Source organism: Erithacus rubecula, assembly GCF_903797595.1.
Source record: "Erithacus rubecula genome assembly, contig: scaffold_150_arrow_ctg1, whole genome shotgun sequence".
NCBI classification, from domain to species: Eukaryota; Metazoa; Chordata; class Aves; order Passeriformes; family Muscicapidae; genus Erithacus; species Erithacus rubecula.
This window is the reverse complement of record NW_027636151.1, coordinates 158,460-228,897: the sequence shown is the minus strand read 5'-3', so window position 1 is coordinate 228,897 and position 70,438 is coordinate 158,460. Positions and strand designations below refer to the sequence as shown.

At 53.6% G+C, this 70,438-nt stretch overlaps 2 protein-coding genes across 2 annotated transcripts; one reads left to right on the top strand and one right to left on the bottom strand.

Annotated features, from left to right (window-relative positions):
* Positions 1-37,960: 37,960 nt before the first annotated feature.
* On the top strand, positions 37,961-68,641 carry LOC306815536 (Fc receptor-like protein 2; the record flags this gene model as incomplete). Its single annotated transcript, XM_079332114.1, has 4 exons — positions 37,961-38,375; positions 38,839-39,108; positions 39,197-39,511; positions 68,547-68,641. 4 exons carry the CDS (start codon positions 37,961-37,963, stop codon positions 68,639-68,641), a joined length of 1,095 nt encoding a protein of 364 aa, XP_079188240.1.
* LOC306815539 (low affinity immunoglobulin gamma Fc region receptor II-like) lies at positions 60,394-61,875 on the bottom strand. Its single transcript, XM_079332118.1, has 3 exons — positions 61,790-61,875; positions 61,140-61,160; positions 60,394-61,051 (listed from the first exon to the last, which is right to left on the bottom strand). Exons 1-3 carry the CDS (start codon positions 61,836-61,838, stop codon positions 60,783-60,785), a joined length of 339 nt encoding a protein of 112 aa, XP_079188244.1. The 5' UTR covers positions 61,839-61,875; the 3' UTR covers positions 60,394-60,782.
* Positions 68,642-70,438: the final 1,797 nt, after the last annotated feature.

Sequence of the window (70,438 nt, the reverse complement as noted above, 5' to 3'; positions counted from 1 at the left end):
TGTTTCTAATCTGGCCGTGCTGTGTGATGAGAGCAATCCATGGGCTCCATGTGGTGTGGGTGGCGTGGTGGGTAGAGGAGCCTTTTCTTTAAACATCCACCCCAGCTTCAGGAGTCAGGGTGCCAGGAGAAGTTGTGCTTTTGTGATAATTTCTTTTGAGGTGGCTCACACTTTCTTCTTTCAGATTTTTTTTTTTTTTTTTTTTTTTTTTGTGAGTGTAGTTTACTTTAGATTTTCTGCCACTTTGGCTCTAGAATTCTAGTGCTCAGTCTCGAGTCTCCCCAGGCACCTTCTGCTAAAGGCTCCAGGACAAGCCATTGTTCTTGGCTGCAGGGTAAAGCACATTCCTCATCTCTGGTCCCGTCCTGACTGGGCCAAGGGCACTGCATGAGCGATTCTCTGCTTGGTCTGGGTGAAGGTTTGTTGCTGTTCAGGGCCACAGCTGGAATTGTTCTTCTTAGGGTGGCCAGGTAGAGAAGGCTCACAATGTGGCTGCACTCAGGAATGCATTCTCTAAAAGCCTATGGCCCCTAGGGAAGCTTGTGTTTCCTTCTTGCTGGTGGGTGGAGACACTCTGATGATCTCATTGATCATTTCAGTGGGGATCTGGCTCTGTCCATCTTGCCACTCTACTCCCAGGAACTGGATCTCTCAGGCACGTCCCTTGACTTTGCTCTTCTCGATGGCGAAACCTCCTTCCAGGAGAATCTGGATGATCCTTTCTCCTTTCTCAAATACTTTTATTGCCCTGTTCCTCCACACAATGATGTTATTGATGTATTGCAGATGTTTTGGAGCTTTACCCTTTTCCAGTGCAGCCTGGATCAGCCCGTGGCAGATGTTGGGGCTGTGTTTCCACCCCTGGGGCAGTTGGTTCCAGGTGTGCTGCACGTCCCTCCAGGTGAAAGCAAACTGAGGCCTGCACTCTGCTGCCAAAGGAATGGAGAAAAATGCATTGGCAATGTCAATGGTGCCACTTTGCTGCCTTGGGCTCCAGCTCCTCCTGGAGATCCAGCGTGTCCGGCACGGCAGCGCTCAGCACTGGAGAATCAACGACTGGGAGAGAGAGGGGGTCTACTGACTGCTGATCAGAATCCAAATTTACTCTCGGCTACATGTGCTTATATATCATTTTTAGGAAAGCTGGTAATTTCTTTCCGCATTGGTTGGGTTAAACATCACACAAACAAGCTTACACATTTTGCAAAATTTCTATTTGATTCATTCTCCTTTCCTGTCATTAGTCTTGATCTAATCTTTATGGAGTCTTCAAAGCTCTGTTTGCTCTTGCCAAGGCATCTTGGTTATCAAGTTGCTTATGCTAATTAAATCCACAGTACTCTGTATTAGCTCCCACAATGGAGTCCTTTCATTCAAGGCGCAATAGCCTACAGTCAATTTCTATTTTCTGTCTGACTTGCCCACAGGCAAACTGAGGCTGTTGAAGGGTGAGTGGGTTTTACTGAGCACCCTTTGACTTTCTAGCCAAAATTTTTTGGGTGGGGATAGTGGCATCTTGATTCATCTGATAGTGGTGGCTGTGTGCTGTTGAGGTGGCAGTTGGTACTTGTTGCACTTTCACCTTCAGGAACCTACTGTAGATGGGTTTTCTGGTAGTCCAGGCAAGGTGCTTAATTTCTCAATGCCCTCTGCCTCTACAGCAGCTGTTCCAAAAGCCCACCTGAATCCCTTTGGGTCTTTGTAATAGCCATTCCAGAGGAAGAGTGTGCCCAGAATTCATGGAGCCTCTGGGCCAGTCACACTGGGATGTTTCTGCCACCCCTTCCCAGTCAGGCTCATTTCAGCCTCCAGCAGAGTGAATTCCTGTGATCCCTCATCACCCCAGCAATGGAAACAGGTTCTGCCCCCCATGTCCCAGTGGCATTAGGGTACACTGTGCACCAGGATCAACTAAAGGCTCTGATGTGCCAGGCCATTGGATCTACTCCATCCAAAAGACCTGGCTGTCCTGTGCCTCTCCCTGGCTAGAGGCAGGGCCCCTCCAACCCTGGTTATCATTTCCTTCCTGGGCATACATACTAGAGGTTCTTTTAAGAGGATCCCACAGGTCATCTTCCTTTCTGCAATACCTGGCAGCTTGGTCATGGGAGGTTGAGGCTGCCTTCACTTGAGTGGAACTCCCTCTCTTAGTGCTTCCCTCCCTGAGTTGATGCACCCGTGCTGCCAGCACAGAAGTGGGTTTCTCATTTTGCCTTTTCATGATTTCCCCATGGTTGTGCAAAAAGAACCACAGGTCAGCTCGTGGGGTGTACCCTTTCTCCCTAGCTGGGGGATGTTGGGCTCTGACTTTGGTGCCTGTGACTTGCACTGATGCTGCACTGATCTTCCTCACCTCTTCCCTTATCTCCCTCATCTCTTCTTAAACTCCTCTTTGAGTTCCTTAACCACAGCAGAGACATGAACCTGCCTTGGGCCATTGATCACACCCTCGAGCCTACTGTCTCTGGGTTGATATCAGCATTAATTGTCACAGTCAGGGTGTATTTGGATGGCCCCAGGTTTGCCAGATTCTACAACATCTGCCCTGTGCACCTGACCTTGTCAGGGTCATTGTCCTGCTGTCCACCCCTCCCAAAGAGCACCTCCAGTGCTGCCACTTCTCTCAGCTGCTGGATCCCTTCCTCAACCACATTCTGTGGTGGTGTTCCTGCATTCTCTCTCTGTGGACAAACCTCTCTCTCACACTCATTAAAAGCTGCTCCCAGAGGGAAAGGAGGCCCTGCTCCCTTAGGAATACCTGATCCACACCTCAGTCCTGGGTCAAGGGTGCCAAATTCCTTGCCTCAGAACCATCCAGTTGCACACCTGTACCCATGAGCTCCCACAGCTGAAGGAACCAGGTTGTATAAGCCTCACACCTTCATTGTACAATGTCTTTTTGCAGGTTTCAGACTTTTATAAGATGAGGTCTCGGTGATGATCTCAACCTCTCAACCATCATCAGAACCTCAATAACCTTCAATTATTCAAGGATAATTGAATCAAGTACTGATTTTTCATGGGAAGCGCACCTTAAGAACTAAGGATTCCAGGAAGGATGGAGACATTCAGGAAAGAAGTCATGAATGAGCAGAAGCAGCTTGTCCTTGTATTCCAAAAGTGAGCTAGAGATAAAAATGACTGGCCTGGCTGGGCATGGAGTTTTTCCAGAACTCAGGGAGAAAAGAGGGTGCATCACCTTTGGACAGAGGGGCAGGCAACTAAGGAAGTGTTTACAGATATTGTTAAGTCATACAGAAAAATAAGAACTGAAACATCAATTAGCATATAGCCTGGCCACTTCTGTGAAGGATAAAAAAAATTCTTTTATAAACACATTAATGGGAAAAGCAGTGACAAGGAGAACCTCCATTTCTTATTGGGGGAAGATATGTTACCAAAGATGAAGAAAAGGCTAAGGCACTTAAGCCCTTCTTTGCCTCAATTTCCAACAATAAGACATTTTGTCCTCAGGACAAGTGATCTTTTGAGCTGGTAGATGGGGAAGGGGAGCAGAACAGACCCCTGTAATCCAGGAGGAAGCAGCTGGGGACCTGCTGAGCCACTCAGATGCTCACAGGTGTCTCTGGCACCACATGGGATCCATCCTAGGAGGATGAGGGAGCTGCTGGATGAGCTCCCTAAGCTGCTCTCCATGATTTACCATCAGTCCTGGCTCACCAGGGAGGTCCCAGAGGACTGGAGGTGCCAATGTGAGCCCATCCCCAAGAAGGGCTGGAAGGAGGATCTGGGGAACTCCAGGCCTGTCACCCTGACCTTGGTGCACAGCAAGGTGATGGAACAGATCACCCTGAGAGCCATCACAGGACACCTGCAGGATGAATGAGGGATCAGAGCCAGCCAGTGTGGATTTCAATATCTGCATTGATGATCTGGATAAGGGCATTGAGTGCACCATCAGCAGCTTTTCTGGCGTCACCAAGCTGGGTGTGAGTGTATGAAATCTGCTGGATGGTAGGAGAGCCAGGTGGGGTCAGGTTCTTCTCCCAGGGAACAATGACAGAACAAGACAACACAACCTTAAGCTGTGCCAGGGGAGGTTTAAGCTGGACATTAGGAAATATTCTTGACAAAAAGAGTGATTGGGCATTGGAAAGGGCTGCCAGGGAGGTGGGGGAATCACCATCCCTGGAAGGGTTTCAGGATAGACTGGATGTGGCACTGACTGCCATTGTCTGGGTGTTACATCTCAGGTTGGACTTGATAATTTCAAAGATCTTTTCTAACCTGGGTGATTCTGTGATGATTGTGACACTGCAGGGCCCTGGGGAAGCAAGGGGCCATGGTGCCAGTGCAGAACCAAGGAGAGCATTGCTGCACTGCGAGACCTCATGGAACCAAGGATCCATTGTGACACTGCAGGGCCTTGGGGCACCAAGGGCCATTGTGACACCGAGGGGCCCAATGGAACCAAAGGGCCATTGTGACTCTCAAGGGTGTTGGGGAACCAAGGGGCTGTTGTGACACTATGGAGCCTCCTGTAATCTTGGAGATCATTGTGACACTTAAGGGCATCATGGAATCATGGTGACACCAAGCTGGGTGTGAGTGTGGATCTGCTGGAGGGTAGGAGGGCTCTGTAGAGGGACCTGGACAGGTGTTATGAATTGGTTTCAACACAGAAGACCAAAAGAAACGAAACCTCGGGAAATAAAACAGATCGGACACAAAAAGATTTGAAATATACACAAAAAATGTGATTACAACCAAGTGACGTTAGATGCTAGTGCCAAAAAAGAAAATAAACCAAGTATTTTATTTAATATTAAAAGAGGCAAAGGGAAAGGAAGAATTAGAAAAAGAGTTGTGCTAGGGGTCCTGGTGGGACAGGGAGAGAGTGACAGGGGTTAGGTAGAAGTGTATCACCCTTCTGAAGGTCCCAACCACGTTTCCACTCCATCTGGTAGTGAGGATCCCCCTCTGCCACGCTGAAAAGCACAGAATCCAGTGGATTAATGTACCTTTGGGCAGGTGGGAGAGCCCAGGTGCCTGCCCTGCAGGGGGCCAGTTTGATGCTGTCTCTTGCAACACTGTGGATCATGCTGCAGTGCTCTGGTGCAGGGTCCAACTGGGGGGAGCCTTTGGTGGGCCATGACAGCCCCTCTGCTGTGCATAAGCTTTTTCCAGGGTCAAGGGCCACTGCAACTTGGGCTCCTCTGCACAGCGGAGGGTGGGCAGTCACTGCCTGGAACCAGAGGCTTTTTCACTGCACACCCAAAGCCTCTCTACCCCCAACTCTGTGGAGTGAGGGTCTGTGTGAGCCTGGCAGCTGATAGCCCTGGGGCCAAGGTCTCCACCCTGAAAGTGCTAAGCTTGATCCCCCAGTGAATGTATTCTCTCCTGAGTTACTTACATCCATGAGGGAGTGGTTCAGGGCCTCAATCAGGAGGCCTATTCAGGGTGTTATAAATGGATATTTGGATTTGTTCAATTTTGTCCAATAAATCAAACAACAAGGTTAAATCTAGCAGCAATTTATTAATAATAGCAGCAATTGTATATAAATGAATGCAATCAAAATATATTAGTTACATAGATTTAAGTAAATACAAAATTTGGCAGTGAGTGATTTAGTACAATTGAGGTTTAGCTCGAATAAAGCATGAGCAAAACTGGCCAGGGGATACCCAACCAGGGGTACAGTCAGGGCCCTTCCTCTCACACTGTACCAAATCAGTCAAGCTAAAATCTCACATATATACTGTTTACTAATACATAATAATGTAGAATGTTCTAGAAAGCTCCTCCGTGTTTCCATTCCTAAAATCTACTCCACTCTGTTGTGTTGCTCATGCGTCACCAGTGGTCGGGGTCTCTCCTCCTTTCGGGGTCTTGTTTCCGATGAAGGCTCTGGGTCTTCCTCAGTGTTCGCTGTTTGACCTCTCAGGTAGTGCAAGTGCATTATGCTTAGCGCATTATAGAATTAAATATATGTTCCACAACAGGCCTTATTCCAGTGTGCAATGCCTGGGATCGTCCCAGTTTGGCCCAATTCAAGGTCAAAAGTTTTATTTCTAGATGCTGTTCTTAGATCTATGCCCTTACTATCCTCACCTCCCACCAAACATCTGGAGGATGATTCCATCTGCTTTGTTTAACCATTTCTTTCCCCGCTTTGCTTTGTAACAAGTAGATACAATTTTTCTAATAAGCAACATTTTCCCTAATACAGTTACAATTTAATTAGCATGAATCATATATATAATGAGGGAGTGATGGTCTGCTCTGCACCTTTTGGAAAACAGCTTTGCTAAGTCCTTCATGAAAATGTTTAAGTCACAAATTATAATATTTCAGACTCTGACAACAGGGAGCCCCACACCCAGACACACCAGCCCAGATGTGCCCCCCTGGCCTGTGGTGCCTCTGGCAAGGGAGCAGCACGAGGCACTGCAGGACCCTGCAGACAATTCCTGAAGCACTTGTAGGATGATCCTGCTGTACAAGGGATGTTCCCATGGTGCCAGCTCAGGAACTGAAATGCGGAGTGGGGCCAGAGTGGGGCAGTGGCACGGGAGCAGCACTGGCAACACCAAGTGCTGCTGCTGGGCACAGCTGCTGTGCCAGCACTGATCTGCCCCAGCTCTGCACACAGACATTGCTTCTGGCCCCATACAGCTGACCTTTGCTCATTACACCTCCCTCTAATTCAGGGTAATCAATTAAAACAAACAATTAAAATATGTTGGAAAAATAAAGTTGACTTTTTGAGATTTCAATTGCAAAATCCTTTTCTTATAAACCTTCTCTCCTTCCCTGTGCAGATCGACAGGGAGGGATACTAGGGATGCTAGGTCCAAGGGTTGGTTTGGCTCTCTGCAGTGTGCAGTAGTGCCTACTGGCACCTGTTTCTCTCTATCCAAGGCTTGTCCCTGCCAATGCTCCCAGAGCCCAGCCCAGCCCTGGAGGGTTCAGCTCTGCCCTGCACACCCCTCCCAGCACAGGGCACTGCCCAGGGGCATCTCCCTGCCAGCAGGGCCTTAAGAGCAGGTCAGACACACTGAGATGCAGCAAGACAAGGTGCTGCTGGTCAGGCTATAACAGCCTATTCGTAAAACTGATACTACTGCAGCTAGAGGACATAAAAGAAGGAAGAGATGGTTAGTTTGTTGCTATATAGAGGACAGATGCAGTAGGTTTGCTACTAAAAAGCACACACACAGACTTAGCTGAAAAAGTAGAAGGGGTGGTCATCTCACTCTTGCAAGACCCAATAGTAGGAGAGGTGTATGTACCTCAAACCAATGAAATTATGCCAAATATGCTTAAGTCATTATATTTTGGATTATAAATATAGATGGTGCCTTTAATAAATCGAACTATGCTTTATCAATCACACTGATTGGTTGCGTATTTCCCTCGCTGAACTTCCTCCACACTTATCTACTCCTTTCTCCAGAAAAAATCTTGCTGACTTGTGGAAGCTGCTAGAGACAAGGCTTTCAAACCAGTCCCCAGTATGATTAGCCCAATGTCCCTGCTTAAATCCATGTATGCTTGTATTAGAAAGAGTGAACTATTCTAACTCCCCTGCCCCCTCTCCCCCCTTTTTTTAGTAGCTCTTTGGGCAAGTCCTGTATGCCATTCCAAGTCTGTTATCAAATGTGTGATGTTGCTGCTGTAGCAGCACCCTGAGTTCAGTGGGAACAACTCCAGAGCACTGGATGCCACAGCAGTGGACATGGTGAGAGACTTGCCTCCACTGCCATGGCCATCCAGCCACGGGGAGAGAAGCTGCTGGGGCTGCCCCCATTCTGTCAACAGCAGTCTGCCCCCAACATGTGGACTGTGTGGCCTTTGATTTCGACAGAATGTGGAAAAGCCATTGTTTGAAGGTATTTTTACGTTGTCTAACATCACCTGACTGGGAGCAGCTGTGTAGGCATGACACCCTGTGGGCAGAGCCACAGCAGGGATGGGTGGCTGTCACTTGCACTGGCAGTGTCATTTTTCCAGGCAGGCTCCTGGTACAGCTGCAGGGGAAGGCACCAGCAGCTGAATCAGGACCAGGGAGCAGCAGCAGCAGCACATTGAGGAGACCCTCATCTGCAAAGAGCCCCTCACCCCCTTTGCTCCCCCATGGCAGCACAAGGTGATTCCACTGCAGGTGAAGAGCTGCAGCAGACTGGAGACTCCTTCAGCCAGGACTTGCTGCAATCTCGTTCCTGCAGCTGTGCTGGGAGGATGTTGGCTGCAGCAGGGGTGTCCATGCCCAGGAATGCTGCTCGGCTCAGGGAGGCAGAGTGTGCACAAAAGCTGCATTCAAAGCACTGATCATGAGCCCCCTGAGCCACTGGCAAGTGCAGCAGCTCTTCTTCATTCTGTGCAAGTGACAGCCCAGGCCTGGAGCCTGTCCCTGGGAACAGGGAAACTGTTGGGGACGAGGAAATAGATGTGAAGGTTTAAGGCCTCTTCCTTTGTATAGATAATGCCAAATGCCACAAATACCAAGGAGCTAACAGACATCCTGTTCCAAGTACGTCAGGAAAGGTTTAGAGATAAGATTTATAGATAAGAAAGCCATAAAACATGGTAATAGAGCGATTCCTATAGGTTGCATGCAAATATTAGGTAATTAGTATTTTGTAGTAGATTGGTTAATGGAAATTAGAATATTCAACATAGAAAAATACTTATTGTATTGTAAATGGGAAATCGCTCTCTTATCCTCTCTCTTATTCTCTCTATGCTCTATTCTCTCTACTCTCTTATTCTCTCTTACACTCACTCCCTCACATACCCATGCCCTTACAATAAACTACAAACTTCATGACCAGAATATAGCGAGCTCCTGAGTCTGTCCTGATGACCATCCACCCGACTTTAACCCCCACAGATAACACTCTGAGGATGGTTCTGAATTTTCAGGGACAGTCAAAATGAGAATAATTTTCAGTCTGGTGTTGCAGTATTGGGTTTGAGTGTGTTTGAAGGAAACGGAACAGGAATAAACCCCTGCCACAATGAAGGAGAACCTTTGCATGGCCAATTTCCACCCGACAGACACACTGATCATATTGGCCCACTAAATAGTGGGGGCAGTGAATGAAGAGTGCAAAGCTTCTTTGAGGAGGTAGGAGAGATGAGACTTGAAGAAATAATTTTGCTGATGCAGGAAAAGAGATCAGACCCACTGGTCCCTTGGCTCATGCTCAGTTCTGCCAAATCAAGCATGATCAATTTTAGCCACTCTGTTGAGGAGTATTTCAGAAGAACATGCCCCATGCTATTTCCATTAAGAAAATTTTGAATTGTCAGGAAGTGCCAAGATCAGAAATATTTTGAGGCAAATCCTGTTTATGTTGTGTTTCAGTGTCTCTGCAATAAAGAAAGCAGGGAATAAACCCCTGAAGCAATGAAGCAGAGCAAAGGTGGAATGTTTGGATGGTCAGTTTGTTCCCTAATGATATCGGCCAACTGAATTCAGGGATCATATCCTGGGGAGTGCAAAGCTTCTTTTACTTCCAACACCTGGTTGTGTCCCTGCACTTTATTTGTTGTGAAGAGAAATAAACAAAATCCCCAGCCAACAAGCTGCTACCCAGAACTGAGTGGGAATGACAGAAATGAAGGCCTTGAAAAGTAGCTTTGGAAAGCATCAGCTTTCTAGACAGTGTCAAACCCTCAGGCCCGGCTGGGCCCAGGGTTGGCTGCCCTAGGGAAGGGAAGGGAAGGGAAGGGAAGGGAAGGGAAGGGAAGGGAAGGGAAGGGAAGGGAAGGGAAGGGAAGGGAAGGGAAGGGAAGGGAAGGGAAGGGAAGGGAAGGGAAGGGAAGGGAAGGGAAGGGAAGGGAAGGGAAGGGAAGGGAAGGGGATGGAGCTGGGATGGGGGTTCTGTGGCCATGGAAACAAGAGAACCAGGAGCGAGCGCGTCACAAAGGGGCAGCCCCACGCTGGGGCTGGGAAGGTTGTGGGTGACACGGACACAGCGGCTGGAGACACAGCAAGAGACACGTCTGGCTCTGCTGTCTGTGCCCACTGCTGGCCATTGGAGTTGCCCCACCTTGTTATAGGGCTGGGTAGCAGCTCTTGTCGCTGTCTATCCCAGACAGTTCCAAAATTCAACCCCCCATACTTCTGTGAGACAGAAACACGGGTTCAAACATGGATTCTACTGGAAAAGGAAAGGCCACAGAAGGAAAAGGTGAGGATAGAAAGGAGCTGAAAGGCCTGACCCAGATGGCAAAAATTGCCACCAGCCTTCAGGGAAAATTGGTCTATGGGGTTCAGTGCTGACCCTGTGTCAGAGTTGGTGCCTGACAGCTACAGGTGATCCTGCAGGGACGCCCATGGCATCACAACATTCTGTCATTAGTTTGCTCTGCTTTCTCCTTTCTGACAGTAGCCAAATCACTCATACTGTCAGCCAGGACAGGGACTGTGGCCACAGTTGACCCCAAACTGGAGATGGTCAGGAGATGCAGGCCCTCTTTCTTTCTTTGCCATCAGTGTTGGGTCTCACTGCAGATAAATTTCCTGTTCTTCCTCTGCTTGGTGATTGGGTTCAACACTGAGGATGATATTATGGTGCTATAAAAACACCAGCAAGGCCTGCCTGCTTGCTGAGAGCTCTTTGAGGTTTGCAGAAATAGCAGTCACAGCTGTGTGGTCTTTACTGGGTATTCACAAAAGGCCAACATCAAGAAGAAATCTTTCCTCCCCTCTTATCATTGGAGATTTCCACGTTTCCCTTCAGACATGACAACTCAGTAGTGTTCAGAGGAATTAAACACAGACTAGATCCATGAAAAATAAAAACAAAGAATTTTTCTCAAGAATTGAGAAGTCCCTCTAGATCTTCAAACATTGGACATGTATATGGTATGATTAAGGAGGAGGGTCATCTAACTCACCTGTTCCCTTTTGAACATGGCTCAGCCCCACACAGAGGTAAGGTGGGAGCTGGGTCACTCTCTGGCAGGAGGAAGGGTCTTGTGCCAGCCTGGAGAGCCTGTGCACATTGCCAGGGAACAGTTCTGCCCTTCAGGTGCCCCCTGCCATGAGCTGTGCTGCTCCCAGTGCCCCGTGGAGCTGTAGGGCTGCTCAGCTGTGGGGCAGGGAGAGGAGCAGGAGGCTGCATGTGCAGCTGAGCCATTGCTGGAAGCACAGGGCTCTGGGCTTCCTGCTGTCCCAGAGGCTGCTGCCCTGGGAGCTCTGTGCAACTGGGTCAGGGTGTGGCCCTGGCCTGCCCCAAGGGGCTGCTGGCAAAAGCATGTTTCCCTGAGCAGCTATTTAGAAGTTTCCAGGAAATGTGTCCCATGGAATATGGAGCTTCAGATGCTTTAGTTTGGCATTGCAGCCTCTATTACCATTTGTATCTTCACTTTGCAGGCCTATCTCCAACAGTACTGCCAATAATCTTTCCAGGTCACCTCCCTCTATGCTCCTTCCCTCCAAGCCATTGCCTTCCATCCAGAAGAGCTCTCCTTCCAGGCAGCCAAGCCAGATGTGCAGTGGAGAGGAAGAGAGAGGGAAAAATGGCATTGGCTACAAAGATACCGGTAGAAACAACCAGGAGCTGAGTTCTGAGGGAAAATGGCATGAGGTAAGGAGACCAAGCTAAGTCCTGTTTGATAGATTGTCACTTTATGCACTATAGTGATTCCTAGAGAGGCTGATCTGGAACAGACACTTCACAGAGTTAAAACAATAAACTAGGTGTTTATTAATTTATTAAGAGGCCTTAAAAGGAGACACCTTGGGCAGTAGAAGAGCCTGGACAGGGCTACACCCAGGATGGATCCAAGATGGACCCTGCTCACAAGTTTTTACACTTTTATAAGTATTGGTCCATCAACATATTGAGGTTAATTGTCCAGTTACAGCTTTAGGTCACAAAGTTCGATCATCTGGGTCCACTCCCTTCACTTTGCCATGGTTTATGCTTTGTGGATATCAGTTGTCCTGCATTCTTATGCTGGAAAAGGAATTTTGGGTTAAACTCCACTGTGGAGAGAACCTATTGACACTTAATATGAAGTTCGGAGTCCCACACCAAATCAGCACAGAATCTGGGAAATGTGAAAGCTAAAATTTAAAGCATCAATAAGAAGGAGTCTGAGAGCTTATCCTGTGGTGTGAGCCTAGAGAAGCAACTGAGCCAAGGAAGAGCTCAGCTGGACATTGCACTTCATGCTGTCTTTGCAATGGGACTGTAGTGCAGACTTCACATCCTCATCATGTACCAATTGCAGGAGAGGTCCTTCAATGGTTTCTGGGGTCTGTCATGACTCCTGCTCTGCCTTATTGCCCCAACAAGCAGTCAGAGCAGCTCAAGTTGTCCCATCTGGCTAAGCAATCCTCCTATATTCAGTAACCTACAGGTATCTGTGAGCCATGTCTATGTCTTGGTGGTGTTTTAAGTCAATTCTGTCTGCTTGGGAAGGAAAAAGGTGTTTGCTGGAACAGGCAGTCGTGCAAAGTCAGTTGCACATTGTCTCAGCTTCTGTGGCCTTCCGCACAGTTGTCTCTGATGCTATTTCTAGACTTCATCAGCTTCTGGGCAGCCGTGTGCCCTGGCATGGCTTTGTCCAGAGGGAAGGGATGGGAGGTGGCCATGGGGAGAACAGCCCAGAGCCCAGCCACACTATTGCCTTTGCAGCAGGGCCAGCACCTGCAGTTGTTTTGGGTTTGTCATGGGGTGCAGGAGGAGGCAGGTCAACAACAGCTTTGGTAAAGAGAATGTCCAATTAAAGGCTCGTGTACTTGATGTCAGCCTTGATGAGAAAGGGTCCAATGTATCCCTGACGGGATCTGATCCTTTCACTGGAGTTTGAATAGGTCCTTATTTGGCACTTTAGCTGTGCCAGAAATGGTGGGATACTAAGCAAATGGGTGCATCTGCTCCCAGTGCCTCCACTCCCCTTCCTGGCCATGGCATGGGGGCCCTGGAGAAACCTGGGCTGGCAGAGACCTTCCAGAGAGCAGCAGGGCAGGGAGCTCTGCTGAACTTCCTGGATGCCAGTGAGCCTGAGATGATGGAGGTGTGGGAGCTGGAGAGCAGCGAGCATCCAGAGAGCTCAGCAGCTTCTGGGCTGAAAGGCTGCTGGGGAACTGAAAGAGGGAAGGGCAGCAGCAGAAGAAATGAGGGGCTTGAGAAAAGCAGGTTTTGACATCCTGCAGAATGGCTTTGTGGGGATGTGCCTGGAGATTTGCAGTTGCTGTGAGGTGCCTAAGGGGCAGGGATGGAACAGTGATCTAAACCCATTCCCATATCATCCAAAAGGCCAGTGGAGGCAGTGGCACCCCTGAACATACTGATGCCAAACATGTGGATTCCAGATGTGGAGGTTCTTTCTGACCCCCAGGTGCTCTACAGGCACCTAACTCCCAGAGCTCTATAGGTTCCTATTCTGAGCTCTTAGGCTCTTACTTGTTGGGTAATCCTCCAAATAAGCAAAGCAGCTAAGAGTTAAAAAGGTTATTTATTACAAAGCACATCTTATTACAAACCACATCAGTCTCAAAAGGGAATACCAAAAGCAATGGCAAGCAATGGCAAAAGCAGTAGCAATAAGCAAATGACAAGAAGCCAGAATGGCTAAAAGCAACACCTCTCCCAATACATACTGTTATATAGCATTTTTCCAACAAGCTAAGATGCAAACTCAGACCACCACTCTTTAACCTATTACAATTCTAGTTTCTTAGCTCACCAGGTTATTTATAACACTACACATAGAATCTATCTAAGAAATGCAAGCAATATTCTTGCTGTAACGCTGTTATGTCTAAGTCCTGTCAACAACTGTGGGCTTAGAGCCTCCACTGAAGATATCAGTGTTTTTGCAACCTTCAGCAGAACACAAGCTACTGCTGTGGAATCCAGACCTTTTACTCACTAAAAATATCAGAACTCACTCTAAGACTTATTCAATCCCTGCACTCTGACTTCTCTCTGAAGAATTCAGAGAGTCCCCTAACTCATTGACTCCAACACATGGCCTTCCAGCATTTGCCAATCAGACTCATCCTCCCAGGTAACAGTGGCCTTCCCTATTTTGCCTGACCTGTCAGTGAAAGCAGCAGAACCTTGCACTGGCACCCGACTACTTTTGGGTCTCAAAGACAACTGTCTTTGCTACTTGCAGTAGCTTATGGCTGGGCAGATGACAAGCAATCTGTCCTGCAAAATCTTGCAGTGCACTTTGCAAGGAACACTGTTAACAAAGCCCCCTTCAAAGAACTCCTGCTCCACAGGAAATACAATCCTTGCGGGGTCCACTGCTATGAAGTGCACGCATCATAGACAGCATTTGATTATCAGTCGGGCAAACAATTCCAACACCATCCTTGCTGTCTTTTGCAGCTGATGTGGCACAATAACCCATTCCAGAACGTGCAAAGGGTCAGACCATGTCTCATTCCTCTGGCCAGTGATACCTGTAGGATGTAAATCCAGATTGGTGATAAACACAGTGATATCAATGGAAGGATCTACTTGGTATACCTGATGAGTAGAAAGACCTTGCTGCAGCCTGCTGCAGTGTGTCGGGCTACAATGACAACCCTGTGGCAAAACTTTCCTTTGATATCTCTGCCCTGGATCAGAATTGTTCACTGCAGGCACTGTAAAAACAAATTTTGGCCTATCTTCAGGACACAAGGGTATTGTGAAAAAGCAATCCTTCAAGTCAATGACCAAAATGTCCCATCCAGCAGGGAGCATGGTGGGCAAAGGCATACCAGGCTGTACTGCCCCCATGCTCTCCATCACTGCATTTGAACCAATTGACGAAGGGCTATCAACTTAATTTTTGCTATGGACCACTAGTTCTACCAAACAGGGGTATCAGTCAACCACCGTAAAGGCATCATAGGATAATTCCTGCCCTTCACCTCAATAACCCCGATCAGAAATTTGCCTCAATTCACACTCCCCAGGCTGCCAAACCTCCGAGTTGAATTTGAGGTGGGGTGGTGCCTGGTATCATCAGAGTGCACAACACCTGCGGGTGCTCATCAGAGATATTCATTGTGAAGCATGAAGAGCAAGGAAAATACCTTTCAGCCAATTTAGTCAAAAGGATATGTTTATTTCAGTGCTGGGCGAACATGAGGGATGTCTCCAAAAGACGTGTGTGCCCTCAGCAGTTTTCAGTCCTTCATTTATTCACAAAAATCATGCATATTCAAAAACACTTATACACATTTATTACCCGTCACCGCCCTTTCCCCACTTAGTATTAAAATTAGCTGCATACTCATTGCAGCTGCGTAGTATCCCCTTGGTTTTGGGGCAGTGGTCTTCAATTTGATTTGAAGGGTTGTAAGAGATGAAGTAAGGATCATCTACCTCACTCTAAACTATTTACCTCTGCCTCGTTACCATGACTATCTGACTTGTTAATCCCTTTATTCATTTATTGCCTTCAGTGTCAAAATTTATAATTGATGGGTTTCTTTTGGCTAACTCTAAGCATTTTCTAATGTATATCAGTTTCACTTATTGTTTCCATATGTATATTTTGCTGGTTCTGCATATTATATGACCAGACTTTGTCAACTTCTAATCCCCCTGCTAGGATATATATGTTTAAGGGTTACATTCCTAACCTCTAGCTCCTAAGTTTTTCAAGATATCTACCCCATAACTCATTCCCTAAACATGCAATTCTCAAAACTATAAAATAATAGTACCAATATTATGGCTCATTCCCCCCTTTTCTATAAAATTAGTAAGTTCTTTTACTAGTACCTAAGTCCTTTATCCCCATACTGAGGCACGGTGTCTCTTAAAGCCGCACTGAATGCTCTCATCAATGAAGTTAGAATTGCTACTCGTTGCAATATCCTCCAATTCCAAATGAACATTTTAATAGACATAATCATACTAACACCAACTAAAATTAATAATACAGTAATTGGATGAACAAATGTGTTGAGTATTCCAGTTCCTTAAGGTGACCATCCGAAGAGTGCATCCCACCAACAGTAAGAGGTGTCTACTTCCAATCTTTTGAAAGCTCTTCTTATGGTTTCTGTGTTGTGGTGTAGTGTGATCAGAGTCTTTCTCCCTTTATTCTTAATTTCTTTGAGAATCTCCTTTAAGTCCTCATGCTTCCATAGCTGCTTGACTAAAGTCAAATTCATCCTGATAGGTACAGGCGATATTTCCTGTACTGGTCAGATTTGCTTTTATATATTGGTGCGATATCACAGATGCTTGATAAGAAAAGTCACAACCTTCAATTCTAACAAAGTTGCAAATACACAGATTGGACTGGGTTTCATTTATAGCTAATTTGTCTACCCGAATGGTAGAGCATGGTGTTTTGAGACACACACAATCCTGGCCTCTGTGCACAAGTAAGGTTGTCCGATTGGCCAAGTGAACTTCAAAGTGGCAAATGCTTTTCTCTGTATCCAGACAGGTATCTTAATCATTATTTATGCTTCCTTCACATATAAACCCCAATTGTTTCCTCAATGTACAAGACTCTATATTAATAGTCTACCATTTCCCTTTGGCCTTCTGTGCCCATTTCCTTTGCTCAGAAGGGAATAGGATGGCTCCTTCATGGTTCAATCCTAAGATAATTATTGGATGTGTCAGATTCACTGATGAATTATGTATAGTTAGAACAAAGGCAGTTACCATACTTGTTACAGGATCATAAGTGAAATTAACTAGGTCCCACTATGACTGGAGCTCTTTTTCTGAATCAGAAGTATTATCCCAAACTATTCTGCAAATCTCCGCAGGGAATGTGCCTTTACCATCTTCCCTAACAATCGAGGCATCTACGGCTCGCATCCATAATTGTGCTTGTACACATCCAAGGGCTAAGGACATGTTTTCATTAGCTGCTCCCATTGCATGCACTATTAGTCCGTGGTCTTGTTCTTCTATACTTTCCCACTCCGATAATATTTTTGAAAATTTCCACTGTCTAGTACCTAAGGCTAGTAGAGAAGGTTGTAGAGGTTGTTGTAATTTATCTGTGTCGCTACCAGTTGCAGCCAATTTATTCATTAACCCTTCTGAGTCCATAGTGTTCAAGATTCCTAATCCTGTCCCTAGTATCCCAGTAAGATCTCTTTTCTGTCTGAGCATATCAGGAGCATGTTTCTGTAACCAAGTGGTCTGATCCATAAAGGAAGTGTTAAGGATTGGGGTACATTCTTATTGTATAGCAGAGGCATTTACTTGTATTTCCATTTCTACTCACTTCAGGGACCACTCTGGATTCAGTAATCATCTTTGGGTCCCTACTCTCTTAATAGCACAATGTACAATTTTGGTAATTATTGGCTGAATTGTTCTCCTTGAGGTAGTTTGGGTTCGAGTGACTGTGGTTTCTTCCAGTCTCTGGGTCAGTGGATTTTCTGCAGTCTCATCTATTTGGGGTTCAACACAATCCTGGGTAATATTGTAATCTAATATATACCCCTTAACTGCACACCTTCAATTTTAAGTCTAAACTCAGGACAGGTAGACAAACAGGTCTCACAACATTCAGAATCAATTCAAAGTCGTTTATAGGATTCTGGTGATACTTCTGAAATACAACCTGAACAAATGCTTATTCACAAACCCAAATATTTCTCCCTTCCCCGACAGTTGCATTGGTAACCTTCATCATTTGTAATAACATCCTACGGGAGTAAGCGTCATAAGCTTTTCCATGGCAAAAAAATCTCCCAATTGTACTATATATATGTGGTTTTGCGTTAATTTTGGTCACAGTTATGACCATAATCATGAGAAATACAGTTCTCCAGGCTAACATTCTATCCAAAATCTATTAATCTTTCTCAAGTAAATTTCAAATTCAGTTCATTATCACCCAGTGTTGCTTTCCAAGGAGCTTCTGGAGTCTTCTTTACTTGCATATGATGAATCCAAGCCTTCTGTTCCTTAATCTTGATTGCAGTATTAGTGGTGAGAAGCACCTGTAACACTCCTTCCCACTGAGGCTCCAGAGTCTTTTCTGTAAAAGACTTAACATACACATAATCTCCAGGTTGTGTGTCATGTACTGGGCCATCTAGTTCTCTACTCTGAGTTCCAGCCACATGCTTCTCAATTTCTCTGAGTTGTTTGTTCAGGGCCACCATATATCTGTGTAGGGTTTCTTCCCCTACTTGGGCCAGTGTTCCCTGTTGTAGCCCATATGGCCTTCCATAGAGAATCTCAAAAGGACTCAGTTTCTCTTTTGCCCTCAGTTTAGTCCAAATCCATGACAATGCTAATGGAAGAGCCTGGGGCCAAGGTAATTGAGCTTCTTGTCCTAATCTTGCAATTTGCTGTTTAATCAAATGATTCACCTTTTTCTACCTGGGCACTTGACTGAGGGTGTGAAGTTCCCAATCTATACCAAACAGGTGGCTAATTCGCTTTGAAATGAAATGAAATTTAGCCCTCTGTCTGAGGATAGTGTGGCTGGAACTGCAAAGCGTGGTATCATTTCTTGTAACAGTACTTTGGTGACCTCTCCTGCTTTGGCAGTTCTGGTAGGAAAGGCTTCTGGCCACCCTGAGAAGGTGTCTATTAACACCAGTAAGTATCGGTATACCCCTTTCCTTGGAAGTGAGCTTCCCCATCCCTGTCCTTTGGGATTTTCAAATTCAGACCACATCAAGCCTTGAACCACTTGTTTTGGGGCTGTTTCTTACAGATTGGGCTGCTGAATTGCTGAGGTCTCTTCCAACTCAGCTCTCTGATGATCTTGGGACAATGCTGATAGATAAAAGCACGTATTTTTGGGACAGGAGACCTCCAGGGCTGTACACGACCTGCAGCTTGTGGGGTGATTAGCTCCATCATTTGAGTACTTTTAAGAAATGTCAAAGTTTTCCTAATGCAAGAGAGCAGGAATTACCTGCGACTGTACAGTGCCAGAAGAAGAAATATTGATCTTTCCCTCTGTTTGTGTCACCAATATTCAGGTTTTTCATGTCCTTCTTCATTCATGAGTTTCCACCTCTCCTATTTAAATGGCCATGTCTATGGACATCTCTTAACTAGACCAGTTGGATCTATGGCCTTCCCATTGCTCCCAGATTTCCTCCTCTACCTCCACTCTGGGCATTCCAATGCCTCTCAACTGAGTATCTTCCCACTTTGAGCTTTAGGGAGTTGCCACGTCTTTCAGAACATTAAATAACTTATTAGTCAACATCTTAATTGCACTTATGTCTTTTACTATTACCTTCGTCTGTATCCAAAAATATTGCTGTATGGATATCCCTTGTGGATAAGTGGGCACATCAGATGCTGCTGGGTCATCTCATATGGCTGAGAGAAGAGTTTTGATGCTTTTAAAATTATATGATATTTACAATTTTTTATGTTGGCCATGAAGAAAAACTTTTCTGTGCCTCTGAGTGTCACCAGTTCTTGACCCCCAAAGAACCAAAACTAAAACATTGCTGAGGTCCCTTCCAGACTCAGCTCCCTGATGATACCAGGATGGTGCTACTCCCAATTTTGGAATGGGCTGGAGCAGATGTTGATAGGACATTTTAAGAAATGTCAAAGGTTTCCCACCAGGAAAGAACAGAAACTTCCTGGAAGTGTACTGAGGCAGGAGAAGAAACATTGCTCTTCACCTCTACCATGTGTTACCATTATACTCTTCCCCTCTGTGTTACCATTATAATGTCTATTGTTTCATGTCCCTCTTCATTTGGGTGTTTCCACCTCTCCTGTTTAAATGGCTGTGTCTAAGGACATCTCTTCACTAGACCAGCTGGCTCTATGGCCTTCCCATTCTTCTCAAATTTCCTCTTCCAGTTCTTCTCTAATCATTCCACATCAGTCAACATCTTAATTGTGTTCATATCTGTCACAGAATCACCCTTTCTAATGTCTTTGTTTAAAACTATTCCTGTAATGAAATACCTTGTGCATGGTGGATGCATCAGATACTGCTTTGACATTGCACACAGTTGAGAGAAGAATTTTGATGTTTATTGAATTATATCATTGTTATAATTTTTGTGTCGGCCATGAAGAGAAACTTTCTGTGCCTCTGAGTCTCAGCAGTTCCTGAGCCCAAAGGACACAAACTTGATGAGTTGTGGTGCCCAATGCACGGGTGGCCCTTGAACCTCCCTCCATCCCCACAGCAGAGCTCCTTTGTCCCAGAAAGTGCCTGGCACTGCAGGGATGAAGGAAACAGGACAGGCTGTGGGGATCAGGGGCAGGACACAGCCAGGGGTTTGGGTGGTTGTGAGCCCAGGGCAGGAGCCAGCCCTTGGCCTTGGGGAACCTCATCCCATTGTCCTGGGCCCACAGCTCCAGCCTGTGCAGATCCCTCTGCAGAGCTTCCTGCCCTGTAGCACAGCCACACTCCTAGCCAGCCTGGGCTCACCAGGCATCTGACTGAGGGTGCCCTCGATGGCCTCGTCCAGATCAGCAAGAAAGAGACTGAACTGCCCTGGCCCTAGTCCTGAGCCCTGGGGACACCCCTGGATGTGGCTCCATTCCCCAGCACTCCTTGGGCTGGGCTTCTGTTTTCCGTGAATCTGTGCCTGCCTTTGGTTTTGTTTGGTGACAATAAATGAACATTCCTCTGTGTCTTGGGCAGCTCCTTCCGCATGGAAAGCAGGTGGGAGTTGGTGCCAAGGAGCTGAAAGCTGCAGGCACAGCCTGGAGTGGAGGAAGCTCAGATTTGCACAAGGCTGCTCTGAGTGCCAGGGGTTGGATGAGGGAATTGGTGAAGAGGGGGTAGGAACAAAGTGTGATTCATTGTCAGCCATAAAGGGTCTTGATTTTCATATCTATTCAAACTCCATTGGGAGGTGCTTGGGATCAATATCAACTGGAGATTTCTGATATCAGTCTATAAACAAGAAAGGAATTAAAGGAATTAAATTAAAATCTGATTTTAAATGAAATGTGTTTTGAATGGAGTAAAAGCTCAGACAAGTCCTGCCTTATGCTCAGGTTTCTGGCAGTAGCTCTGTTTCAGGCAACCTGCAGCCCAAATTGCTCTTGCTCATAAATTCTTAAAATTGCAGAAAAGGTCTACTATAAAATGAATTTTTTATTGAACGGACTCAAGATTAACAGATAAGAGACTATAAAAGGACTATTTACTGCACAGGATGAACAAAGAAGTGCAGGTAGATACAAACACAGTGCACAATAAAGTTACCTAGATTATAGCAAATGAAGAAATAGCAGAGATCAGAAGTCAACGTAACCACCAAATTGATGAGGGAGTGCACATGGAGCCCTTTCACTCATCTTCCAGAAAAGGAACCACCAAGATACATCCAGACTTGGGAGAGAAGCCCTGCCCATTTGCAGGGACTATGCAGAAGACTTCTGCTTTGTGAAAGTTCTGTGTCACTTTTATGGTTTGTAAAGAAAGTGAAGTGTAATTCCTTTAGAAATTCAGGCTTATCTCCCTTCAGCTGCTCTCAAGGCAAGATGTTCATGGTCAGCTGGGAATTCCACCTGCCTGGCACCAGAGAGAACTCAGGACAGGACAGATGTCCAGCCTGGGTTATCTCAGCAATTCCTGAGAGGGGGAAGATGCCCTGAGTGATGGCCCAGCTGATGCACAGAAATGAACTCTGCTGGGCTATAGGGGAAGTCCTGCTGCAGGAACCTCATGGAACCATGGGTGCACTGTGACATTGGGATGCCTCATGGAACCAAGGAGACCATGGTGACACCAACGAAACTCATGGAGCCAAAGCTGTGTTGTAACAATTTGGAACTAGAGAGACCATTGCTGAGTACAGAACCTCATGGAAACAAATCTCCACTGTGACAGTCCAGAACCTCATGGAACCAAGGGGCCTTTGTGACACACCAAGGCCTCATTGGAACAAAGGGACCATTGTTGACAGTTGTCCTGGGTTGATGTTATCCCCAAATCATGTAGAAGGTTTGTTTTGGCTAGTGGTCTGCCGGCGCCCTCCCCCATTCAACCGCCACTGCTGGCTGGGGGCTGTTGCGCTCCTCCCTGCTGGTTCCGCCCCTGGCTTCTGCTGCTTTTGGTGCTTGTAGTTGCTGCTGCTCACTCGGCTGCTTTCCCCTTTCCCCCCCCCTTTCCTCCCTGCTTTCGCTTGGCTTTTTTGCTGCCTTTTTGCATTTTTTTTCTTTCCTTATTAGCTAGGAAACATCACCCGATCTGAAAACATCAAGAAGATCCCAGACTCGGTCGTGAAAAGAGACATACATGTTCCTGCCCTCCCCAGCATCTGAGCCGCTCTGAGAGTTACACCTACTCAGATGGGTGACAAATTCCTTTGCCATCTGTGGCTGGTTATTTTTTTCCCTTGGTGCTGGGGAGTGTTTCTTTTTGTGTGTTTGATAAAATAAACAAGTTTTTTCCACTTTTCCCTTGGAGGAAGTTCTTTCCTGAACCCAGTATGGGGAGGAGTTCTGGGGGTTTTGTTTTCTGGGGGGTCTCCTTTGGGAGAGTTTTTCCCCAAATTTTGTCCCAAACCAGGACAACAGTACATGGAACCAAAGGGCCATGGTGGCAGTGTGGATCTGTGGACACCATGGAGACATTATGGAACCTCATGGAACCAAAGCGATCATTGTGACACTCTGGAGCCTTAGGGAACCTGAGGAACCACTGTGAAACTCAGGACTCTTATGGAACCAAGGGTCAAGGATTAAGCTGTGGGCCCATAGAACCAAGGAGTCTTGTGACACAACAGGGCCACGTGGAGCCCAGAGGCCATGGTAACACTACAGAAGCAAGGAGAATACTGTGACAAGGAGAATATTGTGACACTGTGGGGACTCATGGAATCAAGGAGAACATTGTGACGCTGTGGGGCCCCATGAAACCAAGGAACAGGTCTGGCTGGCTGGGCCTCCTGGGGGCCATTTGACAGGTCTGTCTGACTTTGACATGTCGAGGGTCACTGCTTATCTGCCCCTGAAGCACTTGGGCTCTGTGTTCTCCTTCTCTCCTTCCTGGAGAGAACTGTCCTTCTCCTCCAGGGGTCCATGGCAAAAAATTTGGATTCCTTCTGCAAATTTTCTTACATGAAAAGATTGCTCCCAGATTAAGTCTCCCAGGACAGCCAGATCTGGCTGCCTTGACTCCCTGGGGGCCACTTCTCACCTTCTTTTGAAACACTGGCACGATGTGCTTTTCTTATGGAAAAAAATCCTCCCATCTCGACCAGCCACCTGTGGCCAAAACTGGGAATCCACCTCCAGAATTCCCTATATGCAATGCCTGGCGCTCTCTGCTTTGACTCCTAACGAAAAGAAATCTTGTGCCTTTCCAGGCAACCACAACAAAAACTGAGGTTCCAAATCCAAAAATCCCTATGTCCAAGGATAGCCCCGAGACGAAAGGTTCCAGAGAGACAGATCTGGCTGGCTAGGCCAATGGGTGAGCACCTCTCATCTTCTTCCAAAACAGTTGGGTTTTGCACTTTTCTTTCCTATGGAAAAACCATCCATCTGACTATCTGAAATTTGGATTCCACCTCCAAAACTTTATACATCCAAAGATTGCTCCCAAGTGAAAACTGACAGGGCAGACTGGTCTGGCTTCCCTTGCCCTCTTGGGGGCTTCCTCTCACCTGGTTTCCAAACACTGGGGCTTGGTGCTTTCCTTCTAATGGAAATGAAGTGTCCTTCTTGTCAAGGTGTCCATGGTCAAAACTGAGATTCCTCCTCCCAAATTCAGTATATCCAAAGATTCCTCGTAAAAAAAGCTTCCAGTAAAAACAGTTCTTTCTTTCTTGAGCTTCCAGGAACCACCTCTCATCTGCCTTTGAAACACTTGGCCTCTGTTTTTCTTCCTATGGAAAAAACTGTCTCTCTTATCAATGCAGAAATGGTCTAAATTAGGATTCCACCTCTGAAATTCCATATATTGAAGAATTGTTTTCCAACAAAAGCTTCCAGAACAGAGAGGTCTGGCTGGCCTTGGTCTGTGATGGCCGCCTTCCATCTACCCCTGAAACACTGTTGTTCTGTGTTTCCTTCCTATGGGAAAGAACTACCCTTTTCCTCCAGATGTCCATGTATGAAATAGGTATTCCACCTCTAAAATTCCATGTGTCTGGGGATTACTCCCAGACAAAATCTACAAATGCCATCAAGTCTGGCAGTCCTTGGCCTCTGGTGACTTTCCCTCATCTGCCCCTGAAACATTGAGGCTCAGCTGTTTCTTTCCTCTGGAGATCATTGTGACAATGTGAGCACCTGATTCAGCCAAAGGGCCGTTGTGATCCTGCAGGGCACCGTGGATCCTTGGAGACCTTTGAGGCACTGCAAGGCCCCATGAAATCATGGAGACCATTGTGACACTGTGGGGCCCCATTGAACCAAGGGGACATGGAACAGATCTGGCTGGTTTAGCCTCCTGGGGGCCACCTGACAGGTCCAGCTGGCCTTGGCATGTCAAGGGCTGCCTCTCATCAAGTGTTGGAGAACTTGCCCCCAGCTTTCCTTCCTTGGTGTCCAAGTTTAGGACAAATTTGGGGAAAAAGAGCTCCAAAGGGGCCCCCCCCCCCTTTTCTTTTTTTACAATTCCTTCCTTCAATGAGCTCAGAAAGAATTGTTCTTGTGGTGAAAATGGAAAAAACTTTTTTATTAACAAAAATACAAAAGAAACACTCCCCCAACCCAAACCCAGATGAGACGAACCCAGCCGGTCCTCGCCGGGGAGAGTGGCAGAGCCTCCCAAGCCGACCTCCAGCAGCGGCCCCCGAAGTCCAGATCCTTGTCCTCCGGAGTCGGTGCAAATCCCTGGAGCAGGGAGAAGGGAGAGAGGGGGAGGGGCAGCCGGGAGCAGGCCCAAAGCAAGCCCAAGACAAGCTAAAGCGAGCCCAAGACAAGCAAAAGCAAACCCAAGACAAGCCAACACGGGGGCACAGACAAAACAGCTGGGGGAAAAGGGAAAAAACGGCCAAAGCAGCCAGGGGAGGGGGTCACAGCTGAGCAGACGGCAGAGAGCAAGACACAGCCCACAACCGAAGCACAGCAAGAGAGAGAGAGCCGGAAAACACCAGCCTAGATAAAACCATCCGAGGGAGGGACCGGCAGCTGCACGGGGGAAGCAAGGAGAGGAGCTAGTCTAAACATCAGCCCATAACACTTGGGAAAAGAACCATCCATCTAACCAGATTCCTATGGCCAAAATTGATACTGTCCCAAAATAATTCCCTATATGCAAGGACTTGCCCAGACAGAAAGTGCCAGCACAAAATAGAGAACTCTGGCTCGCCTTGGCCTCTGGTGGTCACCCCTCATCTCAGGGAAGCCATGGGGAAAGTATGTGAGCAGGTTTGACTACTGGAACATCAGTGAGTCTCTCATCTTCTGAAAAACTCAAATATTCTTCTGATCATATGTCTTTTTTCTCTCACTGTGTATTATGCATGAAATGCTATTTTCAGATAAAAAATGCTATTCATATCATTCTAGCAGTGTTATCTCACACAAAGCATCTCTTCTGCATATGGATCCAGGTCACCTGTATAAGCAAACACAATAAAGAATCCAGCAGGAATTATTTGTTTCTGTTTCCAACTGTCACATCTCCTCTGGAGCTGGAGGTGCAGCCCCAGCCCTTGGGAGGGCTCAAGGGGTCACAAGCTCAGCTCCCACACAGGGAACTTGCGGACCCTGTGGTGCCCCTTTCAGCCTCAGTGCCCTGGGCCTTTCTGCAACCTTCCCGCTGGAGCTGCTGCTTCCCTGCAGCCCCAGCCATGGACAGAAGCAGAACCTGGTGTGTCCTGAGCAGCAATGCCAGCTCAGGGCCCTGTAGGGGGCAGGGGCTGGGACAGCAGGACAAGCCAGCCCAGCCAGCCAGGACACAATTCAGCTGGGGAAAGGGATGTCCAGGGAGAGGAGCAAGGGAGCGTTTCTGAACCTGCAGGGAGGAATGCAGAGGAAGCTGCTGCTGCTGCACCAGCTCTGGCCAGGCACCTCTGTCCCTGCCCAGGGCTGCTATGCTGGCCTGGGGAGAGAGAGGGGCTGGTACTGAGCAGGCAGAGGCAGCCTGTGCTGGCCATCTCCTGGAGCAGGACCAGGAGTTCTGCACTGTCACTGAGCTCCATTTCCTCTGCCATGGAGAGCTCCAGCCCTGGGGCTGATGTGGAGGCTGACCTCCCTCTCTGCCCCTCAGCAGCTACCGAGCCCTTCAAGGGGCCAGGGCTATGGGGTGAGTGCCCCCAGTGCTGAAGCATCCCAGAGTGGGCACTGCCATGGGGCTCACCCAGAATGGGCTGCTGGGCTGGGCAGGACTGGGCTGGGCAGAGCTGTGCTGGGCTGGGCTGAGCTGGGCTGAGCTGGGATGGGGTGGGATGGGATGGGATGGGATGGGATGGGATGGGATGGGATGGGATGGGATGGGATGGGATGGGATGGGATGGGATGGGATGGGATGGGATGGGGTGGGATGGGATGGGGTGGGATGGGATGGGATGGGATGGGATGGGGTGAGGGCAGGAGAGGTGGGCAGAGCTGGGCAGAAGCTGTGCTAGACTGGGAATTTCCCAGGAGATAAAACCCACTCATGTCAGCTGAGCTGTGTGACTCCGCAGGGCCAGGACACGTTCCAGCAGGTGTGTGGTGCTGTGCCAGTCCCCTGGCAAGGACCTCAGACAGGTAAATGCAGGACTGAGGAGGCTCGTCTGTGGCCTTGGTGGCATGGCCACTCTGAGAAGGTGCCCCAGGGCTTTGAGCATCCCTCCAAATTCTTCCATCAGCCACTTTCACACGTGGGCACTCACCCCAGTTTCTTGGTCAGCCAAAGCTCAGCTGGAGCTGATGGAGGCTGCAGCCAACATCTAGAGCAAAGTCAATTCAGTTCCTGTATTTGCAGTAAACGGCTGCAAAAGGAACATGTTGACCTGAGGGCTTGGAGGGGCAAATCTAGGGTCATGGAATGGATTGGGTTAGAATGCTAAAGATTATCCAGTTCCAATCTCCTCCCACAGTCAGGGACAGCTCCCACTGGACCAGATTGCTCCATCCAGCCTTGAACACGCCCAGAGGTGGGGAGCCTGCAGCCTCTATGGGTAACCTGTGCCAGGATCTCACCGCCCTCACTGGGAAGTTTTCTTCCCAATGTCTCATCTAAACCTGTCCTCCTTCAGCTCATGGCCATTCGTCCTTGTCCTATCACTCCAGGCCTTTGTCCAAAGTCCCTCTCAAGCTCTCTCAAAGCCCATTTTGGTGCTGGGATGGGCTCTAATGTCTCCCTGAGCCTTCTTGTGCCCAGGCTGAACAGCTCCAGCTCTCTCAGCCTGGCTCCAGAGCAGAGGGGTTCCAGCTCTGCAAATGTCCATTGTGACAATGCAGGGCTCATGGAACCAAAGGTCCATTGTTACACTGTGGAACCATGGAGACCCTTGTGACACTGGGGTCAGCCAGGCTGTGATGGACACTGCTGGTGTCTCTGGCAGGCTCTCTCAGGCCAGCCCAGCTCCCTGCAAGCTGTGCCAGCTGCCCTGAGCTCTGTGCAGCACCAAGGGCCTCTCCCCAGCCCAGCCCAGCCAGCTCTGGCCCCACAGCTCTGCTCAGGGCAGGGGGCTCTGGGCAGTGGCCCCACGGCCTCAGCCCCTGGCAAGGGCACAGCAGCAGCTGCAGCTCAGACAGCACTCAGCTCCAGCCATGGGCAAGGTGCTTGGCCAAGGCAAAAGGAGGCTCCCTGTGTGCCCTGCTCCCCTCACCCTGAGCTGCTGAGAGCTCTGCAGCCCCTGCTGCCATCGCATCTGCCCAGGCCAGCACAACAGCCCCGGCCTTGGGGCTCTGCAGAGCTGCTCCTGCTCCAGGCCCAGGGCCCATCCCAGAGCTGGGGCAGCCACAAAGCTGTGACCATTTCTGTTCATTCCTGCTCTGATGAGGATGGATCCTCAGCCACTTGGAGGCTGCTGATGAATTGTGTTACTCCAGATGCCTCTTCTCTCTTGAGCTCTTCAGTACAGGAACTCAGTAACAAGGACTCATAAACATTTGTTCAAAACACCCAAACAAGAAAAGCCCCTGGGAATATTTTAAGTTTTCAGTTCTTCTGTGGATAATTAGACAGATTTTGGAAGTCTGTTTAAAGTGATATCAAAAACAATGCTGGGACAAGTGTTTTGTCCTCTTAAGTTTTCTTTTCCTATTTCTAGATTGATATCAACAATGTCCAATTGATATAGAACACCCAAACTTTCTAATGCAATCAGAATAGATATGAAAATAAAGATCTTCCATGCCTGACAATCAGTCCCACTTTGTCCTCAGCCCCTTCCCAGCATTTCCCTCATCCAACCCCTGGGACTCCTATGGATCAGGAATGGTGTGACCAGCAGGACCAGGGCAGTGATTCGTTCCCTGTGCTCAGCGCTGGTTTGGCAGCACCTCAAGTGCTGTGTCCAGTTTTGACCCCCAATTAAGGAAAGACATGGAGGAACTGGACTGTATCCAGAGAAGGGCAACAAGGCTGGTGAGGGGTATGGAACACAAGTCCTGTGAGGAGTGACTGAGGGAGCTGGGATCTTTTATCCTGGAGAAGAGGAGGCTCAGGGGAGACAAGGCAGCTTCTCCACACAGTCTCCAAAGTCTATCCTGTCAGTCGTGCAGAGCCCCTCCAGCCCCTCCTCATTGCCCAGGACAGGGAGCCTCACATCCAGACACACTAGCTCAGATGGGCTCCCCTGGCCTGTGGTGCCTCTGGCAAGGGAGCAGCACGAGGCACTGCAGGACCCTGCAGACAAGTCCCCCTCATCATCCCTTGATTGATGACAGGATCATGTGACAGGGATCTCAGATGTCTCACCTCAGTGCCATTCAGGATGGTAGCCTCGCCTGCCCCATCCCAAAGCCGACCCAGCCAACTAATTATGGACTCATCAGGTCGTCTCTTATAATCCTTCTTTAGACCACGAAGGTCCTTCAAGGAAAAGGACTCAAGATTGGTCTCTGATCTTGCACCAGTTGCTTTGACTCCCGGTTTCATTTCAGGAGGCGTTGAGGGTCCTTCTGCATCATCATCATCATCGTCATCCTCCACTGGGCGGTCTGTCTAGTCGTGTGCTTCCCACTTCTTGTACTGGTGGCAACAGCCATTGGTTGAAGCTTACTGTCTAATTTTGCCCCTGTCCTCGAGCCTGGGGTGTTAACTGCAACCTGAGTAATGGATAGTAACCAATTTATCTCCCTGTTCCCTTTCCTCTGTTTGTGGCCCTACAGTATCTAACAGGGTACGATAAGCAAACACCAGGGCCCAACTCACTGCAGTAATCTTTTTTTCTTTAGGGTTATCATGGCACTTCTCTTTCAAATATTTTACCACCTCAGCCGGGTTCTGAATTTGCTCGTGTGGAAAGTCCCAAACTATAGGATCAGAAAATTCCTTTACAATTTGGCCCAGGTCCTGCCATTTCCCATACCATTCAGGACCCCTCACATTTTGCTTTGCTCTTAAATCAGGAGTCACACCAGCACTTCTAGAAATCTCAGCCCTTATTTTATATAAACTGCAGACTATGTAAAGGAAGCTTACTAAATTACACATCAGAAAGATGATCTCTTTAGTACTCAGGGAAAACTGCACATTTTCTAATAAAGATGTAAAAAATTCAGAGGAGACAAAGGAAAACAAAGGCTGAAAAGCCTCCTCCCCTGCTTCTCCTCTGACAAACTGAGTGCATAACCATAGCCATGAACCAGTACCAGACATTCCTGGAACTGATTCCAGCATCTTTATAAACCTCTTACAAGCCATTGCAACCAAGCCCAGCCCGACAAATATTTTGGTCATTGTCCCTCTAGTACAAAAACTTCAAATAAGGAACAGTACTGGAGCTATTTCCAGATAGGAAAATAACCCCAGAAACCAGAGAGGTATTAAGACCTCAAAAAAGCCTACTAACCGAAACCACATGCCAGCCTCCATCCCAAAAGACATTATAAATCTATATCAATACACAGTTACAAATAATAAAGCTTTTTCCACTTTCTCATGCCCCTGACATTAGACTGCCAATAGTATTTGTCCTGGTTTAGGACAAAATTAGGGGAAAAATCTCCCAAAGGAGCTCCCTAGGGAACAAACCCCCAAAACTCCTCCCCCCTCCCACTACTGGGGTCGGGAAGAACTTCCTCCGAGGAAAAGTGGAAAAAACTTGTTTAGTTAGCAAACACACAAAAAAAGAACACTCCCCAACACAAGGAAAAAAACCCCAGCCACAAATGCCAAAGGAATTTGTCACCTGTCTGTGTAGATTTACAGCCTCAAAACATCTCCAGTGTCGAGGAGGGCAGAAAACACGTATTTCTTGTCACGAACGAGCAGAGTCTGGGATTTTTTTGGTTCTGGGTGGTCTGAAATCAAGTTCAGGTGGTATTCCTAGCTAATAAGGGAAAAAGATGCAAAAACAGGCAAAAAAAGCAGGTAAGCCAAGCAAGGTGGGGGGAGAAAGGGAGGCAGCCAAGCAAGCAGCAGCAGCTACCAAGCCAGCCAAGCCAAGCGGAGAGCCAGAGAGGGGGCCGGGGGAGTGGGGAGGGGTGCAGCAGCCCCTAGCTAGCTGCGGGTGGCTGCCAGCCGATGGAGGAGGGTGCCGGAGGCAGACTAGTCTAAACAAATCTTCCAAGCATGGACAGCACATGATTTGGGGACACAAAGCGTTGTAACATCAACCCAGGACAGGTACCTTTGAATTTGGTCAAAGCGTGTTCTTGACAAACAGAAAAGGGGAGTGGCTGGTGAAGCACCACACAGCTGATTGCGAGAGGCTTTGTACACCATCAATCACCTTACTGTGCCATAAGATTCCAATAATCCTGTTACTGTGAATCATTTCACTTCCTTACAGGCTGCATATGAGACACGCCTGTCTCAAGCAAAGGTCTTTATGCGGGACTTGACCACAAACAATTGGGAAGGCACACATGAACACATAATTTGGGGTCGCAGGTACGCTTGTGTCTCAACAGATTCCGGGGTACACTGGCTGCCTGCAAGGTGTGTCCTGACCTGCGACATCAGAGACAGAATGCAGCCGAGGCACAGCCTTCAAATGCTGACCAACATGCCCATCACCAGCCAGATGGTCCCTCTACAAGCAGAGGATGAGCATTCATCTGTTCCCTTGGAACAGTTTTAAGTCATTGAGATATTAGATGGGTGTTCTGAAATGTATTAGAAATGATAAGTCTGGTGAATGATGGTGGCTTTTTGTTATTGTATTAGAATTAGTTTTGCAGAAAAAAACCCACCAGGTGTGAAGATTTCCTTGGGCACTTCAGGTGTCCTCAGGTCTCCTGAGTTGTGTTTGTTCTTTGCAAAGGGCCCTGCAGGGGGCTATAAACACTTCTCTTACTTTCTCTTTTTAATCTAAAAGGGGGACTTGTGAGCACTGCTGAAGGACTAGGCAAATTTCAACCAGGCTTTTTCTCAGGTTCTGAGTCTCTTTCTCAAGCTGTGACACTTTCTCAGCTCCAGTCAGATTTTTTCCCAGGGTGATAGCTTTCTTGCAAATAGAAAGGAATTAATAAACAGAAGATTAGCACCTGGTGTTGACCATGGGACAGTGCAGGATGTACGTGACATGGGATGTTTTCTCCTATTGCTCAATGAACAGGTGTCCCCTTTGAGATTCAGAAATAATCCTATAAAAATAAGTCGAGTTTTAATAAACTGCTTTTTTCCTTCCACCCAAGAAGTGTGTTGCTCTTATTTGCCACTCATAGCAAACAGCGACAGTTGCTTATCTGGTATCATGTTGTACTTGGAACTGAGGAACAGCTGTGGGGACAAGAGGTGAATGTGGCTCAAAGCTGCACTGGGACCCAGGAGCAGGGAGGGCAAGGGAAGGAGAGGAAGAGCTGGGAGCACGAGGAGCAGGGGAGGCTCAGGCAGGGCCAGGTGACATCAGGGAGTGCTGGCCCTACCATGTTCAGTTCCTGCATCTCTTCCTCCTGCTCCAGCCTCATCCTCTTCACCCGCTGCAGCAGCTTCTGCTCCTCCTGCTGCTCCTCCTCCTCCACATGTCTCCGATGGTCTCTCTCATCCTCCAGTTTTGCCTTTCTCTGCTTCTCCATCTGGGCCTTTTTCAGGGCTTCCTGCGGAGACAGAGAGTGCTGCCCAGTCCTGGACACCTTCCCGAGGGCTCGCAGGGGTCACACTTCAGGTGCCACATTCCCGGCACAGAGTGGGGACATGACGGGCTACTGGAGACCTGGCATGGCCATGGGCACCCCTTCCCACAGTTCTGGGCTGACACCCTGTACCCTTGGAAGCCTGTGAGTGCTGGTCCCAATTTCAGGGATGCTGCCCAGCTCCGAGGCTTGCAGCCTCCCCTGTACCCCAAAACATGAGGGACAAAGAGGACCCCGTTGTTGAAGCCTTCAAACCCTTCAAACCCAGTTGCTGAGCAGGAAAAAGCGGAAGCAGGAGGGGAGATGCCCATAAAACTAGCATCTTGTCTGGCTTCCAAGGTCTTCAGCCTGTCCCAGTGCTCCACAATAGCAGGGACTCAAGCTGATTCCTTGATCCTCTCATATTCCTTTTCTCCAATGATGAGACATGGTTGAGGCTTCTCCTGAGAAATGCTGGGGAGCACAGGGAAGGAGCTCAGTGGCAAAAAGACCCCAACAGCTACCAGTGTTACCTGGGCTGCTTGAGCTGCCCACTTGGCCACCAAGCCAGCCCAGAGCAATGCAGGAAGCACTGGAGAAGCTTTGGGGACCTGGTTCTCTGGTTTTGGGGCAAGGCAGGAAGGGAAAGTGTGGTGAAAGTGGCACCAGACTGGGATGCAGGGGGAAGGATTCCCAGAGGTGGCCAGGGCACCCTGCCAATCCCTGATCTCCAGAGATTCTGGGATGTTGCACTGACACCAATTCCCCAAAACCCCTCAGGATTCGGGCACCATCTTACACAAGGTCCCAGATTGGGTCCTTGGTGATGATTCTGGTGGTGTGTGGTTTGTATGTGATGGAGAGTGGTGATCCCTTAGGATTTTTAGGCACATCCTGAAGAGTCCCAATTGGGCTGCAGGTGTTAGTGCTGTTTGGGAAAGGTTGATGTGAGGGATCTCTCCCTGAACACTGACTGATCCTGGGAGGAGCCCTGGACCCTCGGGGGCAGGACAGAAGGGGCCAGAGGGGTTGGGGGTCAGAGGGAGATCCCAGCTGAGAACCCCTGGGATGAGACCCTGGAAATGATGGACGGGAATCCCGGTGGGTGAAGCTGCCGACAGAGGGGGAGAAGCCCCCAGCACGGAGGGACCAGGACCCTGTGCCGGCAGCCGTGGCTGCCATGGCACTGCCAGTGCCGGCACTGTCATGCAGTGTGGGAGGTGTGACAATGTCCCTGAGACTGTCACAATGTGATGGAACCGACAGCTGGGATGTGTCTGAGCCCATTGTGACAGCGTGCCTGAAGCCACTGTCGTGACATGTCGGGAGTGACTATTGCCAGGCAGCTCCCCCAGCAGCTCCCGGGACTCACGGGATGTCCTGGAGCAGATATGGGATAGAGGGCAGGGGGGTGCGTGTGGAAGCTCCAGAAGCTGGGAAGGGCAAATCCAAGGGATGGCAGAGATGGAATTGCTGCAGCAAAGAGGAGCCCGAGGCTGTGAGAGGAACAGCCCTGCAGGAAGGAAGGAGGGTCACGAGGGGCTCCAGAGATTCCCTGGCAGCCCGTGGGGGTCCCTGGGGATCAGAGACCCCCCCTGCAGCCCTGCAGGAGGCCCTGGCAGAGCAGGGGGTGCCCGAGGGGGCTGTGAGCCCATGGGAAGCCCCTGCTAGAGCACTTGGGACAGGACTGCATCCTATGGGAAGGACTCATGCTGGAGAAGTCCCTGAAGATGGGTCTCCCTGGAAGGCAGGGACCCCACCTTGGCTGAGCAGCGGCAGAAAAGTCCTGTGCTGAACTGCCTGCGAACCCATTCCCAACTCCTTGTGCCGATGGAGGGAGAAGGCAGAGCCTGGGAAGGAGTTTGTTCTCAGGAGAAGGTGTTTGGAAGGGTTTATGTGACTTCTCCTTATCCCATTGTGATTTTGACAGCAAAAAATTCAATTTAAACCTCTGATAGTGAGCCTGTTTCTCCCGTGGCAGGATTTGATGAGCAATCTCTCTTGGTCCTTGTCTCAACCCAGGAATCCTTTCTACAATTTTGTCTCCCTTTTCAGCTGCAGAGGGCAGAGAGAACAGTGGCTATGGGGGCATCCAGCCACTGCCAACCATGGCAAGGCAGGAAGGAGGAGGAGGGAGCTGGTCAGCTTGTTGGGCAGATCCTTGAGGGATTTGCAGCTGTTCTGGAGGTCTCTCAGTGCCTTGGGGACAGGCACCAAATGATCAATTGCTGCATTTCCGGACTGGTTCCCTCACAGCTGCCCCTGCAGGGGGAGGTTCCAGCCAGCCCTGCTCTGAAAACCATCAAAAGGCCTCACAGAGCCACTGCTTGGGCTCACACTGGCTTTTGTGCTTCTTGCAGGGCTGAGCAAACCACAGGCAGGCCTTTTTTGGCCACAGAAAGAATTCTCACCTTTGCAGCAGCTCAAAAGCTGCGAGAATCAAAGCCAAGGGGGCAGGGGAGCCTCAGGTCCTGGCTGCCACCTGGGGCTGGCCAGAGCAGGGCTGGCCAATGCCCATCCCTGGGCACTGGGGCTGGGCCATGGCTGGCCCCACACTTGGGTGGCCACTGGCTTCAAGGAGCAGGAGTTTGGGAGCTCCTTCCAGCCTGGGGCTCCATTCCCCAGCTGCTCTTGCTGGCTGAGATCCTGCAGGGGAGGAGTGAGATTGGAGAAGTCTGGAGCAGGATTTCTCCCCAAACCCAATAAACCCAAAGAGTCCCAACCCCCCAGGACAGAAACCCCGTGGGGAGATTATGGGGAGCAGGAGAAAAAGAGAGGGAGGCCCCCTAAGAGCTTCACAAATGTTTCATGGTGAGGGTCTCATCCATCTCCTGGTTGCCAGCACTGAGGCCCTGCAGGGGTTTTGGGTGTGGGGTGGGATTTGGGTGTTTTTGGGGTGTCTGTGCCCTCCCTGACTGACACTAGCCCATGTCTCTTAGCCCCATTCAGCTGTGCTGGGATTTTTCACCCACAGAATGATCGTGGTGGGCTGTGCAATGGGGCCCAGGTGTTGCACCTATGAGGGTTCCGAAATGGGGATTGAGGCTCCCAGATGGGCGGGGGCAGCCAATGAGGGGCTGTAGAGTGGGTGGGTCACACCCCGACTTGGGACACCCCAGAGGTCACTGAGGTCACAGTGCCCCACTGAGGACAGAAGGGGATGGCAGGGCCCCCCTGCCCAGGACAGGGGTCTCCAGGATGTGCCCTACCCTGGACAGGCACTTGCTCAGGGAATGTGTCCAGGGACCCTGCCCAGAACTGCCACCCTCAGGACAGGATCTCCCCTGCTGGGATGTGTCACCACTGGGACAAAATCCACCCAGAACGTGTCACCCCCAGAACAGGATCCCCTCAGGCAGGACCCCCTGGATGTGCCCCCAGGACAAAACCCACCCTGTGTGACTCTCAGCACAAAGAGCCTCCTCCTTCTGCTGCAGAACAGAGAAAGTGAAAGTGTTGGGGGGGCACAGCTGAACACCCCCATCCCCCAGAGCCTCCCCACCCCTCCCTGCAGACCCTTTTCTCTTTTTTCTCCCTCCCTGGGGTCCCCTCATGCTGTTCCTTGCCAAGGTGCTCTCCATGATTTCTGAGCCAGGAACTGGGCGTGAGGGGGCGCGGCACAAAAGTAAGGAAAAGGAGGAAAAAAGAGAAATGTAGAGAGGAAAAAGTCAAGGACAGGGGAGGGCACAGAAAAAGAATTACTCAGGACCCCAAAGTTATGCTTCCCCAGCAAAGGAGCACCCCAGGGGGACATCATGAGACCCTGAGTCACCCCAAAATCTGAGCACCCAGGGAAGAAATTCTGACCCACAGGACTGCCCAGCCAGTGCCCATCCCTGGCACCCCCTCTTCTCTGTGAAACCTATTATGGGGTCCCTATTCCTTATGTTCCCCCTTCCCTGTGATCCACATCCCTGGACTGACATTGCCCATGATCTCCGTACACAAGGAGCCTTTTCCCTGTAGTCCAAGACCCTTGGACCCCCATTCCCTTAGGCACCATGATTTCCCCAGGACCCTGAAATCCCTGGAACCACATCCCTGGCATCCAACCCACAATGAGAAATCCCTGGAGGCCGCGTTGTACTGGGACTCTCATCCCTGACTTTGAATTCACCCAACCCATAGGACCCCCATCCCTGGCAACCCAATGCCCTGGACACCCATCCCTGGTTCCCTCTAACACCTCAGCCTGCAAATTCCAGCAACATCCTGTCCTCACCATGTCCCACCGTCACCCCCATGTCCCACCATGTTCTCACTCTGCCAGCATCCTGTCCCCACCCTGCCCCCACCAAGGGCCACCTACACATGAGTACGAGATGTGACCTCACTTCCTGTCCCTTCATCCCAAGAGCCGCCAGCCAGGGGACAGGTGGCCCCAGCAGCGAGTGACGGCCAGTGCCCATGGCCGGGGACACCGGGATGGCCGGGAAGGTGGCGCTGCTCCTGTGGGGTGAGTGCCCCGGGCACAGGCCTGACACCCTGGGGATGGGCCCTGGTGAGGCAGAGAGCGGTGGGGAAGGGGCACAGGGAGGCTGTGGGGTCCCCTGAGATCCCCAAGGCCATCAGAGCCAGGATATGGGCACGGACCCCAGTGTGACCAGAGTTATGGGATGGCCATGGGGACAGGAACAGGGAGACAGGAACAGGGGAACTGGGATGTGGAGACGGGAACACCGGGGTAGAGATATGGAAACAAGTATGTGACAAAAAGTAACCTTGGGGCTGGGGCAGCTGTGGGGACAGCAAGACAGCCATGCAGGAACAAGGACAAGGGCCACATCACATGCAGATGGAGCATGGGGACAGGTGCCATGGGAATGGGATCACAGGCACAGGGCCCTGGAGACAGGTGCTGTAGGGCTGGGGGAGGTGACCTGTGTATACATGGGGTGTCCACAGTGTCCCCATGTCCTTGCTCAGCCCAGGGTGACCATGGTGTCCTCAAAACCTCCTTGCTATCCCAGTGTTCCTGTGGGGACAGTTTGGGGATAGACACCTCACAGGGTCCCCAGATGCTGCTGTCCCTGCAGGGCCACCCCCACACAGCCCTGTCCCTTCTCCCTTCCAGCCCAGACCCTCAGACTCGCTGGTGAGTCCTCGGGGGATGCCAAGTCCCTGCCCCACTGTCCCCAGCCCCGTGGTGGCCCTGGCAGGCTGGTGTCCCCTGTCACCTGCAGGTGCCCAGAGCACCCAGCTCTTGGTGGAGCCCCCCTGGACGCCGGCAGTGCTGTGGGACCAGGTGACACTGACCTGCCAGGGCTCGGGGACCGCCGGTGCCACCACCTGGTACAAGGACGGGCGGCGCTGGGGGCAGGAGGGACGTGACAGCTTCACCGTCACCGAGAGTGGAACATACACGTGTGACAAGCCTGGCAGTGGTCTCAGCCCACCCATGATGGTGTCAGATGGTGAGGGGGGATCTGAAATGCTCAGGGTGGTTCCCTGATTGGTCTGGGTGGGCTCCAATCCATGGGCGGCCTCACACCCCTTGTGTGGCGAGAGCCTGTCCCCTGCAAACAGGGACATCCCAGAGCACCCCAGTGTGGTGGGACCCCCTTGGGAACAGCTGTGTTACGGGGCTGCTCTTCGTGTCTCTGGGACCCTCCTGAGCAGTGGACACTTCACCTAGATATCCCCGGTGCCATGGCCACCCACTTTGGACCTGTCTTGGGCTCCTCAGTGTGATGGGACCCTCCTGTCCCACAGACCCGCTGGTGCTGCAGGTGCCAGCACGTGCACTGCTGAAGGGGGACACAGTGACACTGCGCTGCCGGGGACGGAAGGAAAAGCTTGTCACCAATGTGCGATTTTACAAGAATAAGAAGGTTCTGGGGCGGACCTTAGTGAACACTGAGCTGTCCCTGTCTTCCCTGCCTCTGAAGAACAGCGGCCACTACAGCTGCAGGGGCTGGATGGCCTTAGGAATGTCAGAGTCAGCACCGGTGACAGTGACGGTGCACGGTGAGCACACCCACAGCTGGAACCCCAATATCCTGACACCCCCAAAGCCACTTCTCAGTGGACTCAGAGTCACAGTTTCCACCCTCATCTCATTCCCAGAGCTCAAGCCTGTCTTGGTGCTGGAGGGTCCCCCTGAGCTCCCCGAGGGGTTCCCCCTCAATCTCAGCTGCCTCAGCACCCCCAGCCCCCTGCGGCCCCCAGCCCCCCTCCTGTACAGCTTCTACCGGGACGGGCAGTTGGTGGGGGGCCCGCAGGGGTCCCCACAGCTCCTGGTGCCCGCCGTGGGTGTCTCCCACTCAGGGAATTACAGCTGCGAAGTGCGCTCCGAGGGGGGGGCCGTGCGGAAGAGCAGCGCCCGGCTCGGCGTCACAGTGCGCAGTGAGTGCCAGGATGGGCACGGGGAGCCCCCACAGCCCCCCCAGCTCTCCCATCCCTGCTCAACCCTCTGTGTGCTGCCCTGCCTTCCCAGCTCTCTCCCTGGATCCTCCCATCACCCTCGCTTGTTCCTGCATCTGCCACCAGGTCCCCACAGCTCTCCCTTGGTGTCCCTCTCCCTGTCTGATGTCCCTCCATTGTCCTTGGGCCCGCCATCTCTGTCTGGGTCCCCAAAATGTTTCCTGTAGTTCCTTTCAATCCTGTCCTTATGTCCCCTCTCTGAATGTCCCATTCTTCCTTGGGGCTCCTTCCTTCCCTTTCCAAGCATCCGCCCCAATTCGCCCCTTTCTACCTCTCTGAGATACCCCAACCCCCTCTCTGATCCTCACCCTCCCTGAGTCCCTCATTCCTCCCTGCTGTCTTCCACTCCTCCCATGTCCCCAACACTTCCTGTGTCCCCCTGCAGGGGTCCCGCCCACAGGGGTGTCCCTGTCGGTGCAGCCCCCCGGGGGACAGGTGGCACTTGGGGATCGCCTGGTCCTGAGCTGCATGGTGGCCATGGGGACAGGTCCCCTGTCCTTCTCCTGGCACCGGGGGGGCTCGGGGACACCTCTAAGCACAGGACCAGACCTGGAGCTGAGGCATGTTGGGGAAAATGACAGCGGCCACTACCAGTGTCGGGTCAGCGACGGGAACAGCGTGGCTGAGAGTGTCCCCCTGAATGTCACTGTCCTGGGTGAGTGGGCCCCCAGACTGAGGTGACACCACCCACAGCATTCCCATCCCTGCCTCACCTGGTGCCAGCCCTGTCTGTGTCCCCACAGTGCCTGTGGCCAATGCCACCATCACCCCCGGTCCCCCAGCACTCCAGGTGTGCCCAGGTGACCCCGTGACCCTGCGCTGCTCGGTGCACGTGGGCTCAGCCCCTGTCACCTTCACCTGGCTGCACAATGGGCACAAAGTGGCCAAGGGTCCCCTCCTGGAGCTTGGGGCCGTTGATGTGGGACATTCCGGCACCTACCAGTGCATGGCCACCAACCAGCTGGGACAGGACGGGCACCGCGTGTTCCGGGCACTCAGCCCAGAGCTGGCCCTGGAGGTGACACCACAGGGAACCACTGGACACCACTGGAACACAGGTGGGGAACTCAGGGGTCGTTGGGATTGCAGGAGGCCTGCAGTGACAGGTGACCCTGATGTGTCCCTTGTGTCCCCAGCAGTGGTGGCAGGCCTTGGCGGGTCCCTCTTCCTGCTCCTGCTCATGGGTGGAGCTGTTGGCTGGCACAGGTGGAACAACATGGGTGGGTGACAGTGGGGACAATGGGGGCCCCGAGGGAGCTGGGGGCCACAGAAATGTGGGGCTGATGGAGCGGCACCCACAGCCTGTGACTTAAGAACTCAGAGTATTTCCCAGGGTACTAAAGGGTTTGTGGGGGTGTTGGAAGGCCTTAGAGGGATTTTGTGGGTTCTTACAGTGACCCTGGGTAGAATTTAGAGGTTTATCCTTTCTAACAGGCTTGAGATTCTGGTGGCACAGAGCACTGGGGTGGTTCAGGAGTTCTGGGAGGCAGCAGGGATGCTATGGGGTCCTGGAGGAAATTGAGGGTGCAGAGGGGTTTCAGGATTCCTGAGAGGGGTCAGGGCCCTGGGGACCCCACAGTTACCCCTCCCCTCTTTCCATTGCAGGTGCCAGGAAGCAGCAGGAAAGGTGAGTGGAAGGCTCAAACCACACTCTGGCCTTGGACCCCAACCCCCAAGCCCTCTCATTCCCTCCCACACATCCCCTTTATTTCCTCAGGGACCCCCCGGAGCCCCCGGGTTCCCCAGAGGAGGGGGAGGTGCTGTACACCCATGTCGTGAGCACCAAGCAGATGGGGGGTGAGTCTGGGCTGGGACACACACAGAGGGACACGTCACCCATGAGTGTCCCCCAGCCCAGATGCCACAGCCAGTGTCTCTCACAGTGTCCCCCCGTGCCACCACACTCCAGGATCCCCAGGTGACCTACGCAGAGCTGCCAGCAACCCATGGGAGACTGCGGGAATGCGGGGATATCTACGGGAATGTGCTGTGACACTCGGGGCATGCATGGCACTGGGGGAACTAGAGATCCCTGCCCTATGTGTTCCCTCCCCCTGGGTTCTCATGGCTGCCCACTCTGCCCAGGAGATGGCCACGAATGAAGAGTTCCTATGTGGGGCTGCCCAGAGCTTCCCATTCCAGTGCTCCCAGTTCCTCCAGGGTCTACCCATTCCTCCCCCATTGCCATGGGACACAGGATCCCTATTATTGGACATAAAACCCTGTGCCTCTTATTGGACATAAAACACAGCTTTTGAATTAACCTGGGAGAAATAGTTTCTGGGTGTTCAACTCTGCCTGCTCAGCTTAGACTTAGGAGAGTCCCGGTCAGGTTGTTGAGCAGATCCTTGCAGGATTTGCAGCAGTTCCTGGGGTCTCTCAGTGCCTTGGGGACAGGCACCAAATGATCAATTGCTGCATTTCCGGACTGGTTCCCTCACAGCTGCCCCTGCAGGGGGGGTTCCAGCCAGCCCTGCTCTGAAAACCATCAAAGGCCCTCGCAGAGCCACTGCTTGGGCTCACAGTGGCTTTTGTGCTTCTTGCAGGGCTGAGCAAACCACAGGCAGGCCTTTTTTGGCCACAGAAAGAATTCTCACCTTTGCAGCAGCTCAAAAGCTGCGAGAATCAAAGCTAAGGGGGCAGGGGAGCCTCAGGTCCTGGCTGCCACCTGGGGCTGGCCAGAGCAGGGCTGGCCAATGCCCATCCCTGTGCAGTGGCCAAGGTGAAAAGTTCCAGGAAACTTTCCCAGCATCCAAAAAAGCTTCTTGTGGGCTGAGCTGGAGGCATCTGAGCCCCAAAATGTGTCCAGTGCTGTCATAGTAGCCCAAAACCCCCGGCAGAGGCAGCAGAGATGTGTTTGTGCACAGGGATGGTTCAGCAGCACAGGTGACCTTTAGGAACCCCAGCCATAATTACAACAGCTCATTAAGGCTCTGCTGCTCCCTCTCCTCCCTCCGTGGCTACTGTGTCGAGACCAGCAGTGGCCCAGGAAGAGCAGCAGCTCCAAATGTGCTCTGGAGCACCTGAGGAGCCCTGGCAGGGTCAGCAAGGAGCACCTGCTTTCCTCAACATGCCAGGGGAATTCAACATTCCCAGAGCTGCTGTGCCAGGGCTGAAGGAGGAAAAGGTAGTGAGAGGCAGAGGGTTTTCAGGAATTGTGGTGGAAAGGCATGAGAGGTGCTGCTGTGGGCCTGAGACCTGCCTGGGGTTGGGTGCTGCCTTCCTTGCGTTCCCATCAGGGAGAGCGGTGGCGGGTGTTGTGCAGGGTGTGTGCCTGGGCTGGGACACTGCTCCGCTGCCACCGGGCATTAGGATCCAAGCTGCTGCCTTCGTCTGTTCTGCCCGGGTGCTGCCGGTGCTGGGACCGATTGGTGCAAAGTGTGAATTTGCCAAAGGAGCGATTTGGGCTCGTCCCTCCTGCCCGAGGCCGCCATGGCCCCTGAGGGGTTGGAGCTGGCACCAGGGCGCCCCCTGCTGGGCGGGAGTGCTCCCTGCAGCGCCCCCTGCTGGGTGGGAGTGCTCCCTGCAGCGCCCCCTGCTGGGCGGGAGTGCTCCCTGCAGCGCCCCCTGCTAGCCGGAAGTGCTCTTTGCAGCGGCCCCTGCTGGCCATTGCCATTACTGCACCCAAGATGAACAAACACAGTTCTGAGCTTACTGGAAGTTACTGTTGTTTTGTTACTGCTTGTTCTGTTCCGTTCTGTACTATAAATTTCCTAGCAATGGACTTTTATACATGCTCTTAAATTTTTACCTGGAAGTCCCATAATTTTCAGACCTATAACAATTAGAGTGACAGATCCTCTTTGCAAATCAGGAAGATTCCCTCTTTCCCTGGCACACAACTCGGTTTGAAACCAAGAAAGTTTCCATATTCTGGAATTCTGCAACAGCATGGATGGGACAGACACTGCAAGAGAACACAGGGTCTGACATTTGGTCACTTCTTGATCTGCTTTTTAAGCCCTTGGGCCACCACGAGTCTGCTCCAAAGGTGGGACTCCTGGTTCCTTGGCCACTCAGGAGCTGAGATTTTCAGAGCTTCACACTTTCCCCAGTGTGCCATGGCTGACAGACTGACTGACACACAGGGTCTTGTGTCACTAAAAAATAGGCTTGGCCCAGCCCTACCACACACAGGTGTTCCAAAATGTCTCGAGACATCAAATAGTTCCTGTCCCTTACACCCCTTCTTATGCCATGGCCTGATCCCCACTGCCCTGGAAAGGGGGAGGCTGCGGAATATACTCAGGGCTTTTGTGACATCATTGTGTGGGGAACATGGCGCAGGAGAGATTTGAGACAGGGCAGAAGGCAATCCAGAGCACTGGCTTGTGTTGGCAGCCCATAATTGAGAATCCAATTCCTAAACGCCAACAGAGATGAACAAAGAAACACCATCTTTGCCAGTTGAACCAAAAAGCAGCATTTTGGTGGCAATGAGAGGGAAATGAGTTGTATGTTTCCCTGGAAATGGGAGGAGAGATGAGGAGCCGTGGGTGTACTGGGGGAGCTGAGAGGGGTGTTGCCTAGGCACTGGGAGTAGAGGGGCACTGGGAGAGAGAATGGGAACCACCTGGATCTAATGGGAGCAATAGAGAAGCATTGGGAGAGGAAATAGACAGCCATTTGGGATACTGGAAGCACAGAGGGGAGAGAATGGGAAAGAATCTGAGGGTTCTGGGTTCACTTTCCTGTGGAATGGGGAGCCATTGGTGGTAGTGGAAGGGGGCTGGGAAATGTTCTTGGGTGTTGTGGGGGAATTGGGAGCTCTGGGTGCTCTGTGCAACTTTACATGTGACCCTCCCACTTGTGTCCACACACCCGTGAATGTTGGGCACCCATGGGAGCAGTGGGGGGAGAAAAATGTGTGGCTGCCCAAGAGTGGGGCCCCCCAATGCCCCCAGTGCCTCCAGTGCCCTGCAGTGCACCCATTTCCCCCATTGCGCCCAGTGCCCCCCAGTGACCAGCCATGCCCCGAGTGTCACAGCACATTCCTGTAGATGTCCCCACATCCCCGTGGTCGCCCATGGGTTGCTGGCAGCTCTGCGTAGGTCACCTGGGGATCCTGGAGTGTGGCGGCATGGTGGCACTGTGAGAGACACCGGCTGTGGCATCTGGGCAGGGGGACATTCATGGGTGACGTGTCCCTCTGCGTGTGTCCCAGCCCAGACTCACCCCCTGTCTGCTTGGTGCTCTCAACATGGGTGTACAGCACCTTACCCTTCTCTGGAGGGGCTGGTGGCTGCAGGGGGGCCCTGAGGGAATAAAGGGGATTGTAGGAGGGAATGAGAGGGCTTGGGGGTTGGGGTCCAAGGCCAGAGTGTGGTTTGAGCCTTCCACTCACCTTTTCTGCTGCTTCCTGGCAGCTGCAAAGGAAAAAGGGGAAGGGTAATTGTTGGGTCCCAAGGGCCCTGACCCCTCTCAGGATTCTTGAAACCCCACTGCACCCTCAATTTCCTCCAGCATCCCTGAGCATCCCTGGGGTCCCTCTGAACCCTTGTACCACCCCAATGCTCTGGAGCTCCCGAACCCTCAGAAGCTCAAGCCTGGTCAGAAGAAGGACCCTCCAAACTCTTCCAAGATCCCCCAAATCCATGCAAGGCTAAAACACCATGCCAAATTCTTCCTCATGTTGAGCAAATGTCCTGAGAGCTCAGTCCAGCCCAAATCAGTGGCTGTGCTTGCTGCCCCATCACTCCCATATTTTGGTGACCCCACAGCACCTCAGGGCCTCCACTGTTCCCACTGTCACCCACCCATGTTCTTCCACCTGTGCCAGCCCAAAGCTCCACCCACGAGCAGGAGCAGGAAGAGGAGGGACACACCAAGACCTGCAGCCACTGCTGGGGACAGAAGGGACACATCAGGGTTACCTGTCACTGAAGGCCTCCTGCAATCCCAATGATCCCATGTGACCCCACCTGTGTTCCAGTGGTGTCCAGTGGTTCCCTGTGGTGTCACCTCCAGGGCCAGCTCTGGGCTGAGTGCCCGGAACACGCAGTGCCCGTCCTGTCCCAGCTGGTTGGTGGCCACGCACTGGTAGATGCCCGAATGTCCCGTATCGATGGCCCCAAGCTCCAGGAGGGGACCCCGGGCCACTTCGTGCCCGTCGTGCAGCCAGGTGAAGGTGACAGGGGCTGAGCCCACCTGCACCGAGCAGCGCACGGTCACGGGGTCACCTGGGCACACCTAGAGTGCCGGGGGACCTTAGGCTGATGGTGGCATTGGCAACGGGTACTGTGGGGGACACAGACAGGGCTGGCACCAGGTGAGGCAGGGATGGGAATGCTGTGGGTGGTCTCACCTCCGTCTGGGGACCCCACTCACCCAGGACAGTGACATTCAGGGGGACACTCTAAGCCACGCTGTTCTCGTCGCTGACCCGACACTGGTAGTGGCCACTGTCATTGTCCCCAACATGCTGCAGCTCCAGGTTGGGTCCTGTGCTTAGAAGTGACCCCAAGCCCCCCCGGTGCCAGGAGAAGGACAGGGGACCTGTCCCCATGGCCACTGTGCAGCTCAGCACCAGGCGATCCCAAACTGCCACCTGTCCCCTGGATGGGTGCACAGACGTGGACACCCCTGTGGGCGGGACCCCTGCAGGGGGACACAGGAAGTGTTGGGGACATGGGAGGAGTGAGGGACTCAGGGAGGGGAAAGATCAGAGAGGGGGTGGGGGGATGTCAGTGAGGTAGAAAGGGGCGAAGTGGGTCGGGTGCTTGGAAAGGGAAGGAAGGAACCCCATAGAAGGATGGGATATTCAGAGAGGGAACACAAGGAGAGGGTTGAAAGCAAACATAGGAATGATTTTGGGGACCCAGACAGGGATGGCAGGGCCATGGACAATGGAGGGACAGAGTGGGAGAGGCACACCCAGAGAGAACTGTGGGGACCTGGTGGAGGACGCAGGAACCAGCAAGGGTGATGGGAGGTCCCAGGAAGAGAGCTGGGAAGGCAGGAGAGCACGCAGAGGGTTGAGCAAAGATGGGAGTGCTGGGGGGGCTGTGGGGGCTCCCCGTGCCCATCCCCACACTCACTGCGCACTGTGACGCCGAGCCGGGCGCTGCTCTTCTGTACAACCCCCCCTCGGAGCGCACCTTGCAGCTGTAATTCCCCGAGTGGGAGACCCCCACAGTGGGCACCAGGAGCTGCGGAGACCCCTGTGGGCCCCCCACCCACTGCCCGTCCTGGTAGAAGCTGTACAGGAGGGGGGCTGGGGGCCGCAGGGGGCTGGGGGTGCTGAGGCAGCTGAGATTGAGGGGGGACCCCGCGGGGAGCTCAGGGGGACCCTCCAGCACCAAGACAGGCTTGAGCTCTGGGAATGACATGGGGGTGGGGACTGTGACTCTGAGTCCACTGAGAAGTGGTTTTGGGGGTGTCAGGAAATTGGGGTTCCAGCTGTGGGTGTGCTCATCGTGCACTGTCAATATCTCCAGTGCTGACAATGACATTCCTGAGTCCACCCAGCCCTTGCAGCAGTAGCGGCCACTGTTGTGCAGCTGCAAGTGCAACAGGGACACCTTGGTGCCCCTGAGGGACCCTCCCAGCTCCTTGTCGTCCTTGTAAAATCACTCCCTGCTGACAGGGTTGTCCTGCCTCCACTGGCACCATAGTGTTATCGTGTCCCACTCCACCAGTGCACGTGCTGGCACCTGCAGCACCAGCGGCTCTGTAGGAGACAAGGGTCTCGCCACACTGAGGAGTCTGAGACAGGTCCAGAGTGGGTGCCCATGGCACTGGGGACATCTGGGTGTAGTAGTCACTGCATGGGAAAGTCCCAGGGACACCAGGAGCAGCCCTGTGGCACAGATGTCCCCACGGGGGCTCCAACCACAGTGGGGTGCACTGGGATGTCCCTGTTTCAACAGGAGGGCTGTGAGGCCACCCACGCAGTGGAGCCCACCCAGACCTCTCAGGGAGCCACCCTGAGCATTTCAGATTCCCTCCTCACCATCTGACACCATTATGGGACGTCTGGGCCCGCTGCCTGGTCTGTCACACGTGTAGGTGCCACTCTCAGTGACAGTGAAGCTGTCCCTTCTCTCCTGCCACAAGCGCTTCTTGTCCTTGTACCAGGTGGTGACACCGGCGGTCCCCGAGCCCTGGCAGGTCAGTGTCATCCAGTCCCACAGCACCGCCGGCATCCAGGGGGACTCCACCAGGAGCTGGGTGCTCTGGGCACCTGCTGGTGACAGGGGACACCAGCCTGTCAGGGTCACCACGGGGCTGGGGACAATGGGGCAGGGACATGGCATCCCCCGAGGACTCACCAGTGAGGCCGAGGGTCTGGGCTGGAAGGGAGAAGGGACAGGGCCGGGTGGGGGTGTCCCTGCAGGGACAGCAACACCTGGGAGACCTGGTGTGTCTGTTCCCAAACTGATCCCATGGGAACACTGGTGTAGCACAGGTGTTTTGAGGACAGGATCAACTTGGTCACCCTGGGCTGAGGCAGGACATGGGGACACTGGACACCCATGCATACACAGGTCACCTCCCTCAGCCCTACAGCACCTGTCCCTGCAGCCACATCCCCATGGCCCTGTGCCTGTGATTCCATTCCTATGGCACCTGTCACCATGCCCCATCTACATGGAACGTGGCCCTTGTCCCTGTCTCTGCTTCCCTGTCTCCCTGTCCCCACAGCTGCCCCAGCCCCAAGGTTCCTTTTGCCACATCCTTGTCCCCACATTTCGATCCCCCTGTTCCTATCCCCAAATTCCAGTTCCCCTGTTCCTGTCCCCTGATCCTGTCCCCATGGCCACCCCATGACTCTGGTCACACTGGGCTCCATGCCCATGCCCTGGCTCTGCTGCCCTTGGAAACCTCAGGGGACCCCACAGCCCGCCTGTGTCCCCTCCCCACTGCTCTCTGCCTCACCAGGGCCCATCCCCAGGGTGTCAGGCCCGTGCCCGGGGCACTCACCCCACAGGAGCAGCGCCACCTTCCCGGCCATCCCGGTGTCCCTGGCCATGGGCACTGGCTGTCACTCGCTGCTGGGGCCACCTGTCCCCTGGCTGGCGGCTCTTGGGATGAAGGGACAGGAAGTGAGGTCACGTCTCATCCTCATGTGTAGGTGGCCCTTGGTGGGGGCAGGGTGGGGACAAGATGGGGGCAGGGTGGGGACATTGTGGAACATGGGGGTGATGGTGGGACATGGTGGGAACAGGATGTTGTCAAAATTTGCAGGCTGAGGTGTTGCAGGGAGCCAGGGAATGGTGTCCAGGGCACTGGGGTGCCAGGGTTGAAAATTCAGTGGGTAAAAAGGGACCCTCGGGAATGGGGATTTTAAGGAAAGTATTAGCCCATTGCATGGGATCAAGGCAATGGTTGTGCTGAGCAATGGGAGTGCTGGGATTCGGGTCCCCAGGGGGAAAAGACCACGATAATGGGGATGCCATGGTTGGATTCCCAGTGTGTCACAGGGATGGGCAGTGGCTGGGTGGCACAGGGGTCACAGCTACTTCATGGATTGCCTCAGATTTTGGGCTTACTCAGAGCCCAGCACAGCCCCACAGAGTGCTCATGGCCTGGCTTGTCCTGGGAGGTTCTGCCTCTCTGCCCCACACACCCCTGGGCTTTTTCCTGTCGCCCCATTTCCTGGTTCACACATCCCAGGGAACACCTGAGCAGGTAAGAGATGGGCGATCCCAGGAAGGGGAAAGGGGACTGGGGGGGTGCAGGCAGTGTTTGGGGGGCTGTGGAAGATGGGCTCTCTGGCCGTGCCTCCCCCAAAATTTTCACTTTCTCTTTCCTGCAGCAGAAGGAAGAGGCTGTTCATGCTGAGGCCAGGATGTGGATTCTGTCCTGGGGGGCACATCCAGAGGGGTCCTGCCAGGAGGGAAAAGGGCTCCTCTGGGCTGGTGACACCTGGGTCTTGTCCCTGGGTCCTCTCCCAGGGGGCTCCTCGTTCTGGTGGTGCTACGTCCTTGGGGATTCATGTCCCAGAGGTGGCACATCCTGGGCACCTCTGTCCTGGGCGTTCCTGAGCATTCCTGTTGTCCCCAGTGGGGCCCTGGCAACTCTGAGGTGCCCAGAATTTAGGGGACACCTGTGATGACTTTGCCGTGATGATGGGAAATCCCAGGTACATTTGGATCCACAGCAATCTGTGGAAACGCCCGTGTGTCCCTCAGGTTCTGATTCTCTGGTGAATGCACTGCACCCTGCCCTGAACTCCCCTTCCTGGGCACTCCCTGCTCCTGCTGGGACACCCCTATGCCCCAGAGCCACGTGTGGAGCCCCTGCTCCATATTTCCACACTTTTTTCTCTCTTTTCTGGTGTCCATATCTAGAAACCAAACATTCTTTCTGGAAGGTCCCAGAGGGCTGCAGGTTTTGTTGAAGGAGGAGGGTCCTGGTCAGGTTGTTGAGCAGATCCTTGCGGGATTTGCAGCAGTTCTGGGTCTCTCTCAGTGCCTTGGGGACAGGCACCAAATGATCGATTGCTGCATTTCCAGACTGGTTCCCTCACAGCTGCCCCTGCGGAGTGGGGGGGAGGGGAGGGGGGGTTCCAGCCAGCCCTGCTCTGAAAACCATCAAAGGCCCTCCCAGAGCCACTGCTTGGGCTCACAGTGGCTTTTGTGCTTCTTGCAGGGCTGAGCAAACCACAGCCAGGCCTTTTTTGGTCACAGAAAGAATTCTCACCTTTGCAGCAGCTCAAAAGCTGCAAGAATCAAAGCCAAGGGGTCGGGGGAGCCTCAGGTCCTGGCTGCCACCAGGGGCTGGCCAGAGCAGGGCTGGCCAATGCCCATCCCTGGGCACTGGGGCTGCGCCAAGGCTGGCCCCACATTTGGATGGCGACTGGCTGCTCTTGCCAGCTCAGATCCTGCAGGGGTGGAGTGAGATTGGAGAAGTCTGGAATCCCCAGATTCACCATCCCCCAGGACTGGAGCCTCTTGGGTAGGATGTGTCCCCCTGGGACAGGATCCCCTTCAGACAGGGCCCCCTGGATGTGCCCCCAGGACAGAACTCACCCCGTGTGACTCTCAGCACAAACAGCCTCTTCCATCTGCTGCTGGGGAAAGAAAGTGAAAGTGTTGGGAGGGCACAGTGGACACCCCAATTCCCCACAGTCTCACCAATCCTCCCTACAGAGCCCTCAGCCCCTTTTCTCTCTCCCTGGGGTCCACCTAACCTGTTCCATGCCCAGGTTCTCCTCAAGTATTCTGAGCCAGAAATTGGGGGTGAGGGGGCATGGCACAAAAGTGAATAAGGAAAACAGAAATAAAGAGAGGAGAAAGTCACAGGCAGGGAAGGGCATAGAAGCAGAAGTACTCAGGACCACCATGTGATGCCTTCCCAGTAAAGGAGCACCCCAGCACTGAGCCCTGGATCACCCCAAAATCTGAGGCACCCAGGGAAGGAGCTGTGCCCCACGGGCACACCCATCCCTGGCACCCCCATTCCCCTGGGAATCCAACAATGGAATCCTCATTCCTTACTTACCATCACTCTGGGACCCCCATCCCTGGGATCCATCCCATGGTCACAAACCCCTCGAGGACACATTGTTCCAGGACCCTCATCGCTGAGTCTGAAGCCACCAACCACATGGGAACCCCAATCCCATGGGACCCCATCCCTGGAACCACGGCCCCCTGGACACCCATCCTTGGTGTCCACCCAACCCTAAACCCCTGCACCACCTCAACCTCTAAATTCCAGAAAAATCCTGTCCCCAACATGTCCTACCATCACCCCTATGTCCCATAAGGTCCACACCCTGCCCCCATCCTGTCCCCACCCTGCCTCCACCAAGGGTCACCTACACATGAGGATGAGACATGACCTCGCTTCCTGTCCCTTCATCCCAAGAGCCGCCAGCCAGGGGACAGGTGGCCCCAGCAGCGAGTGACAGCCAGTGCCCATGGCCAGGGACACCGGGATGGCCGGGAAGGTGGCGCTGCTCCTGTGGGGTGAGTGCCCCGGGCACGGGCCTGACACCCTGGGGATGGGCCCTGGTGAAGCAGAGAGCAGTGGGGAGGGGGCACAGGCGGGCTGTGGGGTCCCCTGAGGTTTCCAAGGGCAGCAGAGCCAGGGCATGGGCATGGAGCCCAGTGTGACCAGAGTCCTGGAGCGGCTGTGGGGACAGGATCAGGGGACAGGAACAGGGGAACTGGGATGTGGGAATGGGAACAGGAGGACAGTTATGTGGGGACAAGGATGTGGCAAAAGGAACTTTGGGGATGGAGTGTGTGTAGCAGGGAGACAGAGACGCATGGACAGGGACAAGTGCCACATTCAATGCACGGGGCCATTGGGATGTTTATGTGGGGACAGGTGTCATGGGAATGGGATCATGGGCTCAGGGCCATGGGGATGTGGCTGTGGGGACAGGTGCTGTAGGGCTGGGGGAGGCGACCTATGAACACATGGGGTGTCCACAATTTCCCCATGTCCTGCCTCAGCCCAGGGAGACTGAAGTGTTTGTGTCCTCAAAAACTCCATGCTACACCAGTGTTCCCATGGGGACACTTTGGGGACAGGCACCATACCAGGTCCCCCAGGTGCTGCTGTCCCTACAGGGCCACCCCTACCCAGCCCTGTCCCTTCTCCCTTCCAGTCCAGACCCTCGGCCTCACTGTGAGTCCTCAGGGGATGCCATGTCCCTGCCCTTCTGTCCCCAGCCCCGTGGTGGCCCTGGCAGGCTGGTGTCCCCTGTCACCCCCAGGTGCCCAGAGCACCCAGCTCCTGGTGGAGCCCCCCTGGATGCTGGCGGTGCTGTGGGACTGGGTGACACTGACCTGCCAGGGCTCGGGGACCGCCGGTGCCACCACCTGGTACAAGGACGGGCGGCTCTGGGGGCAGGAGGGACCCAACAGCTTCACTGTCACAGTGAGTGGCACCTACCAGTGTGAGAGACTCAGCAGTGGACTCAGCCCCCTCGTTGTGGTGTCAGATGATGAGGGGGGATCTGAAATGCTCAGGGTGATTCCCTGATAGGTCTGGGTGGGCTCCACTCCTTGGGTGGCCTCACACCCCTGGTGTGGCCAGAGCTTGTACCTTCCTCACAGAAACAGACCAGGGCATCCCAGTACACCCCATTGTGGTGGGACCCCCGTGGTGACAGCTGTGCCATTGGCTGCTCCTGCATGACGGGCACGAGGTGGCCCCATGTTCCTTCCTGGAACTTGGGAACATCGATGTGGGACATGGGATGGGCTGGGGAAAATAACCCACAATGACTTTGGCTAAGGGTTGTGGGGAGAATTTGGAGGGTCTTGGTTGGACTCTATGCGAATCCCTGAGTGCACTTTGAGGAACATTTGGATGGCACTGGGAGCTTCTGGAGCACTTGGGGAGTCCATGGAGGGTCGTGCAAGCATGTTGAATGGATGTTTTTGGGATCCTGGGGCAGTGTGGGGCATGCCCGTCCTGGCCGAGTTTGGGGTTCAGATTTTCAGGAACACCAGGGGCATTAGGGGCACTGTGGTGGTGCAGAAGTTCTGAGGGGTTCAGGGGTGCTTGGAGTGTCCTGGGGCAATCAGGGGTGCATTGGGAATTGGGGCTCCAGTGGGGATTTGGGGGTCCTGTGGGTGGTTGGAACTCCCAAGGTACCAGGAAGGTTCAGGAGTCCCAGAGACCCCACAGTCACCCCCTCCCCAGTGTGTCCTTGCAGACACCAGGACAAGTGAGTGGGGGACTCCAGTTGGGACTCCCCTTTCCCCCTCCCCAGACCTCACCCACACTCCCCCTTATCCCCACAGGATTTGACCAGAAGACTGGGTAGTACTTGACCCCCTTGTCATGTGCATCAAGTGGGCAGGGGTGAGTTTGTGTGGGGCGGGGGGGGACAGGGACACATCACCCACAGGTGTCACCCCCCCCCCCCAGATCCCCAAGCACAGTGTCTTACTCAAGGTCCCCTCCCCCCCACTGCCACATTCCATGTGACCCATGTGGAGCTGTCAGGACCCCATGCGTGACAGTGGGACCCCAGTGACATCTGCAATGACATGCTGTGACACTGGGGACAGTGGAGACACTGGAGGTCCCTACCCAAGGGCACCCACATGTGCCTACCCCTGCTCCTGTGGGTGCCCACTGTAGCAATGTGTTTGAACAGCTTAGGCCACAGTGTGCTCCAGCCAAACTATTTTTAAGTATTCTTATCAAACACTCTGGAATTTGTCAAGGCTCCTGAATCATGAATTATTGCTAAATTAAGAAAGAAGAGGTTGAAAAACAGAATTGCAAACAGATTGCAAGAACTGAGATAAAGAAGGGCCTGGAAGCACTGGACTGTAACTAATCATATTTCCTGAGAGAGGCCAGCTGAGCTCATGGACAAGACAGAGGCACCAATCAAGTACTGCATGATCCCAGGGACAGTAGTTTTGGAATGTATAAGTAGAGCATGATGTAAACAATAAAGTGGCTTCTGCTTAATCCCACTGGTTAGTTGTTCACAAGTGCTGAGCTCCTGCATGTTGGTGGCTCCATGGTGATTAACACGGTGCTAATGAAGCAGAGCATCGCACCCTTTGCACTCTGCAGGGCTCTGTGACTGAACAGGCGGGAGGCCCGGTCGGAGACCGGCGCTGCAGGACCGCACTGGGGGAGTCAGAGGGCGGCTCCAAGGAGTGCGGGAGAAAGAAGGGTCCCAGGAGAAAGGCTCCGGAAAAGATAGGCACGCTGTGTTTGAGACGTAACATAGTTACGGGGCAAGTGCGGAGTTCTTCTAACCTCAGTTCTGACTTCTTGCAAGACAAGCAGCAGGTGAAGGAGCAAAGTGAGTGAAGAGGGGACTTCTAAATAAAAAAGGGGGCTGGGAGAGCTTCTTGAAGGGTTTTAAAATAAAGTCAGGGGCCAGGGCCGTTTGTCAAAGGGATTTTATTTAAACAGTCGGGGGCCAGAGGCACCGAAAGACCAATCAGGAATGGGTCAGGTTTTTTTAGAAAACCAAAGAACCCAGGTACCAAAGGTTCAGATAAGAATCAGGGTTCATGTAAGAACTGGGGTACAAAGGATAAAGGGAGCCAAGGATTTCCTAGCTAGTCCACAGTAGTGGACTACTGGTGGACTACTGGGAAACAGGACAAAAGTGGGGGACCCAAAACATTGCTGAATTGCGGGATAAAATTCCCAAGAGCATCCAGGTTGTCCAACAAAAATCTGAGAACAAGTAAAGAAAAGGTACTTTGGTACTGTGTTGTCTTGTAAGAATTAGTGAGAAAAATATAGTGAAGAAATAAAATTGAGTGTGTGTGAATGAATGCATATGTATTGTTAATTTAAAGTTTATTTTCTGGAAAGAGATGGATGGTATTGTACTGTTGGAAAATAAGGATTTTCTTTGCTGTAGGGGAGGTAACTGATATTTAAGTTACCAGAGAAATTGGTTAGAAAGGAGAGGCAGAAGCCAGGAAGAATGGAAAAAGTCCTGGGAAAATGGGAAAAGAAGCAGGTAAGATAGGTTCAAAGAAAGAAGGGGGAGGAAAAGTGATGGCAGACATGCCCTGGGAGACTTAGATTTGCCAGCCCTTTAATGTATTTGTAAATTCAGGAAAGTCGAGTGATCCAAAGAATGGGGAGTATGCCATGTATTGGGCAAGAGACACAGAACCCCTTGAAGTAAAAATTTTTAAAATATCAAAAAACCCTAGAGACAGATCAGGAAAGGAAAAAAAGAAGAAGAAAAAAAGGAAGCTGGGGAAATATTGCCTTCCCCACCGGCTCCAGTTTTGCCCCAGCCTCGGCACCCGAAGCTTTTCCCCCGGTGCCTGCCCCAGCCACCATCCAGGCTGCCACAGGTTTTTCGCAGGTTGCTCCAGCCGTGGCCCGGCTGCCCAGGGCTTCCCGCCCGTGCCAGCACAACCCACGCCGGTTCCTCTGCCTGTCCCCTGTCCCTCCCAGGCCCCGCGGTCCCGGGCGCCACCAGCCGCGTGTGCACGGGCCGTGCACTGCTCTGGGTGCTGATGGAGGCTCCTCGGCGGTTCCCATGCCGGGCTCCGCCTCCAACCACTCTCCCCACAAGTGCTGCCTTCTGCCCCCACCTCTCTCTCTTGGGCACTCTCAGGTCTGTTACTAAACCCCGCCCTTGCCACTGCTCCCTTAGTGACTCCGGCTCCCACTGCCCAAAGGAAATCCCTCTGTAAAGGAAGAATATCATACCAAAGTGCTGAGAGTTCAGCTGAAATCCAGAGACATCCTGACAGTCCCTCCCATCCCACTACTCCTAAACATTCATGTTTTAGAGACGGGGAGAAGGGAAAGGGTGAAGCCCTGGCACAGTCAAGGTACCAGGAGCAGGCTGAGAATGCTTGTTTCTGCTGTGAAGAAAAGATACACTGTGGAGGGAGGTGCCCTCAGCTGGGAAGGGATCTGAGAGTAGTTCGGGAGGTACATCTGAAAGAAGATGGGGAGATCATGGGCTCTATCATCCAAAGCCTTTAAGAAAACAGGCCCACAAAAGAAAGTATTAAAATTTATAGTAAATACTAGAACAAAAAGAACTTGTGTAGTAAATGTTCAAAAAAATGTGATGTGTGTAGTAACACTGTAGAAATGGCAGGAGAAAGGGAAAAGGAATTTGAAGTTGCTGTCATTAATTAAAGGTGTAATAATTAAAAGTAAAACCAAAGTATGGAGGAGAAATGTCTTACTAATTCCTGAAATAAGTAATAACATATTGAGAAAAAAATTTTCAGACACCATTAAGAACAGGGGTTATACCAGAAGGAGGGAAAATCTAAAAGAAGCCCTCCTAATAGGAAAAGATACATCTTAATAGTTCAACCAAATGTTTACAAGGAAAAAGAATGTCAGGATATGCCTTAATTAATGAAAAAAATATGCAGGCTATAAAAAAGGAAAAAGGAATATTACTATCAAATTGGTTAATTCAATTTTACAAATTACGTGCTCTAAAAAGAGCATGAAAACATTTAGCAAAAAAAAAACAAAAAAAACCAAAAATCGAAAAACAAAAAAACCCGACAACAATGTGGGAAATAGCAATTTTACTCTTAGGAGGCAGTGACTTGATAAGCCGCTGTGCTGAGGGGCACAATCCCCCATTCACACGCTGCCCCAGCTGTTGGGGATGTGCCCAGGACAGTGTTGGCTTTCTGTGTCCCCAGTGCACGGTAGCTCAGCCACGGCACGCTGAGCTTCTTGTCACCCCATGCCCCAAATCCTTCCCAGGGCTGCTCTCCATCCATTGCCCAGCCCGGCGCTGTCTCGGTGCAGGTGCAGCCCCTGCCTTTGGCCTCGCTGAACCTCGTGGGCTCGGCCCGGATCCGCCTGCCCAGCCCGGCCCAGCGCGGGGCCAGCAGCCCCTTCCTTCCCCCAGCCCTGCCCTACTGCAGCCGCTCCCCAGCGCGCAGCCCCGGCTGCTCCTGCCCACTCCACCCACGGCCGAGCCTCTCCTACAGACCCTTCCCAGCGCCGCCCCAGCGCCCCGAGGCCCGAGGACACGGCCCCGAGATGCTCCGGCCGCCCGCCCCTCACCGTCTCTGCCGCCGCCAGCGCCGCAACGACGAGTCAGCGCAGCCGCGGCGGAAGTGACGCACTGAGCCACGCCCAGCGACGCGCTATGCCCCCTGGGAAATGGAGTCCAGAGCCGCGCACACGCGGAACTAAAATAAACTAGATTTATACAGCAGAGTTTCGCAACATTATACATACAGCATTCATTTTATTATTTGCGAAAAGCCAATAATATAATATATTCTTATAACAACGATGAAATCGTATAAAATAGAAGCAAGCCCCCCAAAATACGCTGTGTAGTTCAGAACAGCGAACAGAAGGTGGCAATCTTACTCCATGGAAAACATAAATGACAAAAATCCAAAAAAACTTCTGAGTGACGGAACTCACTGTGTGCAAAATGCTGAGGGATTTCGGGAGGGGTTCGGCAGTCTCGTGACTATCAGGATGTCTGTAAAGCCGAGGGAGCGGTGCCCGATGGAACGTGTCCGTGGAGGGACACCCCCAGCACGTGCCCGGGATCGGAATTGATGCCTTAAATTTTAGTTTTCCTATTTTCCAGATTCTGCACTGCCTTAGTGTGTGACTCTGAACTCCATGTAAAGTGTTAGGAGGTTCTCCTCACAGTTCAGTCAGACAAAACAATCCTTTTCCAGCCCCAGGACCAGGGACACTGCTGCAGCTTCAGCCTCAAAATGTATAATTTATACAAGAAGTGCAAACAGCAGTGAATTGGGGAGAGCAATGTGGGAGGGTGGGATTGCATAACCTGGAACTGGAATTGGACAATTTACCCTATGGAAATGGACCAAAAGTTATAAAACTGTGAGAACTCATGACTTGGAGTCCAGCTTGGGTGAAGCCTCTTGTACTCCCCAAGGTGTATCCGTGTAATACTCTTACTAAATTCTATTTTATTCCTTTAACTCTGTCTAGTGTCTGTTCCAGGTCAGCCTCTTTGGGTATCAGAACGAAGGGGTACTTTAACAGTTAAATGAATTTATTTGGATCAGGAAGAGGAGCCCTTGGTGGGGTTTGGGGGGTCCCTTGCTGAGGGTTTAATGAGAGGAGTTGAGATCCCCAGCCCCTGCTGGGAATTTGGGGTGTTGAGGGGCTGAGGGTCCCTTGCTGAGGGTGTGGTGAGGTTTAGGGTGTCCTGAGGTGGGGAGGATCCCTTGGTGAGAGTGTGATTGGGGGGAGATGGGCCCATGGCCCTTGCTGGGAATATGGGGGAGATCCTGGATCTGGTGTTCTCCAGCTGCTGCTTTTAGACACCCAAAATTGTAACATTGACGCAGAAAACACCTTCCCATGGGAATATTCCTGATATTCCCGCTGTGTGGAAACTCACCTTCCCCCTCAAAACCAAAATTAGTGAAACTTTGTGGATCTTTTTGGACTATAGTGCCTCAAATCCCTGTGTGGATGTTGGTTTTCTGGGATCCCTCCACATCTCCCCACCACTGCACTTCACTCCGGGTTGGTTAAGTCAAATTACTGATTAATTCCAGGGATTTCTGAGCTGCAGGAAAGTTTTACTACCAGCTCTGGAAGCACAAGGGGTGTGAGGAGCTGTCAGGACTTGCCTGTGGCCATTGCATCTTGAAGAAATCCTGGCTGGGATTTGGCTCTGTCCCAGCTGACCCAAATTCCCAATTCTTTGATTTTCCATATGGGAGAAGCTCTGGGAGCGGGGGGAATTCTGCACCTGGATGAGACAATTGGAGGAGCAGAATTCCCAGGCTGAGAGGGGAGGATTTTGTGGGCATTGGGAGGAATTTTTCCACCATTTGTGAGTGTTTTAAATGCTGGGAATGGCCAAAACATCCCCTTAGGACTGGCCCCGAGGCCCCAGGAATCCTTGGCACCGATTCTCTCAGGAGAGGGGATTTGAGGGAGCCCAAAGGCCATCACTTGGCTTTGGCAGAGCTGTTGTGGAGACAGAGGGAATTCAACTGCCATGGCCTGATCCTGACTGCCCTGGAAAAGGGGGAGGCTCTGGAACCCCCCAGGGCCTTTGTGACATCGTGGTGTGGGGACCACGGCACAGGAGGGGTTTGGGAATGGTGACACAAGAATCCAGAGCCTCCTGAAGGCTGCTGTGGCCATCAGAGCAATGAAGATCCAGGGCCCTGCCAGGTTCCTCTGGTGGAGGAATTGAGCTGGGGGAATTGTCTGGGGTTTGTTCCTTGCTGGGGCTTTCCCTGGAAATGGTTCCTTTTGTGACCCTTTGGATTCTGACCCTTGTTGCTGTTGCTGTTGGTTTTGTTCTCTCGTTGCAGTTTGCAGGAAATTGTTCTTGTCTCTGCCCTTTGGGACCTTTGCTTTTTGTGCCTCCACTGGCAGGGGGAGGGGCACCAGCCCCTGTTTTTTTGTGGCAGCCCAAAATTGGAGAATCCCCTTCCTAAAGCTCAACAGTGCTGAACAAAGAAACACCATCTCTGCCAGTTGAGCCAAAAAGCTGCATTTCGGTGCCAATAAGAGGAAACGAGTCCTGTGTTCCCCAAAGCTGGGAGGAGAGATGGGGAGCCAAGAGTGTACTGGGAGCACTGGGAGGGGGAAAGGGGAGCATTGGGTGCCCTATGCAGCGCCCGGACTCATGGTCATCACCCTGGGCAGGATGGGCAACCACAGGAGCCATGGGATGGGGACTCCCAGTGTCCCCAGTGTCACAGCACGCTCTCATAGGTGTCACTGGTGTCCTTTAGTTGCCCGTGGGGTCCTGGCAGCTCTGTGTGGGTCACCCACCCCGGCGGTGCCACCAGTGACAGTCCCCGATGACAGCCAGGAGCAGGAGCAGGTACAGGAGGGTCCTGCCGACATTCACAGCCACTGCTGGGGACACAGAGGGACACAACGGGGTCACCCTGAACCCCGGGAGTCCTGAACACTCCAGTGATTCCGTGTGACGTCACCTGTGAGTCCAGTGGTTCCCTGTGGTGTCACCTCCAGGGCCAGCTCTGGGCTGAGTGCCCGGAACACGCGGTGCCCGTCCTGTCCCAGCTGGTTGGTGGCCACGCACTGGTAGGTGCCCGAATGTCCCACACTGACGGCCCCAAGCTCCAGGAGGGGACCCTTGGCCACTTTGTGCCCATTGTGCAGCCAGGTGAAGGTGACAGGGGCTGAGCCCACCTGCACCGAGCAGCGCAGGGTCATGGGGTCACCTGGGCACACCTGGAGTGCCAGGGGACTGGGGGTGATGGTGGCATTGGCCACGGGCACTATGGTGACACAGACAGGGCTGGCACCAGGTGCGGCAGGGATGGGGATGCTGTGGGTGGTGTCACCTTCAGTCTGGGGGCCCGACTCACCCAGGACAGTGACATTCAGGAGGACACTCTCGGCCACAGTGTCCCCATTGCTGACCCGACACTGGTAGTGGCCACTGTCATTGTGCCCAACATGCCGCAGCTCCAGGCAGGGGCCAGTGCTCAGCAGTGTCCCCGAGCCCCCCCGGTGCCAGGAGAAGGACAGGGGACCTGTCCCCATGGCCACCGTGCAGCTCAGGACCAGGCGATCCCCAACTGCCACCTGTCCCCCGGGGGGCTCCACAGATGTGGACATCCCTGAGGGTGGGACCCCTGCAGCGGGACACAGGAGGGGTTGGGGACATGGGAGGAGTGGGGGACAGCAGGGAGGAGTGAGGGACTCAGGGAGAGGGAGGATCAGAGAGGGGGTGGGAGGATCACAGTGAGGTAGAAAGGCACAAAGTGGGACGGACGCTTGGAAAGGGAAGGAAGGAACCCCAGGGAAGGATGGGACATTCACAGAGGGAACACATTGAGAGGGTTGAAAGGAACCACAGGAAAGATTTTGGGGACCCAGACAGGGATGGCAGGGCCATGGACAATGGAGGGACATCAGAGAGGGAGAGGGACACCAAAGGAGAACTGTGGGGACCTGGTGGGGGATGCAGGACCCAGCGAGGTTGATGGGGGGACCCAGGAAGAGAGCTGGGAAGACAAAGTGGCACACAGAGGGTTGAGCAGGGATGAGGGACCTGGAGGGGCTGTGGGGGCTCCCCGTGCCCATCCCCACACTCACTGCGCACCGTGACGCCGAACCGGGCACTGCTCTTCCGCACGGCCCCCCCTCGGAGCGCACCTCGCAGCTCTAATTCCCCGAGTGGGAGACCCCCACGGCCGGCACCAGGAGCTGCGGGGACCCCTGCGGGCCCCCCACCAACTGCCCGTCCCGGTAGAAGTGGTACAGGATGGGGGCTGGGGGCCGCAGGGGGCTGGGGGTGCTGAGGCAGCTGAGATTGAGGGGGAACCCCTCAGGGAGCTCAGGGGGAACCTCCAGCACCAAGACAGGCTTGAGCTCTGGGAAGGAGATGGGGGTGGGGACTGTGACTCTGAGTCCACTGAGAAGGGGATTTGGGGGTGTCAGGAAATTGGGGTTCCAGCCGTGGGGGTGCTCACCGTGCACCGTCACTGTCACCGGTGCTGACACTTTTGCTCCTGTTCGCTCCAAGCCCCCGCACTGGTAGCAGCTGCTGTTGTGCAGCTCCAGGGGTGACAGGGACACCTCTGTGTCCCTGAGGGAGCCCCCCAGCTCCTTGTCGTCCTTGTAAAATCGCACTCTCATGACAAGGCTGTCCTGCCAGCCCCGGCAGCGCAGTGTCATCGTGTCCCCCTCCAGCAGTGCCCGTGCTGGCACCTGCAGCACAAGCCAGTCTGTGGGACAGGAGGGACCTGTCAAACTGAGGAGCCCAAGACAGGTCCAGAATGGGTGCCCATGGCACTGGGGACATCTGGGTGCAGTGTCCACTGCACGGGAGGGTCCCATGGACACCAGGAGCAGCCCCATGACACAGATGTCCCTGTGTGCAGGGGACAGGCTCTCACCACACAAGGGATGTGCGTCCATTCACGGAGTGGAGCCCACCCAGACCTATCAGGGAACCACCCTGAGCATTTCATGTCCCCACTCACCATTTGACACCATCACAGGTTGGCTGAGCCCACTGCTGAGTCTGCCACATGTGTAGGTGCCACTCTCAGTGACAGTGAAGTTGTTGGGTCCCTCCTGCCCCCAGAGCCGCCCATCCTTGTACCAGGTGGTGGCACCGTCGGTCCCCGAGCCCTGGCAGGTCAGTGTCACCCGGTCCCACAGCACCGCTGGCGTCCAGGGGGGCTCCACCAGGAGCTGGGTGCTCTGGGCACCTGCTGGTGGCAGGGGACACCAGCCTGCCAGGACAACCACGGGTCTGGGGACAGGAGGGCAGGGACATGGCATCCCCCAAGAACTCACCAGCGAGGCCGAGGGTCTGGGCTGGAAGGGAGAAGGGACAGGGCTGGGTGGGGGTGGCCCTGCTGGTACAGCAGCACATGGGGAACCTGGTGTGGTGTCTGTCCCCAAACTGTCCCCACAGGAAAACTGGTGTAGCATGGAGGTTTTGAGGACAGAAACCCTTCAGTCACCCTGGGCTGAGGCAGGACATGGGGACACTGTGGACACTCCATGTGTGCACAGGTCACCTCCCCCAGCCCTACAGCACCTGTCCCCACAGCCACATCCCCATGGCCCTGAGTCCATGATCCCATTCCCATGGCACCTCTCCCCATGCCCCATCTGCATGGAACATGGCCCTTGTCCCTGTCCCTGCATCCCTGTCTCCCTGACCCTGTCCCCACAGCTGCCCTAGCCCCAAGGTTCCTTTGTCCACATCCTTGTCCCCACACCTCGATCCCCCTGTTCCCAACCCCACATCCTAGATCCCGTGTTCCTACCCACACGGCCGCCCCACCACTCTGCTCACACTGGGCTCCATGCCCATGCACTGGCTCTGCTGCCTTGGGAACCTCAAGGGACCCCACAGCCCCCCTGTGCCCCCTCCCCACCCCTCTCTACCTCACCAGGGCCCATCCCCAGGGCGTCAGGCCCGTTCCCGGGGCACTCACCCCACAGGAGCAGCGCCACCTTCCCAGCCATCCTGGTGTCCCTGGCCATCGGCACTGGCTGTCACTCGCTGTTGGGGCCACCTGTCCCCTGGCTGGCAGCTGAAGGGACAGGAAGCGAGGTCACGTCTCATCCTCATGTGTAGGTGACCCTTGGTGGGGGCAGGGTGGGGACAGGATGGGGGCAGGTTGGGGGCCTTGTGAGACATGGTGTTGATGGAGGGACATGGTGAGGACAGGATGTTGACAGAATTTGGAGGCTGAGGTGTTGTAGAGAGCCAAGGATGTGTGTCCAGGGATTGTGGGTCCCAGGGCTGGGGGTGCAGGGGGAAAAAAGGGACCCTTGGGAATGGGGTTTCTGGAGGAAGACGCAGCCCATGGGATGGGATCCAGGCAATGGTTGTGCAGGCCAATGGGAGACCTGGGGTGGGGGTCCCCAGGGAGAAGAGACGAAGGGAATGGGGGTGCCAGGGATGGGCAGTGGCTGGGTGGGCACAGGGGTCACAGCTCCTGCCCTGGGTGCCTCAGGTTTTGGGCTGACTCAGAGCCCAGCACAGCCCCCACAGGGTGCTCATGGCCAGGGGACAACCCAGGCTTGTCCTGGGAGGTTCTGGCTCTCTGCCCCACCCCTGGATGTTTTGCAATCCTCCCATTTCCTGGCTCACACATCCCAGAGAAAACCTGTGCAGGTAACAGGTAGGGGATCCCAGGAAAGGGAAAAGGGGACAGTGTTTGGGGGGCTGTGGGGGATGGGGTTCTCTGGCCGTGCCCTCCCAAGATTTTTGCTTTCTCTTTCCTGCTGCAGAAGGAAGAGGCTGTTCATGCTGAGGCCAGGATGTGGATTCTGTTGTGGGGGGCACATGCAGAGGGGTCCTGCCAGGAGGGAAAAGGGCTCCTCTGGGCTGCTGACACCTGGGTCTTGTCCTGGAGTCTTGCTCCAGAGGGCTCCCTGTTATGGGGATGCCACGCCTGTGGGGATTCCTGTCCCAGAGGTGGCACATCCTGGGGACCTCTGTCCTGGGGACCCTGAGAATTTCTGCTGTCCCCAGTGGGGTTCTGAGACCTCTGGGGCACCAAAACTTAAGGGGACAAATGTGATGAACTTGCCCTGATGATGGGAAATCCCAGGTACATTTGGTTCCACAGCAATCTGTGGAAATGCCCATGTGTCCCTCAGGCTCTGATTCCCTGGTAAATGCACTGCACCCTGCCCTGAATTCCCCTGCCTGGGCACTCCCTGCTCCTGCTGGGACATCCCTGTGCCCCAGAGCCACGTGTGGAGCCCCTGCTCCATATTTCCACACTTTTTTCTCTCTTTTCTGGTGTCCACATCCAGAACCCAAACATTCTTTCTGGGAGGTTCCAGAGGGCTGCAGGTTTTGTTCAAGGAAGGTCCTGGTCAGGTTGTTGAGCAGATTGTTGTTGTCTTTGCAGCAGTTCTGGGGCTCTCTCAGTGCCTTGGGGACAGGCACCAAATGATCAATTGCTGCATTTCTGGACTGGTTCCCTCACAGCTGCCCCTGCAGGCGGGGGTTCCAGCCAGCCCTGCTCTAAAAACCATCAAAGGGCCTCACAGAGCCACTGCTTGGGCTCACACTGGCTTTTGTGCTTCTTGCAGGGCTGAGCAAACCACAGCCAGGCCTTTTTTGGCCACAGAAAGAATTCTCACCTTTGCAGCAGCTCGAAAGCTGCGAGAATCAAAGCCAAGGGGGCAGGGGGAGCCTCAGGTCCTGGCTGCCACCTGGGGCTGGCCAGAGCAGGGCTGGCCAATGCCCATCCCTGGGCACTGGGGCTGGGCCATGGCTGGGCCCCACACTTGGATGGCCACTGGCTTCAAGGAGCAGGAGTTTGGGAGCTCCTTCCTGCCTGAGGCTCCATTCCCCAGCTACCCTTGCTGGCTCAGATCCTGCAGGGGAGGAGCAAGAAAGGACAAGCCTGGAACAGGATTTCTCTCCAAATCAGGTAAACCCAAAATGTCCCAACCCCTTATGACAGAAACCTCGTGGGGGGATTGTGGGGAGCAGGAGAGGGAGGGGGAAGCCCCCCAAGAGCTTCACAAGTGTTTCATGGGGAGGGTCTCATCCATCTCCTGGTTGCCAGCACTCAGGCCCTGCAAGCGTTTTGGGTGTGGGGTTGAGGTCTGGGTGTTTTTGGGGTGTCTGTGCCCTCCCTGACTGACACCAGTGCATGTCTGTTCCCCCCAGTCAGCCCTGCTGGGGTTTTTCACCCACAGAATGGTCTTGGTGGGCTGTGCAATGGGGCCGAGGTGCTGCACCTGTGAGGGTTCCCAAATGGGGATTGAGGCTCTCGGATGGGTGGGGGCAGCCAATGAGGGGGTGTAGAGTGGGTGGGTCACACCCTGAGTTACGGCACCCCAGAGGTCACAGAGGTCACAGTGCCCCACTGAGGACAGAGGGGGTTGGCAGGGCCCCACTGCCCGGGACAGGGGTCTCCGGGATGTGCCCTGCCCTGGACAGGGACTTGCTCAGGGAATGTGTCCAGGGACCCTGCCCAGAACCGCCATCCCCCAGGACAGGATCTCCCCCGCTGGGATGTGTCACCACTGGGACAAAATCCACCCAGAATGTGTCACCCCCAGAACAGGATCCCCTCAGGCAGGACCCCCTGGATGTGCCCCCAGGACAGAACCCACCCTGTGTGACTCAGCACAAACAGCCTCTGTCTTCTGCTGCAGGAGAGACAAAGTGAAAGTGTTGGGGGACCTCAGCTGGACATCCCCATCCCCCACAGCCTCCCCACCCCTCCCTGCATACTCCCCACCCCCTTTTCTCCCTCCCTGGGGTCCCCCCACCCATTCCCTGCCCAGGTGTTTCCCAGGATTTATGAGCCAGGAATTGGGAGTGAGGGAGCATGGCACAAAAGTAAGGGAAATAAGGAAAACAGATAAATAAAGGGAGGAAAAAGTCGAGGGCAGGGGAGGGAACAGAAACGGAGCTACCCAGGCTCTCCATGTGATGCCTGCCCAGGAAACGTGCACCCCAGGGGGGCAGCGTTGGGCCCTGGTTCACCCCAAAATATGAAGCACCCAAGGAAGGAGCTGTGACCTTTCGACCTGCCCAGCTACTGCTCATGCCTAGCACTGCCCATTCCCCTGGAAATCCAACCATGAGAACCCCATTCCTTCTATTCCCCATTCCCTGGGATCCCAATCCCAGGACTGCTATTCCCTAGTATCTCCATTTCTAAGGACCCCCATCCTGGTAGTTCCAGCTCCTGGCACCCCCTTTGCCCAAGGACCATGATTCCAAAAGGACACCCATTCCCCTGGCATCCGCACCCCTGGGATCCATCCCATGATCACAAATCCCTGGAGACCACACTGTTCTGGAACCCTCATCCCTGAGTGTGAATCCACCCAACCCATGGGACCCTCATTCCTAAGGGACCCCATCCTCAGCACCCCAGTGCCCTGGGCACCCATCCTTGGCTCCTTGCCCCGCCTCAGCCTCCAAATTCTGACAATATCCTGTCCTCACCATGTCCCACCATCAACACCATGTCCCACAAGGTCCCCACCCTGCCCCCACCAAGGGCCACCTACACATGAAGATGAGAGGTGACCTCGCTTCCTGTCCCTTCATCCCAAGAGCCGCCAGCCAGGGGACGGGTGGCCCCAGCAGTGAGTGACAGCCAGTGCCCATGGCCGGGGACACCAGGATGGCCGGGAAGGTGGCGCTGCTCCTGTGGGGTGAGTGCCCTGGGCACAGGCCTGACGCCCTGGGGATGGGCCCTGGTGAGGCAGAGAGTGGTGGAGAGGGGGCACAGGGGGGCTAGGGGGTCCCCTGAGGTCCTTAAGGTCAGCAGAGGTAGTGGGGGACAGAGGCAGTGGCCTCTCAGTCTGACCAGGGTTTTGGGGTGGCCCTAGGAACAGGAACAATGGAACTGTAATGTGGGAGAGAGATGTGGAGACAGGGATGGGGGACAGGGATTCGGGGACAGGGATGTGGGGTTTGGCTGCATGGGCCTGGGGCAGCTCTGGGGAAAGGGACAGAGGGGATGCACCATGGGGGGGTGCCCACAGGGCTGGTGAGTGTGACCTGTGCCAGCCTGAGATGGCCACACTGACCCCATTCCAGAGGCACCCGTGCCACCCAGATGCGTGAAACAGAGCTCTACCCTGGTAGCCTCTGCAGACCTGTTGGGGACCAAGCACTTTACTACAAGAAGGGTGTCCTCAAAGGGATATTTTGAGGACAGCCCCACCCTGATTCTGGGTGCCACTGTCCCCACAGTGCCACCCCCACCCAGCCCTGTCCCTTCTCCCAGCCCAGATCCTTGGCCTCGCTGGTGAGTCCTCAGGGGATGCCATGTCCCTGCCCTGCAGTCTCCAGCCCCTTGGTGGCCCTGGCAGGCTGGTGTCCCCTGTCACCAGCAGGTGCCCAGAGCACCCGGCTCCTGGTGGATCCCCCCTGGACGCCGGCGGTGCTGTGGGACCTGGTGACACTGACCTGCCAGGGCTCGGGGACAGCCAGTGCCACCACCTGGTACAAGGACGGGCGGCGCTGGGGGCAGGAGGGACCCAACAACTTCACTGTCACTGAGAGTGGCAGCTACACGTGTGTCAGACCCGGCAGTGGACACAGCCCGCCCATGATGGTGTCAAATGGTGAGGGGGAATGTGAAATGCTCAGGGTGGTTGGCTGATAGGTCTGGGTGGGCTCCACTCCTTGGGTGGCCTCACAGCCCTCGTGTGGTCAGAGCCTGTCCCCTGCATACAGGGAGATCCCAGTGCATCCCAGTGTGGTGGGATCCCCGTGAGGACAGCTGTGTCACGGGGCTGCTCCTGCACAGTGGACACTCCTGCCAGATGTCCCTGGTGCCATGGGCACCCACTTTGGACCTGTCTCGGGCTCCTCAGTGTGATGGGACCCTCCTGTCCCACAGAGCCGCTGGTGCTGCAGGTGCCAGCACGGGCACTGCTGGAGGGGGACACGGGAGCACTGCGATGCCAGGGCTGGCAGGACAGCCCTGTCACCAGGGTGCAATTTTATAAGGATGAGAAGGAATTCGTGGGGTCCCTCAGGGGCCACCAAGCTCTCCCTGCACCCCCTGGAGCTGCACAACAGTGGCCGCTACCGCTGCAGGGGCTGGGTGGCCTCAGGAATGTCACAGCACCAATGACAGTGACAATGCACGGTGAGCACCCCCACGGCTGGATCCCCAATTTCCTGACACCCCAAAATCCACTTCTCAGTGGACTCAGAGTCACAGTCCTAACCCCCATTCCTTCCCAGAGCTCTTCGCTGTGCCAGTGCTGGAGGGTACCCCCGGGCTCCCCGAGGGGTCCCCCCTCAATCTCAGCTGCCTCAGCACCCCCAGCCCCCTGCGGCCCCCAGCCCCCCTCCAGTACCGCTTCTACTGGGACGGGCAGTTGGTGGGGGGCCCGCAGGGGTCCCCGCAGCTCCTGGTGCCCGCCGTGGGGGTCTCCCACTCGGGGAATTACAGCTGCGAGGTGCGCTCCGAGGGGGGGCGGTGCGGAAGAGCAGCGCCCGGCTCGGCGTCACAGTGCGCAGTGAGTGCGGGGATGGGCACGGGGAGCCCCCACAGCCCCCCCAGCTCTCCCATCCCTGCTCAACCCTCTGTGTGCCGCCCTGCCTTCCCAGCTCTCTCCCTGGGTCCCTGCATCGCCTCTCCTCGTGTCTGCATCCCTTACCAGGTCCCCTCAGTCCCTTCTGAGTGCAACTGTGCTAATCTGAGGTCCCTGCATTGTCAATAGGTCACCATCCCTGTCAGGGCACCCAAAATCTTCCCTTCAACCCTTTCCTGGTGTACCCTCTCTGAATATGCCATCTGTTCCTGGGGTCACTTCCACTCCATTCCAAGCGTCCCCACCGTCTTCTTCCTCACTGGGATCCCCCCAATCCTCTCTGATCCTCCCCCTCTCTGATTCCCTCACTGCTCCCTGGTGTCCCCCACTCCTCCCATGTCCCCAGTCCCGCCTGTGTCACTCCGCAGGGGTCATGCACTTGGGCGTGTGTCCCTGTCGCTGCAGCTCCCCCCCGGGGACAGGTAGCACTAGGGGATCACCTGGTGCTGAGTTGAACGGTGGCCGTGGGGACAAGTTCCCTTCTGTCCTTCTCCTAGCACCAGGGGGGCTCGGGGACAAGACTGGGCACCACCCCTCACTTGGAGATGTGGCACCAAAATAGGGCCTTTTATGCCTGTTGACACCGTGGCTGACAGTGTCCCCCTGAATGTCACCATCTGGGGTGAGAGGGACCCTCGAGCTATGAGTGACTCCACCCACAGCATCCCCTTCCCACCCATCCCAACCTTATCCCCCACTCCAGCCCCTTCTCCCTAGTGGATGCCAGCACCTCCCAATGACCTCAGCCCTGTCTGTGTCCCCGCAGTGCCCGTGGCCAATGCCACCATCACTCCCGGTCCCCTGGCACTCCAGGTGTGCCCAGGTGACCCCGTGACCCTGCGCTGCTCGGTGCAGGTGGGCTCAGCCCCTGTCACCTTCACCTGGCTGCACAATGGGCACAAGGTGGCCAAGGGTCCCCTCCTGGAGCTTGGGGCCGTCAGTGTGGGACATTCGGGCACCTACCAGTGCGTGGCCACCAACCAGCTGGGACAGGACGGGCACCGCGTGTTCCGGGCACTCAGCCCAGAGCTGGCCCTGGAGGTGACACCACAGGGAACCACTGGACTCACAGGTGACGTCACACGGAATCACTGGAGTGTTCAGGACTCTCGGGGTTCAGGGTGACCCCGTTGTGTCCCTCTGTGTCCCCAGCAGTGGCTGTGAATGTTGGCAGGACCCTCCTGTACCTGCTCCTGCTCCTGGCTGTCATTGGGGGCTGTCGCTGCTGGCACCGCCGGGGTGGGTGACCCACACAGAGCTGCCAGGACCCCACGGGAGGCTAAAGGACACCAGTGACACCTATGAGAGCGTGCTGTGACACTGGGGACACTGGGAGTCTGTTGGTGAAGGAAGAGCAAAGACTTAGGAATGCCTAGCAAGCAGTTCTGAAACAATAGATGATATAGAGATGTTTGCAGTATTTGACATAGATGCTGAAAATAGTTAAGGTTTGAGACCTCTTCCTTTGTTTAGATATAACCAAATACCACACATGCCAAAGAAGCACCAGATATCCTCTCTCAAGCCTTGCAGGAAAGATCTCAAGATAAGGGTAAAGCAATAAAACATGATAATTTAGTTGCTCCTCTAGGTTGCATGCAAATATTAGGAAATTAGTATATTGTACTAGATTGGTTATTTGAATTTAGAATATTCATTATGGAATAATATTTATTGTACTGCAAATGGAAAATCCTCCTACTTCTCCTCTCTTCTCTCTGCTTCTGCCTCTTCTTCTTCCTCTCTTCTCTCCCCGCTCCTCCTCCCCTCCTCCTCGCTCGTTACCTCTAATCTCTAACTTTTCTCTAAGCTATCTCTTATACCCACGCCCTATAATAAAATACAACCCTGAAGAACAGCAAATAATAAGCTGCTGAGTCTGTCCCGCGACCATCCAGAAACCCCACAGTCCCACAGTTTGGCGCCCAACGTGTTAAAGGGCCAGTTACTTCACCCTCTTCGCTGTGGGACGTTTCTCTATGGACGGTGCCCCTTCCGCTTGCCCTGCCGCTGGCTTCTCCCCCGCATCCCCCCGATCCCGCCGCCTCGGACGCTGTCCTTACGTTTCTGCCTGCCGCGTCCTAGCCTCGCCCCCTCGGTGCCCGCAGCCGTCCCTGTCCCGACTCCCAGCCCCCGTGCAGCCGCGTACCGACCCCGCCCCTGCGTGCCTGCCCGCCCCTGCCCCCGCCGCGACCGCGCTGCTTGCTGCTGCCGCCGCGCCGCCCCTGCCCTCCTCCCCCCTGCCCATGGCTTCCCCTGCCCCCCCCACCGCCAGGCGCCGCCGCCATTACGCACGTGGAGCCCATTGTGCCCGGCGCGTTACATGCCCAGCACTCTGCTGTGTCCACGGCTTTGATAAACACACCCCTGCTGCAATCCCCAGCCCCGGCCAGCCAGACCGCGCCGTTTCACTCCGTGCAGGCGCCCCCGGGGACGGTCCCCTTTCCCGCACCGGGGGGAGCCTGTCGGACAGTGAACCAGCCGCCGGAGCTCGCCTGCGGCAAAGCGTTTCCGCTTGGCCATGGCCCCGCAGCCGCGCTGGCCGTGGAGCCGCCGCTCGCACCGTCCCGTCCGGAGCGTGGCCGCGGCCGAGCCGCCGCTGCTCGGCGGCTATTCCGTGTCGCTAGCGGCGGCGCAGCCCCCGGTCACCGCCGCCGGATCCGCCGGGGCGCCTGTACCGCATATGGCTCTGGCCATGGCTGCGTGTGCAGCTCCCACACCACCCGATGAGTCTCTGATCCGGGCCCCCGCTGCAGCCCCGTCTCTGTCTCCCGCTGCGGACACGGCTCTCTCGCAGACAGCGCCGCAGTCCGTGCCCGCCAGCGCGTCTCTGCCCTTCCCGGCCCCTCTCGGTCCAGAGCAGTCCGCCCCGCTCCCGACTCCCGCTGCTGGTCCCCCGAACACAGCTCCACTGCCCGCCTATGCCAGCACTGCTCCACCCTCGCTACAACTCGCCGGAGCCGGCCGCCCGCAGCCCGCCATGCAGCCGCCCGCCATGATGACCTCCGCCGCTCCGGACACGACCGCAGCACATGCACGGAGCT

What these genes read in the sequence shown, in the direction of transcription:
- LOC306815539 (XM_079332118.1), bottom strand. Translation starts at nt 61,838, where the DNA reads ATGGCCAGGGACACCAGGATGGCTGGGAAGGTGGCGCTGCTCCTGTGG. An exon ending in GGTGGCGCTGCTCCTGTGGG is followed by an intron (nt 61,161 to 61,789) that starts GTGAGTGCCCCG and finishes TCTCCCTTCCAG; the next exon opens with CCCAGACCCTCGGCCTCGCT. An exon ending in CCAGACCCTCGGCCTCGCTG is followed by an intron (nt 61,052 to 61,139) that starts GTGAGTTCTTGG and finishes TGCCACCAGCAG; the next exon opens with GTGCCCAGAGCACCCAGCTC.